At 35.7% G+C, this 62,303-nt stretch overlaps 1 long non-coding RNA gene across 1 annotated transcript; it reads right to left on the bottom strand.

Moving 5' to 3' along the window:
• Positions 1-8,812: 8,812 nt before the first annotated feature.
• On the bottom strand, positions 8,813-10,075 carry LOC138372068 (uncharacterized). The gene is made up of 3 exons (XR_011230679.1): positions 9,534-10,075; positions 9,264-9,392; positions 8,813-8,885 (listed from the first exon to the last, which is right to left on the bottom strand). It is a non-coding gene; the product is annotated as an uncharacterized lncRNA (long non-coding RNA).
• Positions 10,076-62,303: the final 52,228 nt, after the last annotated feature.

The raw sequence follows: 62,303 nt of genomic DNA, 5'->3' as shown, positions 1-62,303 counted from the left end.
ATTTATATTAATAGGTTGAAAAAAGAAAAATGAAGAACACACAATAACGTGGGCTCGAGCTGACGACCGTCCGGCCACCGGCGGCAGACCCCACTCTTAAGCCGTGACTCTTCCTAATTAGTCAAGACTCCCCAAGTATTATATAGACCTTCGCCTCAACTGACCCCGACAGACCATGTATACGCTTTAATATCTAGTGACACCAAGAACATTCATATGAAGGAAGTGATAACCTTACAGGACTGAAAACTGCCTTGATGGTACTTAACAGAGAAATCTTAATACAACACTCCTGTTATGGTAGGAATGAAAGCGATCACTCGTGGCACGACTATTATGACCTCTGGGTCATCACAGGTCACCCATCCCACCAGCAAGCAACACACGGACAAAGGAGGAACTCTATAAGAAACGAAAGGGGCCTCATGATGGTTATGAGAGAGGTTATATTAATAACAGATAAAGATCGATGACGATCGTTGGTCCTCGGGGACTTCAACTTGAAAGCAATAGACTGGGAGGCGTACGAAGCAAGAACGGAGAACATTTCGATAATCAGATTTGTAAGTCTCATTCTGGAGACATTCATGTATCATCACGTCAAGCAGGCCACAAGAATGAGACTATGGGATGTTCCGTCAATACTGGATTTAATATTCATCATTCATGAAGAAAAAAACATATTTGACATCTAATACCGCCCTCCCTTGGGAAATAGTGATCGTGTCCATTTGTAAATTAAATATGCATTGCGATATATTTTATAATAGAATTGGGACATTGAAACAGTTATTAAACTCGATTTCAAGAGAGAACACTGTGGGGACCTTAGAAAATTCTTTATGAGTTTAAATGGACAGACTTTTTGCTAGGCAAGGAAGTAAGTGAAGTGTATTCCAAATTTTGCGAAATATACGATGAACGAACACAACATTCATACCAAAACAGAGATGCGGGACCAGAAAACAGGATTGGTTCAACAGAAATTGTGATAGGGCCAGAGAGGACAAGGTAAGAAAATTGGTTCAATATCAGAACAGGTTCAATGCCTGCAAACATACCAGGAATACAAGCAAGGAAGAAACAATTACACAGCGGTGAAGAGGTAGAAAAGAACTTTGAGATAGGTATAGCGGACAAATATAAAACAGATCCAAGCATTTCTTAAAACTAATTAAAAGCAAGCTGCATTTAAAGGATAAAATCCAGAGATTGAGAACGGGGAACAGGACAATTGAGAATGGAAAAAGAAATGTGTGAAATGCTAAATGAACAGTTCCAGAGTGTGTTTGCACAAAAAGAGGATTTTAGAGAGCTGAACGTATTCCAGATTACCAATTCCAGAGCACACAATTGTGTTATCTGAAGACAAATTGAAAATATTAATTATAGATAACCTCTCCATAGTTATCTTCAAAAGTGACCGTTCATAATAAGCCTCAAGATTAATCCTCTATAATAATCCACCAAAATTTTTCTTCATAATAATTCATCCAATAAAATCTATAATTAAGCAATATAATAATCATCCTAATAATCATCGACAATAACTTCATATAATAATTTCTTACAACAACCTCCTTAATGATATTCTGCAATAACCCTCCATATTAATTCAAAAAAATAACCATCAACAATAATCCACCAAAATAACTCTTCATTATAATTCCCCACATTAACACCTCCTAATAAGCCACTACAATAATCCTCAATTATATTAAACCACAATAATAATCTTCATTAACCTACCACAATAACTCTAGAAATTAATCCACCACAATAACCGTTCAAAATAATCTTCTGAAATAATCTTCTAATAATTACCACTAACACTATTAATAATAATTCACCACTTTAACTTTCAAAATTATTTACTACAATAACCTTCCCTTAAAATTCTTCACAATAATCCTCCTCGCAATAAAATCACAATATCTTTATATATAAAAAAATAATTTTTCTCTTATGAAATATTACGAGAATTTTTTTTTAATATGCAACCATGTTGCAGCTCCTTGTGTTTAATTATTAATTGATTACCTGTGTTTGGAATGTATATTAATAGGTTGAAAAATGAAAAAGTAAGAATGTCTCATAAGAACATAAGAACATAAGAACAAAGGTAACTGCAGAAGGCCTATTGGCCCATACGAGGCAGCTCCTATTCTATAACCACCCAATCCCACTCACATACTTGTCCAACCCGTGCTTGAAACAATCGAGGGACCCCACCTCCACAATGCTACGCGGCAATTGGTTCCACAAATCAACAACCCTGTTACTGAACCAGTACTTACCCAAGTCCTTCCTAAACCCAAACTTATCCAATCTATATCCATTGTTTCGTGTTCTGTCCCGTGTTGATACTTTTAATACCCTATTAATATCCCCCCGGTTATGTCCATTCATCCACTTGTAAACCTCTATCATGTCACCCCTAACTCTTCGCCTTTCCAGTGAATGCAACTTAAGCTTTGTTAATCTTTCTTCATATGAAAGATTTCTAATTTGGGGAATTAACTTAGTCATCCTACGCTGGACACGTTCAAGTGAATTTATATCCATTCTATAATATGGCGACCAAAACTGAACTGCATAATCTAAATGGGGCCTAACTAGAGCAAGATATAGCTTGAGAACCACACCAGGTGTCTTGTTACTAACGCTGCGATTAATAAATCCAAGTGTCCGATTTGCCTTATTACGAACATTTATGCATTGATCCTTTTGTTTTAAATTCTTACTAATCATAACTCCCAGATCCCTTTCGCAATCCGACTTCGCAATCACAACACCATCTAGCTCGTATCTTGTAACTCTATCATCATTACCTAACCTCAGAACTTTACATTTATCAGCATTAAACTGCATCTGCCAATCCTTTGACCATTTCAAAACCCTATCTAGATCAACTTGAAGTGATAGTGAGTCCTCCTCCGAATTAATTTCCCTACCGATTTTCGTATCATCGGCAAATTTGCAAATGTTGCTACTCAAACCTGAATCTAAATCATTTATATATATTATAAACAACAGAGGTCCCAGGACAGAGCCTTGAGGCACTCCACTTACAACATTTTCCCACTCTGACTTGATTCCATTTATACTAACTCTCTGTTTCCTTTGGTATAGCCATGCCCTAATCCAGCTTAATATAGCACCCCCAATACCATGAGACTCTATTTTTTTAATCAGTCTTTCATGTGGCACTGTATCAAAAGCTTTGCTAAAGTCAAGGTATACAACATCGCAATCCTTACCACTATCAACTGCCTCAACAATGCTAGAATAATAAGATAACAAATTTGTTAAACATGAACGGCCATTTATAAAACCATGTTGCGACTCAATTATTAATTTATGTTTTTCAAGATGAAAACGAATTTTATTTGCTATTATAGATTCGAGTAACTTTCCCACAATAGACGTTAGGCTAATTGGTCGATAGTTAGACGCAAGTGATCTATCTCCTTTCTTAAAAACTGGTATCACATTAGCAACTTTCCAAAACTCTGGCACTCTGCCTGACTCTATTGATTTATTAAATATGGTTGACAGTGGGTCACAAAGCTCCTCTTTGCATTCTTTAAGCACCCTAGCAAACACTTCATCCGGCCCTGGGGATTTGTTTGGTTTGAGTTTTACTATTTGTTTAAGAACATCCTCCCTGGTAACTGCTAAACTCGTCAACCTGTCCTCGTCCCCACCCACATAGACTTGTTCGGCTGAAGGCATATTGTTAAGTTCCTCTTTAGTAAATACAGATACAAAATATTTATTAAAAATACTACTCATCTCTTCATCACTATCTGTTATTTGACCTGTCTCAGTTTTTAATGGACCTATCCTTTCCCTAGTCTTAGTACGATATAACTGAAAAAACCCTTTAGGATTTGTCTTTGCTTGCCCTGCTATGCGAACTTCATAGTTTCTTTTTGCTTTCCTTATCTCTTTTTTAACATTTCTAACCAGTTGTACGAATTCCTGTTCTAAAGTGACCTCCTCATTTTTAATCCTTTTGTACCAAGCTCTCTTTTTACCTATAAGGTTCTTCAAATTCTTTGTTATCCACTTTGGGTCATTAGTATACGATCTATTCAATTTGTATGGTATACTACGTTCCTGTGCTTTGTTTAGAATATTCTTAAATAAGTTATATATTGAATCCACATCGAAATCCCCATTTAAGTCACCTATCGCTGGGTTCATGTCTCGCTCCAATACCGGCCCACACCCCATACCCAAGCCTTTCCAATCAATTTGACCCAAAAAATTTCTTAGGCTATTAAAATCAGCTTTTCGAAAATCTGGCACTTTAACAGAATTTTCTCCTACTGGTCTATTCCATTCTATGCTAAATCTGATTTCTTTGTGATCACTGCTCCCTAGCTCACTCCCTATTTCGATGTCATTAATTTGTGTTTCCCTGTTAGTTAACACTAAATCTTAAATATTATTTTCCCGTGTTGGTTCCTTAATGTGTTGCGTAAGAAAGCAATCGTCAATTAATTCTAGAAAATCTTCTGCTTCACTATTCCCTGTTTTGTTCAACCAGTTTATTCCGCTAAAATTAAAGTCACCCATGACATAAATACTGTTAGATCTAGATGCTCTAGATATTTCATCCCATAGATGCTTTGCTTCCATTCTGTCTAAATTTGGTGGCCTATATATTACTCCTATTATAATATTATTAGCTTTTTCGTTTAATTCAATCCAAATAGTTTCTGTGTGTGGCTCTGTTTTGATTCCCTCTTTGAGACTACATTTCAAATTGTCCCTAACATATATGGCTACTCCACCTCCTCGTCTAATATATCTATCTGTGTGAAATAGTTTAAATCCATATATTTGATATTCAGCTAATAGTTCTCTATTTTCTACATTCATCCACGTTTCGGTAAGTGCAATAATATCTATTTTTTCTGTGCAGACAAGAGCATTTAATTCGTTAATTTTATTTCTTAGACTTCTACTGTTAGTGTAATATACCCTAAGTGAATTGTTGTTTTGCGGACCTTCTCTTTCCCTGATCGTTTTGCCAATTCCTTTCTCCCACAAACACATACTTTTATTACCTCCTTCCTCCAAATCAATTCCCATACCTCTATCTACTAACAGTTTAAACCCAAACAAACACCTCTAACCACTTCTTCTAGTGAGTTCGCAACAGCAACAACCCCAGCTCTCGATAGATGCACCCCATCACGAGCATACATTTCATTTCTTCCATAGAAGTGTTCCCAGTTGTCTATGAAAGATATTGCATTTGATTTGCAATATCTTTCCAGCCGGCAATTGACACCAAGTGCCCTCGATATCCATTCATTTCCCACTCCCTTTCTTGGAAGAATGCCACGTATGATCGGGATTCCTCCCTTGCTCCTAACTAACTCTATGGCTGTTTTATACCTCTGAATCAGTTCCTCACTCCTGACTCGACCAACATCATTTCCTCCCACGCTAATGCAAATAATGGGATTGTTCCCATTACCAGCCATAATATCATTCATGTTGTTTATAATATCACTAATGCCAGCTCCGGGATAGCAAACCCTTAACCTGTTCCCCCTATCTCTAGCACAAAACGTTCTATCCAAATACCTTATCTGGGAATCTCCCACAACTAATGTTTGCTTAGGTACTTCCTTTACTTTCTGAGGGGCCTGCGCTTCCTTTCTCTTCGTTGCTTTCCCTTTTGCGCGATCCACAGTCTCTCCACAGCACTCGTCCTCCAAAACGTCAAATGAATTTGAAGTTGCTATGGCGTTTGAAGGCGGCTTTATCAAAGTCTTCTTAAGACCCCTGTCTTTCGCAACTCTCCAAGACGAGGTCCCTTTACTGCTGGTCTCCTCCTTCGTTACTTCTCGTTGTTTTTTAAGCTGACGCACCTCCTCCCGCAGAGAGTCCAACTCTGTCCTCAGGGCTCCCACTAGAGTCACCAGGTCCTTCACTATCAGGGCTCCCACTAGAGTCACCAGGTCCTTCACTACCTCATCACGAGCTCTTCATGAGAAGAGCTCGTGATGACGACCGTCCGGCCACCAGCGGCAGACCCCACTCTGAGGCCGTGACTTTTGCTAATTAGTCAAGACTCACCAAGTATTATATAGACCTTCACCTCAAGTGACCCCGAGAGACTATGAATACGCTTTAATTTCCAGTGACACCAAGAACATTCATATGAAGGAAGTGATAACGATACAGGAATGAAAACTGCCCTCATGGTACTTAACAGAGAAATCTTAATACAACACTCCTGTTATGGCAAGAATGAAAGCGATCACTCCTGACACGACTGTTAGGACCTCTGGGTCATCAGAGGTCACCTGTGTGTGTGTTTACTTATATTACCATTAATCCACATTCGAAGGATTTACTCATTTTATTAAGATTTCAGTCATAATCACTGTTCTTGATATTACGTGATATCTAGTTTCACGTGATATCACTTAGCCAGTTTTATGTCAGGGAGCCACGAGATCATACAGTCATGTACACTGTAGAGCTCTCTGGACTGACAGTCACGTGGTCATGTGGAGATGCTGCTCCAGCTTCAACAAGGTCATATGTTTTTGTAATTAACTTGTGTGTCAACGAAGTGGTCAGTTATACTGAGAAGCTGCTTGTCTGACGACCATGTGATCATGTATGCAGTGGAGCTGGTTGTCTGACAACCAAGTGGTCATGTATATTGTACTTACCTAGTTTTGATTGCCGGGGTAGAGCTTCTGCTCTTTGGACCCGCATCTCAACTGTCAATCAGCTGATTCACATGTTTGTGGGCCTATTGGGCTCCATCATATCTACATTTGGAACACTGTTTGGAATCGGCCTCCACCACGTCACTTCCAAATGCATTCCATTTGTAAATAATCCACTCAAATAACTTATCTTAATAATCCACGAAAATAGCCATCCAAAATAATCCACAAAAATAATACTCCTTATTAATCTACCAAAAGAGCGCTTTGTAATAATCCAACACAATAACTCTAAATAATAATCTAATACAATAACTCTAAATAATATTCTAATACAATAACTCTAAATAATAATTCAACCCAATAACTATAAATAATAATCCAACACAATAAATGTTCATAATAATTATTTATAATAACTATCAATAATTATCAACTACAATAAACGTACCTAATAATCCACAACAATAATCTTCCGCCAATAGTCAACCAAAATAGCCATTCACAATAATTACAAAAATACCTCTCCAAATATTAGCCACAATAATAACCGTTCATATTAATTCTCAAAAGTACCCCTTTTTTATATTCCAGCACTATAACCCTCAAAATTAACCCCCCCCCACCCCAAAGTAATCCTTTTTAACAAGCCTCCAAAGAAACCTCCACAATAATACAAAAGAATAATCCTCCATAATAATCCATCACAATAACCTTTCATAAGAATTCACTACAATACCTCTCCAAAGTAACCTTCAACAGTTACCGTTCATAATAAGCCTCAAGAATAACCCTCTATAATAATCTACCAACATTTTTTCTCATAATAATTCACCCCAATAAAATCTATAATTATGATATATAATAATCCTCTTAATTATCATCCACAATAACTCACCATCATAACCGTTCACAAAAACTCGCCATAATAATTTCTTACAATAACCTCCTTCATGATATTCCACAATAACTCTCCATATTAATTCACCAAAATAACCATCAACAAAAATCCACCAAAATAACAATCAACAATAATCCACCACAATAATTTTTCTTAATAATTCCCCACATTAACTGTTCCTAATTAGCCACTATAATAGTCCACAATTATATTAAACCACAATAACCCTCCTCATTAATCTACAACAATAACTCATCGTAATAATTCACCACAATAGCCTGTTATAATAACCAATAACAATAACTTTCCATAATAATCCACCAAAATAAATCTCCAAAATAATCTACCAAAATAACTCTAGGAATTAATCCACTACAATAACCCTTCAAAATAATCTTTTGAAATAATCTTTTTAGTAATTACCACTAACACTATTAATAATAATTACCACTAACACTATTAATAATAATTCACCACTTTAACTTTCAAATTTATTTACTACAAAAACCCTCTCTTAAAATTCACCACAATAACCTTCATTGTAGTAAAATCACAATTGCGTCATATATCAATGGAAATAATTTGGGTAATGTAGTGACTTGTGGAGTTGAAGTTTCTCCATTGTCTTAAAATAATATTCATTGATATATCACGTCATTGTAATTTCATTTTGATCTGAGTCTATTGTAAGAGTGTGAACGTCATTACGGACGACCAGAGTGTGGTCAGGTTGGCTGTAAAACCCTGGTTGGGCTCCGGTTTGGGGATTCCAGAACCTTCCAATAAATTCAGCAGAGTTCTGGCTTGGTCAACTTATCATTCGTAATAATCTTTCTCAAGATCAGTATGTGTTATTGCAACCCGTTTCTTTGGTATTGAAAAGGAAAAAATACTTTTCAATATTAAATATTACGAAAAATTTTTTTAATATGGAACCATGTTGCAGCTACTTGTGTTTACTTATTAATTGATTTCCTGTCTTTGGAATTTTTATTAATAGGTTGAAAAAAGAAAAGGAAGAGTATCTCATCGTAGGGCTCGTGCTGATGACCGTCTGGCCACTGGCGGCAGACCCCACTCTGAGGCCGTGACTCTTCCTAATTAGTCAAGACTCATCAAGTATTATAAAGATCTTCACCTCAAGTTACCCCGAGAGACTATGTATACGCTTTAAGGGGGCGATAGTTAGGGTTCATAAAAGTTGTTCTAGTGCAATGAAAATTTATTGACGTGTTACACGTGAAGAGGGCTGCAAGTGGTCCAAGTTTCAGCATCGCAGCCTAAATAGAGAGGGAGAAAAAAAAAAAACTTTTTTTAACCATTTTTTTACATGTTTTAAAGTTGATATAACAAATACAAATATCAACTGATATTATTTCTATGATACTCAGCTATCACAATACTATATAATAAAGGTTGTCTAGTAGCATTATTATCCCAAACCTATTTAGTGCAATAATACAAATTTTCAAAGTTCACCCAAAAAATTATGCAACAAAATGATGTTTATAAATATATATAAAATCAATAAATGATCTTAGGGGAAATATATAACTTGAGTTTTTAGAGGCACAGACTCTACATATAATGTGCAAGTTCCATGTAAATTGAATAATAAATAAAAAAGTTATTCAACCATATAGTTGCAAATTAGTTACCTGTAAAAAATGAAGGTCAAAGTTCAGCCACCTTTGGCTGAGGTTGATGAACTACCAATTTCAATCAAAATTACCACCCTTGTAGATTGGCATTCCTTCAGTAAGGTGTGTAAGTTCCATGAAGATCGCCTGATAAAAAAAAAAAAAAAAAAATTATTAAAAAAAAAAATAAAAAAAAAAAATAAAAAAAAATAAAAAAAAAGACAGCAGCTTTATATTTACAATTATTTATGATATAGTATCAAGATATAAAACATAATACATACTAACCTAATATAATTGGTCTGAAATATGCAACATCTTGCAACATCAAGAGGGAGAACGTCTTGAGTTGCAGGTCTAAGATCTTGAGTGGCAGGTGCCGCAGGTGGTGTGGCAGGTGCCGCAGGTGGTGTGGCAGGTGCAGCAGGAGGTGTGGCAGGTGCCACAGAGGTGTGGCAGGTGCCACAGGAGGTGTGGGTGCCTGGGTGTGAGGCGAGGTAGTGTGTTGTGGGGGCGGGAGGCTGCCCTCTCTCTTCACTCAAGGGAACTCTTGTTTTGCCTCAGTGTGGCTTTACGCTCCTTCTTTACTTGGCTAACGCGTAGAGCTCTTGCCTTTAGAGCTTTCTTCTTGTCCGATACTATATCCATTGTGCAGTATATGCAAGAAAATACGATCTGTGCGAGCGCGTCAGGCATGCGACCGCCGGCACAGACACTGAGAGGGTGACTAAGCCAGAGTAATCGGATTATAGCCCCTCCCTCTCACAGAAGACAGTTGCCAGCGAGTGTGTTTATAATTTGTATATGCATAACAAGATATTCTCCACTCTATTGCGAAATACTAGACGCTTACAACGTATGACGCATCACCCTACGGCGCACCCGAGCCGCGAGGACCAGATTTCGGGCAATTGCGGCTGGAAAATTTGCTCTAATTACGTTATTTATTATCATAACATTAAACGGTTTGCACCACGGTGTTGCCAGAACGTTGTAGTATTTTTATAAATTTTTCGTGTTTGGCCGAATTTTTTCGGCCAAACAAATATAACGCCACCTTAATATCTAGTGACACCAAGAACATTCATATGAAGGAAGTGATAACCTTACAGGACTGAAAACTGCCTTGATGGTACTTAACAGAGAAATCTTAATACAACACTCCTGTTATGGTAGGAATGAAAGCGATCACTCGTGGCACGACTGTTATGACCTCTGGGTCATCACAGGTCACCCATCCCACCAGCAAGCAACACACGGACAAAGGAGGAACTCTATAAGAAACGAAAGGGGCCTCATGATGGTTATGAGAGAGGTTATATTAATAACAGATAAAGATCGATGACGATCGTTGGTCCTCGGGGACTTCAACTTGAAAGCAATAGACTGGGAGGCGTACGAAGCAAGAACGGAGAACATTTCGATAATCAGATTTGTAAGTCTCATTCTGGAGACATTCATGTATCATCACGTCAAGCAGGCCACAAGAATGAGACTATGGGATGTTCCGTCAATACTGGATTTAATATTCATCATTCATGAAGAAAAAAACATATTTGACATCTAATACCGCCCTCCCTTGGGAAATAGTGATCGTGTCCATTTGTAAATTAAATATGCATTGCGATATATTTTATAATAGAATTGGGACATTGAAACAGTTATTAAACTCGATTTCAAGAGAGAACACTGTGGGGACCTTAGAAAATTCTTTATGAGTTTAAATGGACAGACTTTTTGCTAGGCAAGGAAGTAAGTGGAGTGTATTCCAAATTTTGCGAAATATACGATGAACGAACACAACATTCATACCAAAACAGAGATGCGGGACCAGAAAACAGGATTGGTTCAACAGAAATTGTGATAGGGCCAGAGAGGACAAGGTAAGAAAATTGGTTCAATATCAGAACAGGTTCAATGCCTGCAAACATACCAGGAATACAAGCAAGGAAGAAACAATTACACAGCGGTGAAGAGGTAGAAAAGAACTTTGAGATAGGTATAGCGGACAAATATAAAACAGATCCAAGCATTTCTTAAAACTAATTAAAAGCAAGCTGCATTTAAAGGATAAAATCCAGAGATTGAGAACGGGGAACAGGACAATTGAGAATGGAAAAAGAAATGTGTGAAATGCTAAATGAACAGTTCCAGAGTGTGTTTGCACAAAATGAGGATTTCAGAGAGCTGAACGTATTCCAGATTACCAATTCTAGAGCACACAATTGTGTTATCTGAAGACAAATTGAAAATATTAATTATAGATAACCTCTCCATAGTTATCTTCAAAAGTGACCGTTCATAATAAGCCTCAAGATTAATCCTCTATAATAATCCACCAAAATTTTTCTTCATAATAATTCATCCAATAAAATCTATAATTAAGCAATATAATAATCATCCTAATAATCATCGACAATAACTTCATATAATAATTTCTTACAACAACCTCCTTAATGATATTCTGCAATAACCCTCCATATTAATTCAAAAAAATAACCATCAACAATAATCCACCAAAATAACTCTTCATTATAATTCCCCACATTAACACCTCCTAATAAGCCACTACAATAATCCTCAATTATATTAAACCACAATAATAATCTTCATTAACCTACCACAATAACTCTAGAAATTAATCCACCACAATAACCGTTCAAAATAATCTTCTGAAATAATCTTCTAATAATTACCACTAACACTATTAATAATAATTCACCACTTTAACTTTCAAAATTATTTACTACAATAACCTTCCCTTAAAATTCTTCACAATAATCCTCCTCGCAATAAAATCACAATATCTTTATATATAAAAAAATAATTTTTCTCTATGAAATATTACGAGAATTTTTTTTTAATATGCAACCATGTTGCAGCTCCTTGTGTTTAATTATTAATTGATTACCTGTGTTTGGAATGTATATTAATAGGTTGAAAAATGAAAAAGTAAGAATGTCTCATGAGAAGAGCTCGTGATGACGACCGTCCGGCCACCAGCGGCAGACCCCACTCTGAGGCCGTGACTTTTGCTAATTAGTCAAGACTCACCAAGTATTATATAGACCTTCACCTCAAGTGACCCCGAGAGACTATGAATACGCTTTAATTTCCAGTGACACCAAGAACATTCATATGAAGGAAGTGATAACGATAAAGGAATGAAAACTGCCCTCATGGTACTTAACAGAGAAATCTTAATACAACACTCCTGTTATGGCAAGAATGAAAGCGATCACTCCTGACACGACTGTTAGGACCTCTGGGTCATCAGAGGTCACCTGTGTGTGTGTTTACTTATATTACCATTAATCCACATTCGAAGGATTTACACATTTTATTAAGATTTCAGTCATAATCACTGTTCTTGATATTACGTGATATCTAGTTTCACGTGATATCACTTAGCCAGTTTTATGTCAGGGAGCCACGAGATCATACAGTCATGTACACTGTAGAGCTCTCTGGACTGACAGTCACGTGGTCATGTGGAGATGCTGCTCCAGCTTCAACAAGGTCATATGTTTTTGTAATTAACTTGTGTGTCAACGAAGTGGTCAGTTATACTGAGAAGCTGCTTGTCTGACGACCATGTGATCATGTATGCAGTGGAGCTGGTTGTCTGACAACCAAGTGGTCATGTATATTGTACTTACCTAGTTTTGATTGCCGGGGTAGAGCTTCTGCTCTTTGGACCCGCATCTCAACTGTCAATCAGCTGATTCACATGTTTGTGGGCCTATTGGGCTCCATCATATCTACATTTGGAACACTGTTTGGAATCGGCCTCCACCACGTCACTTCCAAATGCATTCCATTTGTAAATAATCCACTCAAATAACTTATCTTAATAATCCACGAAAATAGCCATCCAAAATAATCCACAAAAATAATACTCCTTATTAATCTACCAAAAGAGCGCTTTGTAATAATCCAACACAATAACTCTAAATAATAATCTAATACAATAACTCTAAATAATATTCTAATACAATAACTCTAAATAATAATTCAACACAATAACTATAAATAATAATCCAACACAATAAATGTTCATAATAATTATTTATAATAACTATCAATAATTATCAACTACAATAAACGTACCTAATAATCCACAACAATAATCTTCCGCCAATAGTCAACCAAAATAGCCATTCACAATAATTACAAAAATACCTCTCCAAATATTAGCCACAATAATAACCGTTCATATTAATTCTCAAAAGTACCCCTTTTTTATATTCCAGCACTATAACCCTCAAAATTAACACCCCCCCCACCCCAAAGTAATCCTTTTTAACAAGCCTCCAAAGAAACCTCCACAATAATACAAGAGAATAATCCTCCATAATAATCCGTCACAATAACCTTTCATAAGAATTCACTACAATACCTCTCCAAAGTAACCTTCAACAGTTACCGTTCATAATAAGCCTCAAGAATAACCCTCTATAATAATCTACCAACATTTTTTCTCATAATAATTCACCCCAATAAAATCTATAATTATGATATATAATAATCCTCTTAATTATCATCCACAATAACTCACCATCATAACCGTTCACAAAAACTCGCCATAATAATTTCTTACAATAACCTCCTTCATGATATTCCACAATAACTCTCCATATTAATTCACCAAAATAACCATCAACAAAAATCCACCAAAATAACAATCAACAATAATCCACCACAATAATTTTTCTTAATAATTCCCCACATTAACTGTTCCTAATTAGCCACTATAATAGTCCACAATTATATTAAACCACAATAACCCTCCTCATTAATCTACAACAATAACTCATCGTAATAATTCACCACAATAGCCTGTTATAATAACCAATAACAATAACTTTCCATAATAATCCACCAAAATAAATCTCCAAAATAATCTACCAAAATAACTCTAGGAATTAATCCACTACAATAACCCTTCAAAATAATCTTTTGAAATAATCTTTTTAGTAATTACCACTAACACTATTAATAATAATTACCACTAACACTATTAATAATAATTCACCACTTTAACTTTCAAATTTATTTACTACAAAAACCCTCTCTTAAAATTCACCACAATAACCTTCATTGTAGTAAAATCACAATTGCGTCATATATCAATGGAAATAATTTGGGTAATGTAGTGACTTGTGGAGTTGAAGTTTCTCCATTGTCTTAAAATGATATTCATTGATATATCACGTCATTGTGATTTCATTTTGATCTGAGTCTATTGTAAGAGGGTGAACGTCATTACGGAAGACCAGAGTGTGGTCGGGTTGGCTGTAAAACCCTGGTTGGGCTCCGGTTTGGGGATTCCAGAACCTTCCAATAAATTCAGCAGAGTTCTGGCTTGGTCAACTTATCATTCGTAATAATCTTTCTCAAGATCAGTATGTGTTATTGCAACCCGTTTCTTTGGTATTGAAAAGGAAAAAATACTTTTCAATATTAAATATTACGAAAATTTTTTTTAATATGGAACCATGTTGCAGCTACTTGTGTTTACTTATTAATTGATTTCCTGTCTTTGGAATTTTTATTAATAGGTTGAAAAAAGAAAAGGAAGAGTATCTCATCGTAGGGCTCGTGCTGATGACCGTCTGGCCACTGGCGGCAGACCCCACTCTGAGGCCGTGACTCTTCCTAATTAGTCAAGACTCATCAAGTCTTATAAAGATCTTCACCTCAGGTTACCCCGAGAGACTATGTATACTCTTCAATTTCCAGTGACACCAAGAACATTCATCTGAAGGAAATGATAGCCTTACAGGAGTGAAAACTGCCCTCATGGTACTTAATAGTGAAATCTTAATACAACACTCCTATTATGGTAAGAATGAAAGCGATCACTCCTGACACGACTGTTATGACCTCTGGGTGATCACAGGTTTTCCATCCCACAAGCAAGCAACAAACGGAGAAAGGAGGAACTGTATGTCAAACGAGAGGGGCCTCATGATGGTCATGAGAGAGATTATAGTAAAAGCAGATATAGATAAATGACGATTGTTGGTCCTCGGGGACTTCAATTTGAAAGCTATAGACTGGGAGGCGTACGAAGCAAAAATGGAGAATATTTCGACAATCAGATTTGTAAGCCTCATTCTGGAGACATTCATGTATTAACACGTCAAGCAGGCCACGAGAATGAGGGAAGGGGTCGTACCTTCAATACTGGATTTAATATTCATCAGGAAAGAAGAAGAGATATTTGACATCTAGTACCGCCCTCCCTTGAAAAAGAGTGATTGTGTCCTGTCGTAAATTAAATATGCTTTGCGATATATACTATAATAGAATTGGGACATTGAAACAGTTATTAAACTCAATTTCAAGAGAGAACACTGTGGGGAACTTAGAAAATTCTTTAATGTGTTTAAATGGACAGACTTGTTGCTAGGAAAGGAAGTAAGTGAAATGTATTCCAAACTTTGCGAAATATACGATGAAGGAACACAACATTTTTATTAAAACAGAGATGCAGGACCTGAAAACAGGATTGGTTTAACATTAATTGTGATAGGCCAGAGAGGACAAGGTAAGAAAATTGGTTCAATATCGGAACAGGTTCAATACCTGCAAACATACCAGCAATACAAGCAAGGGAGAAACATTTACACAGCGGTGAGGAGGTAGAAAAGAACATTGGGAGAGGTATAGCGGACAAATATAAACAGATCCAGGCATTTTTTTTAATTAATTAAAAACAAGCTGCATGTAAAGGATAAAATCCAGAGAGTGAGAACGGGGAACAGGACAATTGAGAATGGAAAAAGAAATGTGTGAAATGCTAAATGAACAATTCCAAAGTGTTTGTACAAAAATGAGGATTCCAGAGAGCTGAACCAAAAAACAATTCCAGAGCACGCAATTGAGGTATCTCAAGACAAACTGAAAAAATTACTCAAGGGGCTAGGAAGAAATAAAGCAGTTGGAATGCTGCGAGAAAGTGCAACTGATCTGAGCATTCCACTCCAATTAATATTTCAAAAATCCTTGTGCACAGGAATCTTAGCAGATATATGGAAAAAGATAAACATAGTACCAATCTATAAAAATGATAGTCGAGAGGATCCTCTAAATTATAGACCCGTATTACTTACAAGCGAAGTAGTTAAAACCCTAGAAAAAATAGTTAAAGCTAAATTGATTGAACACCTCGAGAGTAATGACATAATAACGAAGAGAAACAATGGTTTTCGAACCGGATGATCCTGTGTAATAAATCTACTTACTTTTTATGATAGGGCCACACAGATAATACAGGAAAGCGGTGCCTGGGTTGACTGTGTCTCTCTGGACCTAAAAAAAATGGATTTTGACAGAGTCCCACATTAGAGGCGATTCTGGAATCTGAAACATGCCGGCGGGGTGACATGGATGAAAAATTTTCTAACTGACAGACAGATGAGGACAGTAATCAGAAACAATGTATCTGACTGGAGGAGAGTTACTAGTGGAGAACCACAGGATTTAGTTCTTGAACAAACATCGTCTCACATCCATAATGTTCATACAGAATAATAATAATAATCAACAATAACTCTCTCTAATAACACACAATAATCACCCTCCACAATAATAACCCGCAATATTCCTCCTTAATAAACCACCAAAATAACCCTCAATAATAATCAAGCACAATAATCCTTCATAATAATCCATCACAATAACCCTACATATTAACCCCCAACAATAGACCTCCACAATAACCCTAAACAATGACTCTCCATGTTTATTTCCCACAATAACTTCAATAATCTACCAAAATCACCTTCAACAATAATGCAATTCTAATAATAATTCACTTCAATAAACTTCCATAATAATCCAACAGAATAATCCTCCATAGTAATCTATTATTATTCTTTTCCAGACATAGGATAAAAAAAAAGGAAGAATTGTAGACTAGTTTGGGCTCGAGCTGTCGACCATCCAGCCACCAGCGGCAGATCCCACTCTGAGGCCGTTACTCTTCCTGATTAGTTAAGACTCACCAAGTATTATATAGACCTTCACCTCAAGTGACCCCGAGACACCATGTATACGCTTTAATTTCCAGTGACACCAAGAACATTCATCTGAAGGAAGTGATAACCTTACAGGAGTGAAAACTGCCCTCATGGTACTGAACAGAGAAATCTTAATACAACACTCCTGTTATGGAAAGAATGAAATTGATCACTCGTGACACAACTGTTATGACCTCTGGGTCATCAGAGGTCACCCGTGTTTGTGTGTTTACTTATATTACCATTAATCAACATTCGAAGGATTTACGTTATTATTAAGAAATCAGTCAAAAACGTTGTAGATATCTCGTGGACAGTAATTGTCATACAGCCACGTGATCACATAGTCATGTATACAGTGGAGCTGCTTGTCTGACAACCAAGCGGTCTTGTATATTGTACTTACCTAGTTGTGATTGCGGGGGGGGGGGAGGGTTGAGCATCTGCTCTTTATTCCCACATCTCAACTGTCAATCAACTGATTCACATGATTCTGGGCTTATTGGGCTCCACAATATCTACATTTGTAACTGTATGGCGTCTGCCTCCATAACATAACTTCCAAATGCATTCCATTTGTAAATAGCCCACGCAAATAATTTATCTTAATAATCCACGAAAATAGCCCTCCACAATAATCCACAAAAATAATACTCAATATTAAATCACCAAAATAACGTTTTGTAATAATCCAACACAATAACGTTTTGTAATAATCCAACACAATAACGTTTTGTAATAATCCAACACAATAACATTTTGTAATAATCAACACAATAACTCTAAATAATAATCCAACAATATAACTCTAAATAATAATCCAACAAAATAACTCTAAATAATAATCCAACACAATAACTCTAAATAATAATCCTACACAATAAATGTCCATAATAGTTATTCATAATAACCATCAATAATTATCTACTACAAAAAACGTACCGAATAATCCACAACATTAAACGTACCAAATAATCCACAACAATAACCCTCTGCAATAGTCAATCAAAATAGCCCTCAACAATAATCACAAAAATAACTCTCCCAGATATAAGCCACAATAATAACCGTCAATAATAATTCTCAACAATACCCCCTTTTTAATAATCCAGCACTATAACCCTGAATAATAACCTACCAAAGTAATCCTTCATAATAAGCCCCAAAAATCCTACAGGAGAATAACCTCCATGATAATCCATCACAATAACTATTCATTGGAATCAACCACAATACCTCTCCATAGTAATCTTCAACAGTAACCTTTCATAATAAGCCTTAAGAATAAACATCTACAATATACCACCAAAATTTTTCCTAATAATTATTCTTCCCAATAAAATCAATAATTATGCAATATATTTATCCTCTTAATAATAATCCACAATAACTCACCATATCAACCATCTGCATTAACTCACAATAATAATTTCTTACAATAACCTCCTTCATGATATTTCACAATAACCCGCTATATTAATTCACCAAAATACCCATCAACAATAATCACCCACAATAACTCTCCATAATAAGTCCCCACATTAACCCTTCCTAATAAGCTATGACAATAATCCTTAATTATATTCAACCACAATAACCCTCCTCGATAATCTACAACAATAATTCTCGGAACTAATCCACCACAATAACCCTTTAAAATAATCTTCTGATATAACCTTCTAAAAATTACCACTAACACTATTAATAATAATTCACAACTCTAACGTTCAAAATTATTTACTTCAATAACCCTCCCTAAAAATTTACCACAATAACCCTCATTGTAGTAAAATCACAATGGTATCATATATCAATGGAAATAATTTTGGGGTAATGTAGTGACTTGTGGAGTTCAAGTCACTCCATTGTATCAAAATGATATTCATTGATATATCTCGTCATTGTGATTTAATTGTGATCTGAGTCTATTGTAGGAGTGTGAACGTCATTACCGAAGGTCAGAGTGTGGTTGAGTTGGCTGTAAAACCCGGGTTGGGTTCCAGTTTGGGGCCTCCAGAACCTTTTCTTTAAATTCAGTATAGTTCTGGCTTGGTCGACTAATCTTTCGTAATTATCTTTCTCAACATCAGTATGTTATTGCAACCCGTTTCTTTGTTATTGAATAAGAAATAATACTTTTCCCATACGAAATATAATGAGAAAAACCTTATTATTTGGAACCCTGTTGCAGCTCCTTGTGTCTACTTATTAATTGATTTCCTTTGTTTGGAATTTATATTAATAGGATGAAAAAAGAAAAAGGAAGAGGTCTACATGATAGGGCTGGAGCGGACGACCGTCCGGCCACCGGCGGCAGACCCCACTCTGAGGTCGTGATTCTTCCTAATTAGTCAAGACTCACTAAATATTATATAGACCTTCACTTCAAGTGTCCCCGAGAGACCATGTATACGCTTTAATTCTCAGTGACACCAAGAACATTCATCAGAAGGAAGTGATAACCTTACAGGAGTGAAAACTGCCCTCATGGTACTTAACAGAGAAATCTTAATACAACACTCCTGTTATAGTAAGAATGAAAGCGATCACTCATGACACGACTGTTTTGAACTCTGGGTTATCACAGATCACCCGTGTGTGTGTTTATTTATATAACCATTAATCAACATACGAAAGATTTTTTTTTATTAAGAGATCTGTCACAAACGTTGTAGATATCTCGTGGACAGTAATTGCCATATAGCTTCGTGATCACATAGTCATGTATACTGGGGAGCTGCTTGCCTGACATCCAAGCGGTTTTGTATATTGTACTTACCTATTTGTGATTGCGGGGGTTGAGCTTCTGCTCTTTGGTCCCGCATCTCAACTGTCAATCACCTGATTCACATATTTGTTGGGCTACTGGGCTCCATCATATCTTCATTTGTAACTCGGGAGTCTGCCTCCACCACGTCATTTTCAAATACATTCCATTTGTAAATTACCCAAGCAAATAACTTATCCTAATAATCAATGTAAATAGCCCTCCACAATAATCCTCAAAAATATTACTCCATATTAATCTACCAAAATAACGTTTTGTAATAATCCAACACAATAACTCTAAGTAATAATCCGATACAATAACTCTAAATAATAATCCAACACAATAACTCTAAACATTAAACCAACACCATAACTCTAAATAATAATCCAACAAAAGAAATGTCCATAATAATTATTCATAAAAGCCATCAATAATTATCTACTACAATAAATGTACCTAATAATCCACAACAATAACCCTCCGCAATAGTAAATCAAAATAGTCCTCCGGAATAATCACAAAAATAACTCTCCAGATATAAGCTACAATAATAACCGTTCATAACAATCCTCAACTACAACCCTTTATAGTAATCCAGAACTATAACCCTCAATAAAAATCCACCAGAGAAGTCCTTCATAATAAGCCTCCAAAATCCCTGCCAAGTAATACAAGAGAATAATCCTTCATAATAATCCATCACGATATACTTTTATAAGAATCCACCACACTACCTCTCACAGTAATCTTCAACAGTTACTGTTAATAATAATGCTCAAGTATAACCCTCCATAATAATCACCAAAAATTTTTATCATAATAATTCACCTCAATAAAATCTATAATTATGCTATATAATAATCCTCTTAATAATCATCCACAATAACTCACCATAATAACTATCTACAATAACTCATTATAATAATTTCTTTCAGTAACGTCCTTCATGATATTCCACAATAATCCTCCATATTAATTCCCCAATAATCCTCCATATTAATTCCCCAATAATCCTCCATATTAATTCCCCAAAATAACCATCAACAATAATCCACAACAATAACTCTCAATAATAATTCCCCATTTTAACCCTTCCAAGTAAGCCACTACAATAATCCTCAATTATAGTAATCTACAATAACCGTCCTCAATTATAGTAATCTACAATAACCGTCCTCAATAATCTACAACAATAACTCTTCGTAATAATCCGCCACAATAACCTGGTATAATAACCAATAACAAAAACTTTCCAGAATAATACACCAAATTAAGCCTCCAGAATAATACACCAAATTAAACCCCCATAATAATCTACCACAATAACTGTAGGAATTAATCCACCACAATAACCCTTCAAAATAATCATCTGAAATAACCTTCTAAATAATTACGACTAACACTATTAATAATATTTCACCACTTTAACTTTTACAATTATTTACTACAAAATCCCTCACTTAAAATTCACCACAATAACCTTCATTATAGCAAAATTACAATGGCGTCATATATGAATGGAAATAATTTTGGGGTAATGTGGTGACTTGTGAAGCTCAAGTCACTAGTGTCAAAAAGACATTCATTAATATATCACGTCATTGTGATTTGAGTCTATTATAAGAGTGTGACGGTCATTATCGAAGGCCTGAGTGTGGTCGGGTTGGCTGTAAAACCCAGGTTGGGCTCCAGGTTGGGGCCTCCAGGACCTTCCATTAAATTCATATTAGTTCTGTTTTGGTCGATTTATCTTTCTTAATTATCTTTCTCAACATCAGTATGTATTATTGCAACCCGTTTCCTTGTTATTAAATAGGAAATAATACTTTTTCTATATCAAATATTATGAGAAAAAAATTATAATATGGAACCATGTTGCAGCTCCTTGTGTCTACTTATTAATTGATTTACTGTCTTTGTAATTTATATTAATAGGTTAAAAAAAGAAAAAGGAAGAAGTTCAAATGTCATGGGCTCGAGCTGACGACCGTCCGGCCACCGGCGGCAGACCCCACTCTGAGGCCGTGACTCTTCCTAATTAGTCAAGACTCACAAAATATTATATAGACCTTCACCTGAAGTGACCCCGAGACACCATGTATACACTTTAATTTCCAGTGACACCAAGAACATTTATCTGAAGGAAGTGATAACCTTACTGGAGTGACAACTGCCATCATGGTATTCAACAGAGAAATCTTAATACAACACTCAAGTTATGGTAAGAATTAAAGCAATCACTCGTGACACGACTGTTATGACCTCTGGGTTATCAGAGGTCACCCGTGTGTGTGTTTACTTATATTACCATTAATCAACATTCGAATGATTCACTTTTTTATTAAGAGATCTGTCATAAACGCTGTAGATATCTCGTGGGACAGTAATTGCTATGCAGCCTCGTGATCACATAGTCATGTATACTAAGGAGCTGTTTGTCTGACAACTAAGCAGTTATATATATTGTACTTACCTAGTTGTGATTGCGTTTGAGCATCTGCTCCTTAGTTCCGCATCTCAACTGTCAATCAACTGATTCACATGATTCTTGGCCTATTGAGCTCCTTAATATCTACATTTGTAATTGTATAGAGTCTGCCTCCATTACATTACTACCAAATGCTTTCCATTTGTAAATAATCCACGCAAATAATTTATCTCAATAATACACGAATTTAGTCCTCCACAACAATCCACAAAAATAATATTCCAATTCACCAAAATAAAGATTTGAAATAGTCAAACACAATAACGGTTTGTAATAATCCAACACAATAATTCTAAATAATAATCCAACACAATAACTAAATAATAATCCAACACAATAAATCTAAATATTAATCCTACACAATAAATGTCAATAATAATTATTCATAATAAACATCAATAATTATCTACTACAATAAACGAATCTAATAATCCACATCAATATCCCTCTGCAATAGTCAACCAAAATAGCCTTCAACAATAATCACAAAAATGACTCTCCAGATATAAGCCACAATAATATCCGTCCATAATAATTCTCAACAATAACACTTTGTAATATTCCAGTACTATGACCCTCAATAATATCCTAGCAAAGTAATCCTTCATAATAAGCCTAAAAAAAACTACAAGAGAACAATCCTCCATGAAAATCCACCACAATACCTCTCCATAGTAATCTCCAACAGTAACCTTTCTTAATAAACCTCAAGAATAACTCTCTATCCACAAAATTTTTCCTCATAATTATTCACCCCAATAAAATCCAAAATTATGCAATATAATAATCCACTTAATAATCATCCACAAACACTCACCAAAATAACCATCTGCAATAATCCCCCCACAATAACTCTCCATAATAATTCCCCACATTAACCCTTCCTAATAAGCCACTACAATAATCCTCAATTATATTAAACCACAAAAGCCCTCCTCAATAATCTACAACAATAACTCTGCAATAATCCACCACAATAACCAGTTATAATAACCAATAACAATAACTTTCCAGAATAATCCACCAAAATAGACCTCAATAATAATCTACCACAATAACTCTTGGAAATAATCCACCACAATAACCCTTCAAAATAATTTTCTGAAATAATCTTCTAAATAGTTACCACTAACACAATTAATAATAATTCACCACTTTAACTTCCAAAATTATTTACTACAATAACCCTCCCTTAAAATTCACCACCATCACCCTCATTGTAGTAAAATCACAATGGCATCATATATGAATGAAAATAATTTTAGGGTAATGTAGTGACTTGTGGAGTTCAAGTCACTCCATTGTCTCAAAATGATATTCATTGATATATTACGTCATTATGATTTCATTGTGATCTGAGTCTAATGTAAGATTGTGAACGTCATTACCGAAGGCCAGAGTGTGGTCGGGATGGCTGTAAAACTCTGGTTGGGCTCCGGTTTTGGGCCTTCAGAACCTCCCATTAAATTCTGTAGAGTTCTGACTTGGTTGACTCATCTTTCGTAATAATCTTTTTCAACATCAGTATGTGTTATTGCAACCCGTTTCTTTGTTATTGAATAAGAAATAATACTTTTTCCTTTTGAAATATTACTAGAATTCTTTTTAATATGGAAGCATGTTGCAGCTCCTTGTGTTTACTTATTAATTGATTTCCTGTGGTTTGGAATTTATATTTTTAGGTTGAAAAAAAAGGGAAGAGTATCTCATGACTAGGGCTCGTGCTGATGACCGTCCGGCCACCGGTGGCAGACCCCACTCTGAGGCTGTGATTCTTCCTAATTAGTCAAGACTCACCAAGTATTATATAGACCTTCACCTCAAGTGACCCAGAGAGACCATGTATACGCTTTAATATCCAGTGACACCAAGAACATTCATCTGAAGGAAGTGATAACCTTACAGGAGTGAAAACTGTCCTTATGGTACTTAACAGAGAAATTTTAATACAACACTCCTGTTATGGTAAGAATGAAAGCAATCACTCCTGACACGACTGTTATGACCTCTGGGCCATCCCATGTTACCCATCCCACCAGGAAGCAACACACGGACAAAGGAGGAACTCTTTGACAACAAGAGGGGCCTCATGATGGTCATGAGAGAGATAATAGTAAAAACAGATAAAGATATATGACCATTGTTGATCCTTGGGAACTTCAACATCAAACCAATAGACTGGGAGGCGTCCGAAGCCAGAACCGAGAACATTTCGGCAATCAGATTTGTAAGCCTCATTCTGGAGACATTCATGTATCAACACGTCAAGCAGGCCACAAGAATGAGGGAAGGGGATGTTCCGTACATCCTTAGGTATCTCAAGACAAAGTGAAAAAAATACTCAAAGAGCTAGAAAGAAATAAAGCAGTTGGCTTGCTTCGAGAATGTGCAACTGAGCTGAGCATTCCACTCCAATTAATATTTCAGAAATCCTTGTGCACAGGAATCTTAGCAGATATATGGAAATAGGCAAACATAGTACCAGTACCAGTGCATATCAACACATATATCTCAGGCAGCTATCCAAACTCTCTACTCCTTTCACCAGTCAGCCCGACAGATATTGTGTCCATCATACACTCACTAAAAACCAGAGCTAGGAACATCAGTGAAATACCATCCATTGTATACAAGAGAGCCTCCCACGCCCTTGCACCACCTATAGCTCTGCTGTTCAACAAATCCCTTGAGTGTCATACCTTCCCTGATATCCTTAAAAAAGCAAGAGTAACGCCAGTTCATAAAGGAGGCAATCCGGCAGACATAAACAATTATTGACCAATATCAAACCTACCCATACTATCAAAAATATTGGAAAAAATTATCTACAAACAGCTCTACTCCTACCTCGTAAAATTCGACATTCTTAGTCCCTGTCAGTTTGGCTTCCGCTCCCAAAAGAGTACCAACGATGCAATTATTAGTCTCCTCCATATAATTTACTCAGCCCTTGACAAAAATGAGTTTCCGATTGGAATCTTCATTGACCTGAGAAAGGCTTTTGATGCTGTTAATCACAATTACCTCTTACGTAAACTCCATCATAATGAAATCCGAGGCCATACACTGGACTATATCTAATCCTATCTTAGTGATAGACACCAATGTGTAGCCATCAATATTATAACCTCTCCTACTCTACCAATAACCGTTGGAGTGCCACAGGGCAGCATGTTGGGACCTCTCCTATTTCTTATATACGTCAATGATCTGCCTAATGTCTCTGACATTATGAAACCTATTTTGTTTGCTGATGATACTACCCTCATGTACTCAAACCCCAACCTACATACACTGAATAATGAACTAAAAAAAGTCCACTTATGGACGTCAACCAACAAACTAACACTTAACATAGAAAAGACCTACTACATCTTATTTGGAAGCAAATCTACAAATGCAATTCAGCTTCAGATAGACAATGTGAACATTAGCAATAAAAATGATGGAAAATTTCTCGGCCTATTCCTAGACAAGAGACTCAACTTCAGTACCCACATACAACACATAACTAAGAAAGTCTCTAAAGCAGTTGGTATACTCTCCAAAATCAGATATTTTGTACCTAACTCTGCTCTCATCTCTCTATATTATGCACTAATCTATCCCTATCTTAATTATGGTATCTGTGCATGGGGTTCAACCACTGCAAACCACCTCAGGTCCATCATCACCCAGCAAAAATCTGCTATCAGAATAATAACAAATTCTGCTTTCAGACAACACTCAGCCCCCTTGTTTAACTCCCTAGACATGCTAAACATAATCTCACTTCACAAATTCTCTTGTGTACACTACATTTACAAAACCCTGTTCTTAAATGCAAATCCTGCTCTGAAACTCTCCCTGGACAGATGTATTAGGACCCATTATCACCACACCATAAATAAATATCTCCTTGATATCCCCAAAGTCAAACTTAATCTGTGTAAACACTCTATGCAAATAAAGGGACCCAGTCTTTGGAACTCACTCCCAATTGAATTGAAAAGCTGTCCAACTTTTGCGTCATTCAAAAACAATACTAAAAAGTACCTAATTTCATCTTCATAGTTTTTTACCTTTTGTTTAAAATTGCACTGTATCTATTGCTACTTAATCTCCCAATCTTTATGTACCTAATATGAATATCTTTATCATTGCGATCAGTGCTGTCTTCTTATATGTGCGGTCAATCTGCTGTATGGTGTCTATTAATCTTGTTTAAATTACCAATCAAGCTGTCAATGTAATCAATCAGAGCTTTAATATACCAATGTGCTTTAATATACTTACTAATCTCTCTCATCTCATTTTTGTCTTGCAATGTATTTGTTATCATTTTATTAATTCTGATAGAATTTACCTACTTAAAATTATCTGTTAGATTAAGGACCTGCCCGAAACGCTGCGTGAACTAGTGGCTTTCCAAGAGTGTAAATACTGTACTATGCTATGTATTCTCACAAACCCAATGTACCTTCTTGTATATAAATAAATTAATAAATAAATAAATAAATAAATAAATAAATAAATAAATAAATAAATAAATAAATAAATCTATAAAATGATAGTCGAGAGGATCCTCTAAATTATAGACCCGTATCATTAACAAGCGAGGTAGTCAAAACACTACAAAAAATAGTTAAAGCTATATGGATTGAACACCTCGAGAGTAATGACATAATAACGGACAAAAAAAATGGTTTTCGAACCGGATGATCCTGTGTAACAAATCCTATTACTTTTTATGATAGAGCCACAGAGATAATACAGGAAAGCGGTGCCTGATTTGACTGTGTCTCTCTCTGGACCTAAAAAAAAATGGCTTTTGACAGAGTCCCACATAAGAGGCGGTTCTGGAACCTGGAACATGCCGGCGGGGTGACAGGGAGACTTCAGTCATGGATGAAAAATGTTCTAACTGACAGATTGATGAGGGCATTAATCAGCGACAATGTATCTGACTGAAGAAAAGTTACTAGTGGAGAACCACAGGGTTTAGTTTCTGAACAAGCGTCGTCTTACCTCCTTAATAATCCAGCACAGTAAACCTACAACTTAATCCACCAAAATAAGCCCCATAATAATCCTCAACATTAACCTTCAATAATAAACTTCAACATTAATCTTCAATAATAAATTTCAACATTAATCTTTAATAATAAACTTCAACATTAACCTTTAATAATAAACTTCAACATTAACCTTTAATAATAAACTTCAACATTAACCTTTAATAATAAACTTTAACAATAACCCTTTATAATCATCCTCATCAATAACGTTAAATATTAGTCTATATCAATAATCCTCCATAATTTTCCAATAGGATAATCATCAAAATAATCCTTCACAATAATCCTTAATAGTAATCCACAACAATAACCCTATATATTAATAATACTCATCAAATACCTCTATAATAATAATCAACAATAACTCTCTCTCTAATAACACACAACAATCACCTTCCATAATAATAACCCACAATAATCCTCCTTAATATACCACGAAAATAACCCTCAATAATAATCAAGCATAATACTCCTTCATAATAATTCATCACAATAACCCTACATAATAACCCTCAAGAGTAAACCTCCATAATAACCCTAAACAATTACCCTCCATGTTTATTTCCCACAATAACTTCAATAATTTACCAAAATCACCTTCAATAATAATACAATTCTAATAATAATTCACCACAAAAAACTTCCATAATAATCCAACAGAATAATCCTACATATTAATCCATTATAATAATTTTCCAGACATAGGCTGAAAAAACAAAAGAAAGAATTATACAGTTTTTTGGGCTGGAGCTGACGACCGTCCGGCCACCGGCGGCAGACCCCAATCTGAGGCCGTGACTCTTCCTAATTAGTCAAGACTCACAAAAGTATTATATAGACCTTCACCTTAAGTGACTCCGAGAGACTATGAATACCCTTTAATTTCCAGTGACACCAAGAATATTCATATGAAGGAAGTGATAACCTTACACGAGTTAAAACTGCCCTCATTGTACTTAACAGAGAAATCTTAATACAACACACCTGTTATGGTAAGAATAGAACGATCACTCCTGACACGACTGTTATGACCTCTAGGTCATCAGAGGTCACCCTTGTGTGTGTTAACTTATATTACCAATAATCAACATGCGAAGAACTTACTCTTTTTATTAAGATATCAGGCATAATCAAGGTTAATCATATCACGTGATATCTAGTTTCACGTGAATTCATTTAGCCAGATTATTGTCAGGGAGCCAGGTGATCACATAGTCATGTATACTGTAGAGCTCTCTGGACTGACAGCCACGTGATCATGTGGAGTTGTTGCTGCTGCATCATCAAGGTCATATGTTTTTGTAATTAGCTTGTCTGACAACCAAATGGTCATGTATACTGTGGAGCTGGTTGTCTGACAACCAAGTGGTCATGTATACTGTGGAGCTGCTTGTCTGACAACCAAGTGATCATGTATATTGTTCTTACCAAGTTGTGATTGGGGAGTTGAACTTCTGCTCTTTGGTCCTGCATCTCAACTGTCAATCAGCTGATTTACATGTTTGTGGGCCCTATGGGCTCCATCATATCTACATTTGTAACTATATGGAGTCTGCCTCCACACGTCACTTCCAAATGCATTCCATTTGTAAATAATCCACGCAAATAACTTATCCTATTAATCAACGAAAATATTCATCTACAATAATCCACAAAAATACTACTCCATATTAATCCACCAAAATAACGTTTAGTAATAACCCAAGATAATAACTCTAAATAATAATCTAACACAATAACTCTAAATAATAATCCAACACAAGAAATGTCCATAATAATTATTCATAAAAATCATCAATAATTATCTATAACAATAAACGTACCTAATAATCCACAACTATAACCCTCTGCAATAGTCAACCAAAATAGCCCTCCACAATAATCACACAAATAACTCCAGATATAAACCACAATAATAACCGTTATTATAGACTGTGGGTTGGTTGGTGTTGTCGTCGTTGATCCTTCTCTATGGACAACCCAACCCACAATTCGGCAGAGTGCTTATACTAGGAGATCACCCTTGGTGCTTCTGGCTCTTGGAGAGGGGCTCAACGTCACACGTTTAGGGGATGCGGCTCCAACACTTAGCCTCGTTGTCACGTGCACACACCCACTCGAGCCACTGTGACTCCCCACTCTCTCCTTATGAGATATGATCTCCTCAATCCCCTATGACTTACTAGTATTACCTCCTACCCTGTCCACAGCAGTGGTTCTTGGTTCTTTCTCTCTCTCTCTCCTTCTTTACTACCTCCTGGGAAGCCTCACTAGGACAAGGGCAAACACCAGCAAATTGTGACACATTTACTGGACAAAGCACATACACGATACATACACACATATAATAATAATGAATCCTATACTCTATGATATCACAATCAGGTTGCACTCCAATACCATCAGAACTCTATTATCAGCTTATCAAGTGGTATCCTATCTCCTGGTTCACCACCTGATACTATTAACCTCCTCAAGTTGATCAATCCTACATACACTGTTGCACTATCAGCAAGATAATGTATATATAGAAAACCAGCATTTGAATGCAATAACATATATCAGTATAAATGTTCATTGATACACAACAATGATTAATCGATCACTGTCAGTCCTCGAGCACATACATCTGTAGGTAATCAAGCCTACGACTGCAACTCTAAGCTTCAGAATAAATCACTCCTTGACATAAGAATGCAAACAGTCACTCACCTCTCACTGCGTCTTGCACGCTAATGACAACCAAACACTATCAACTCCCTATAAGTAATCCACCAGAACTTCCCCTTCCACCTCTGGAAGTTCACTACCCTAATATCCTTAGGTTCTTCCGGGCTTCACTACCAGGATCCTCTGCAGCTCCTTCAGGCTGCTATCATGAAGTTTCCTTGAGCAACTACGGTGCTTCACCCTTCTGCTAGGTTCCTCCACAGCTCTCTTGGCTGCTACACCACCTCTACAGAAGCACGTGACACTCCTCTTCACTGCTTCTCCTCACAGCTCGAGGTCCTCTGCTTCACTACCTTGGAGTCTCATCAATTACCTCATCTAGGTGGCTTCGAAGTTCTCAGCAACTTCTTCCCCAAAGACAAACCTGCAACCCATCGACACTCCAATAAAATTGTTTCCCCTTTGACACATAAACAAAAATAATCACACAATATGTTTGCCTCCAACCTCTATCTGTTCTCTACATACAGTGAGAGTGGACTCCCCCGTTTTGGGCGGGTCCATACTCCACCTCGCCTGGCGGCGGTCCTCACTCGCTGGGAGGGTCTTCCTCCCTCAGTCGTCCGTCAGAGCTCAGAGAGGACGGATGTCGCTCCGTGTTCCTCCCTCTTCACTCTCCTATTTCAGGCCTTCTGCCTTATTAAAACATGTCTAACTTATAAATAAACATTGCTACTGTCGCTGGGCACACGACCAACTACAAGCAATCACTATGAACTGGCGTATATCGTGCTTACCACAGATTAACTGATCGAGGGCGCTTTCCCTCTGACGGCGTCTGGTCAGGGCGCTTCACACAGCCCACGAAAATGCCTCTGAGTAGCTTATTAAACTCTGCTCGTCGACCAGGACTTGATACCACAACGTTCCCAGCTCGGTTCCACAGCTGGCACGTCTACACACTTCTCTTCTCTTCGAGATATATCACTAGGGGTTCCCTTCTGACGGGAGCTCACGGAGCGCAGCTTTCCCCTGCGATGTCTGGCACTCAAGTGAGGTCAAAGCCCTTCCAGAAGCGAGCCTCACGCCTCCAGCAAAATGTCCACATCTCCTAGCCAGTCATTTATCTATTTTCTTCTGCATTGCCCATAATCTCAAACTGTTATACATATCCAACCAGCCATTTTACATATGGGTTATCACCTCAATATTTGCTAGACCTTCTAGTTAGGTCAGGCTTGCTGAATAACTCTCAAGAAGGTAGACTCGTTTCTCCTGCAGGCTGAGATCATAACACCGTCCACAATAATCCTCAACATTAACCCTTTTTAATAATCCAGCACTATAACCCTCAATAATAACACACCAAAGTTCTCCCTCATAATAAGTCTCCAAAAAACTTCATAATGATACAAGAGAATAAGCCTTCCTGATAATCCATCACAATAACCTTTCATAGGAATCCACCACAATACCTCTACATAGTTATCTTCAACAGTTACCGTTCATAATAAGCCTCAAGATTAACCCTCTATAATAATCCACCAATTTTTCCTCATAATAATTCACCCCACTAAAATTCATAATTATACTATATAATAATCCTCTTAATAATCATCCACAATAACTCCCCTTAATAATTTCTTACAATAACCTCCTTCATGATATTCTGCAATAACCCTCCATATTAATTCACCAAAGTATCCATCAACAATAATCTACCACTATAACTCTTCATTATAATTCCCCACATTAACCCTTCCTAATAAGCCACTACAATAATCCTTGATTATATTAAACCACAATACCCCTCCTCTATAATCTACAACAATAACTCTCCGTAATAATCCACCACATAACCTGTTATAATAACCAATAACAATAACTTTCCAGAATAATCAACAAAAAATAAACCTCCATAATAATCTACCACAATAACTAGGAATTAATCCACCACAATAACCCCTCAAAATAATCTTCTGAAATATTCTTCTAAATAATTGCTACTAACACTATTAATAATAATTCACTGCTTTAACTTTCAAAATTATTTACTACAATAACCTTCCCTTAAAATTCCTCATAATAATCCACATCGCAGTAAAATCACAATAATGTTATATATCAATGAAAATAATTTTGGGGTAATGTAGTGACTTGTGGAGTTGAAGTCACTCCATTGTCTTAAATGATATTCATTGATATATCACGTCATTGTGATTTCATTGTGATCTGAGTCTATTGTAAGAGTGTGAACGTCATTACCGAAGGCCTGAGTGTGGTCGGGTTGGCTGTAAAACTCTAGTTGGGCTCCTGTTTGGGGATTCTAGAATCTTTCATTAAATTCAGCAGAGTTCTGGCTTGGTCGACTTATCTTTCGTAATAATCTTTCCCAACATCAGTATGTGTTATTGCAACCCGTTTCTTTGTTATTGAATAAGAAAAAATACTTTTTCTATATGAAGTATTATGAGAATTTTTTTTTAATATGGAACCATGTTGCAGCTCCTTGTGTTTACTTATTAATTGATTTCCTGTGTTTGTAATTTTTATTAATAGGTTGAAAAAAGAAAAAGGAAGAGAATCTCATGACTAGGGCTCGTGCTGATGACCGTCCGGCCACCGGCGGCCGACCCCACTCTGAGGCCGTGACTCTTCCTAATTAGTCAAGACTCACCAAGTATTATATAGACCTTCACCTCAAGTGACCCCGAGAGACCATGTATACGCTTTAATTTTCAGTAACACCAAGAACATTCATATGAAGGAAGTGATAACCTTACCGGAGTGAAAACTGCCCTCATGGTACTTAACAGAGAAATCTTAATACAACACTCCTGCTATGGTATGAATAAAAGCGATCACTAGTGATACGACTGTTATGACCTCTGCATCATCACAGGTCACCAATCCCACCGGCAAGCAACACACGGACAAAGGAGGAACTCTATGAGAAACGAGAGGGCCTTATGATGGTTATGAGAGAGATTATATTAAAAACAGATAAAGATCGATGACGATCGTTGGTCTTTGGGGATTTCAACTTGAAAGCAATAGAATGGAAGGCGTACGAAGCAAGAACGGAGAACGTTTCGACAATCAGATTTGTAAGTCTCATTCTGGAGACATTCCTGTATCAACAAGTCAAACTGGCCACGAGACCGAGGGAAGGGGATGTTCGTCAATACTGGATTTAATAATCATCATTAAAGAAGAGGAAGAGATATTTAACATCTAGTACCGCCCTTCCTTGGGGAAGAGTGATCCTGTCCTGTTGTGAATTAAATATGCTTTGCGATATTTTCTATAATAGAATTGGAACATTGAAACAGTTATTAATGGGGAACTTATAAAATTATTTAATGAGTTTAAATTGACAGACGTGTTGCTAGGCAAGGAAGTTAGTGAAATGTATTCCAAATTTTGTGAAATATACTATGAAGAAACATACCTATGCATACCAAAACAGAGATGCAGGACCAGAAAACAGGATTGTTTCAACATGAATTGTAATAGGGCCAGAGAGGACAAGGTATGAAAATTGGGTCAATATCGGAACAGGTTCAATACCAGCAAACATACCAGCAATACAAGCAAGGGAGAAACAATTACACAGCGGTGAGGAGGTAAAAAAGAACTTTGGGAAAGGTATAGCGGACAAATATAAAACAGATCCAGACATTTTTTTAAAGTAATTAAAAGCAAGCTGCATGAAAAGGATAAAATCCAGATAGTGATAACGGGGAACAGGGCAATTGAGAATGGAAAAAGAAATGTGTGAAATGCTAAATGAGCAAGTCCAAAGTGTGTTTGTACAAAAATGGGGATTTCAGAGAGCCGGACCAAATACCAGTTCCAGAACACGCAATTTAGGTATCTCAAGACAAAGTGAAAAAATTACTCTAGGGGCTAGGAAGAAATACAGCATTAGGCATGCTGCGAGAATGTGCAACTTAGCTGAGCATTCCACTCCAATTAATATTTCAGAAATCCTTGTGCACAGGAATCTTCGCAGATATATGGAAAAAGGTAAACATAGTACCAATCTATAAAAATGATAGTCGAGAGGATCCTCTAAATTATAGACCCGTATCACTAACAAGCGAAGTAGTCAAAACAATAGAAAAAATAGTTAAAGCTAAATGGGTTGACCACCTCGAAAGTAATGACATAATAACCGACAGAAAGAACGGTTTTCAAACCGGATGATCCTGTGTAACAAATCTACTAAGTTTTTATGATAGAGCCACAGAGGTAATACAGGAAAGGGGTGCCTGGGTTAACTGTGTCTCTCTTGACCTAAAAAAATGGCTTTTGACAGAGTCCCACATAAGAGGCGGTTCTGGAACCTGGAACATGCCGGCGGGGTGACAGGGAGACTTCTGACAAGGATGAAAAATGTTCTAACTGACAGAGAGATGAGGGCAATAATCAGAAACAATGAAGCTGGCTGGAGGAGAGTTACTAGTGGAGAACCACAGGGTTTAGTTCTTGAACAAGCATCGTCTCACCTCCATAATTATCCAGCACAGTAAACCTACAACATCATCCACCAAAATAAGCCCCAATAATAATCCTCAATATTAACCTTTAATAATAAACTTCAATATTAACCTTCAATAATTAACTTCAACATTATCCTTTAATAATAAACTTCAACATTCACCTTTGTAGAGGTTTTCTATTTTGCTTTCCTGACTGCAATGCGTACGTCGCCAGTGTACATGTTGCAGACGCTTCACGAAGCTGTCGGAATCAGCAGAGAAAATACGAGAGCAACCGTCCTGGGCCTGGGAGCAAGGTCGAGTTAGAGTTCTTGAAGGTCTCTTCTCAGACTAGCCTCACCTGGTCCTGGTCTGCGTTGATCGTCGGAATCTCCTCAATGATTTAACCCTTTAAGGGACTCCTAGGGTCCTCATCACATTTATAGTTTAGTGAATATAGGCAACTCGGTGTTGAAGACATCTAGAGCTGAAGGCTTGAGTAAATGGTTGGCAGTATTCAGAAGTGGTTCAACGGAAACACCTCATAAAGCTTAACAGTAGTTTATTTACTAACTTAACCACTAATATAAAGGGTGCTTGATTTACTTTAGATTTGTGTCAAAAAGGCTATGTTTGCATTAGCGAGACTCTTGACGTCTGGCTAATCGACTCGGATCCTCTCATGGAGTAACACCTAACTTAACACAATTGACAGCCAATCATTAACACGGCAACCTAACTGCCGCTATGCAAAGGGATCACAAGATTTCCAACCGGATACTCGGGTAACGATGATATGCAATAAACTCAATGGCACTGTCAATGGGACAGGCAATAACATGCACAATAATAATATCACACAATACTAAATGTGAGGTGTATGTGAAGCTCACATTCACAGACGAGTGTAATGCCGTGATAACACACAGATAAACATGCATACACCGTCGGGTGCCTTCATCTATACCTGTGCCAGGTATGAGAAGGTGAGAACTGCGGTCGATACCTCAGATCAACACAGACTAAAACAATGACAAGATCTTGTACTTACAGGTACTCTTATTCACTCACTCACTCAGGCACATTTATGCAAGAACTCATAGGTGGCCTGACAGCTGGTTCTGCTCGTCACGACGTGAGACCATTGACGACAGGCTTTCCCACAAACCGTACTTGACACGGGGGTACTCGCAGGAGGGCGCGCTGTATGTCAACAGACACACACACACTGATGACACTGGCGTTGAGTAAGGGTGGTGACGTCACGTAGTACAGTGAGGGCGGCGGCTGCCTGGCTACACGCTCGGGACAGAGTGGCGGCTGATTATATGGTACCGTGCAGGTACACTGTGGTAAAAGTCACACACAGATTACTTAGGCGGCGGCACTGCCTTAGTTCACTCTAGGTCACTCACAGACGATCTCCACTTGTCACCAGGGGTTACCTGATACCAGTCTGTTTCGCTCTGGTGGTTTGTCACCTAGGCTTCTGAACAATATAGTCACAGTCGCGATACCGGGCGAGTGTTGGTATATCGAAAAGACGCTGAGTTTAACTTGACGGTGAGGAATAGACGGTGTTCTTCTGTCTATTGACCAATAGACAGAACAGGACACGTCCTCTATGCAAGGGCTCCCTCACGTGAATGCTCTTGCCTGGGGCTCAGGGCTCCTCGTGGGACACAACACAAAGGATTACAATTTGACCAATAGCACTGCAGCAAATGAGCGGGAACCAATCATATTGATGGTTCCCTGATCAGTAGCAGAGGTGACGTCATGAACACGTCACGACCACATCACAGTTGTTATTCTCCATCGCGCCAGTTGAGGCTGACCCCAGAGGTCAGACTCTGCCCTGTCGCCTTGCTGGCGTCTCTCTCACGCTGGCACCAGCCAATGTACTCTCTGACCTTGTGGAAAGTAACTTCCCTGTATCTACTTCCTGCCTGTACATACAGCGGCCTCCGTATTATAAACGTATTCCTGGTTAAGTGGGCATTCTGTAGATACCCAACATGACAGTTTACTATCCAGGGTTAACAGAGATAGGGCTTGTGCACGAAGATCGGTGCACTGTGCACTGAAATGAGCCATTCGAATCAGCTGTGGGAGAACCCTGAGAGACCATTCTCTCACAACCTTTAATAATAAACTTCAACATTAACATTTATTAATAAATTTCAACATTAACCTTTAAAAATAAACTTCAACATTAACCTTTAATAATAAACTTTAACATTAACATTCAATAATAAACTTCAATAATAACCCTTCATAATCATCCTTAACAATAACCTTCCATAATAATCCATAACAATAACCTTCCATAATAATCCATAGTAATAATCCTCCATAATTTTCCAAAAGAATAATCATCAAACTAATCCTTCACAATAACCCTTAACAGTAATCCACAACATTAACCCTATATAATAATAATAATACTCAACAAATACCTCAGTAATAATAATAAGCAAGAACAACATCTCTAATAACACACAACAATCACCCTCCATAATAATAACCCAATATATTCTTCCTTAATAAATCACCAAAATAACAATCAATAATAATCAAGCACAATACTCTTTCATAATAATCCATCACAATAACCCTACATAATAACCCTCAACCTTGAGCTTCCATAATAACCCTGAACGATAACCCTCCATGTTTATTTCCCACAATAACTTCAATTATCAACCAAAATCACCTTCAATAATAATACAATTCTAATAATAATTCACAACAATAAACTTCCATAATAATCCAACAAAATAATCCTCCATAGTAATCCATTATAATACGTTTCATGACATAGGCTGAAAAACAGAACAAAAGGAAGAATTATAATGTTTTTTTGGGCTGGAGCTGACGACCGTCTGGCCACCGGCGGCAGACCCCACTCTGAGGCCGTGACTATTCCTAATTAGTCAAGACTCTCCATGTAATATATAGACCTTCACCTCAAGTGACTCCGAGAGACCATGTATACGCTGTAATTTCCAGTGACACCAAGAACATTCATCTGAAGGAAGTGATAACCTTACAGGAGTGAAAACTGTCCTCATGGTATTTACAGAGAAATCTTAATACAACACGTCGGTTTTGGTAAGAATGAAAGAGATCAAACGTGACACGACTGTTATGACCTCTGGGCCATCACAGGTTACCCGTGAGTGTTTACTTATATTACAGGTAATCAACATTCGAAGGATTTACATTTTAATAAGAGATTAGTCATAAACGTTCTAGATATCTCGTGGACAGTAATTGCCATGCAGCCACGTGATCACATAGTCATGTATACTGGGGAGCTGCTTGTCTGACAACCAAGTGATCAAGTATATTGTACTTACCTAGTAGTGATTGCGGGGGGGGGGGGGGGTTAAACATCTGCTCTTTGGTCCCGCATCTCAACTGTCAATCAGCTAATTCACATATTTCTGGGCGTATTGGGCTCCATAATATCTACATTTGTAACTCTGTTTGGAGTGTGCCTCCACCACATAACATCCAAATGCATTCCATTTGTAAATTATCCACGCAAATAACTTATCCTAATAATCCACGAAAATAGCCCTCTACAATAATCCTCACTAGTAATATTCAATATTAATCTACCAATATAACTTTTGTAATAATACAACACAATAACTCTAAACAATAATCCAACACAATAACTCTAAATAATAATCCAACACAATAACTCCAAATAATAATCCCACACAAGAAATGTCCATAATAATTATTCATAATAACCTTCAATAATTATCAACTACAATAAACGTACCTAATAATCTACAACAATAACCCTCCGAACTAGTCAACCAAAATAGCCCTCAAGAATAATTACAAAAATAACTTTCCTGATATAAGCCACAATAATAACCGTCCATAATAACCCTCAACAATAACCCTTTTTAATATCCAGCACTATAACCCTCAATAATAACCCACCAAAGTAATCCTTCGTAGTAAGCCTCCAAAAAACTCCATAATAATACAATAATAAATCCTCATAATAATCCACCACAATACCTCTCGATAGTAATCTTCAACAATTACCGTTCATAATAAGCCTCAAGATTAACGCTCTTTAATAATCCACCAAATTTTTCCTGATAATAATTCACCCTTAATATAATACATAATTATGCAATATAATAATCCTCTTAATATTCATCCAAAATAACTCACCATAATTACCATCCACAATAACTCACCATAATTACCATCCACAATAACTCACTATATTAATTTCTTACAATAATATCCTTCATGATATTCTACAATAACCCCCCTAATTAATTCACCAAAATAACCATCAACAATAATCCACCACAATATCTCTCCATAATAATTCCCAACATTAACCCTTCCTAATAAGCCACTACAATAATCCTCAATTATATTAAACCACAATAACCCTCCTCAATAATATACAACAATAACTCTACGTAATAATCAACCAGAATGACCTGTTATAATAACCAATAACAATAACTTTCCAGAATAATTCACCAAAATAAACCTCCATAACTGCCCTCATAACTCTACCACAATAACCCTAGGAATTAATCCACCACAATAACCCTTCAAAATAATCTTCTGAAATAATCTTCTAAATAATTACCACTAACACCATTGATAATAATTCACCACTTTAACTTTCAAAATTATTTACTACAATAACCCTCCCCTATAATTTACCACAAAAACCCTCAAAACCATCTACAATAACTCACAATAATAATTTCTTACAATAACCTCCTTCAAGATTTTTCACAATAACCCTCCATATTAATTCACCAAAATACCCATAACAATAATCCCCTTAACAACAACTCTCCATAATAAGTCCCCACATTAACCCTTCCAAATAAGCCATGACAATAATCCTTAATTATATTAAACCACAATAACCCTCCTCGATAATCTACAACAATAATTCTCGGAATTAATCCACCACAATAACCCTTTAAAATAATCTTCTGATATAACCTTCTAAAAATTACCACTAACACTATTAATAATAATTCACCACTTTAACTTTCAAAATTATTTACTTCAATAACTCTCCCTAAAAATTTACCACAATAACCCTCATTTTAGTAAAATCATAATGGCATCATATATCAATGAAAATAATTTTGGGGTAATGTAGTGACTTGTGGAGTTCACGTCACTCTATTGTCTCCAACTGATATTCATTGATATATTGCGTCAGTGTTATTTCAATGTGTTCTGAGTCTATTGTAAGAGTATGAACGCCATTACCGAAGGCCAGAGTGTGGTCGGGCTAGCTGTAAAACCCTGGTTGGGCTCCGGTTTGGGTCCTTCAGAACCTTCCATTAAATTCAGCAGAATTCTGGCATAGTCGACTTATCTTTTGTAATAATATTTCTCAACATCAGTATGTGTTATCGCAAACCGTTTCTTTATTGTTAAATAAGAAATAGTTCTTTTTCCATATGAAATATTATGAGAAAAAACTACAATATGGAAACATGTTGCAGCTCTTTTTGTCTACTTATTAATTGAATTCCTTTGTTTGGAATTTATTTTAATAGGTTAAAAAAAAAGGAAGAACACCTAATAACGTAAGCTCGAGCTGATGACCGTCCGGCCACCGGCGGCAGACCCCACTCTCAGGCCGTGACTCTTCCTAATTAGTCAAGACTCACTAAATAGTATACAGACCTTCACCTCAGGTGACCCCGAGAGACCATGTATACGCTTTAATTTCCAGTGACACCAAGAACATTCATCTGAAGGAAGTGATAACCTAAAAGGAGTGAAAACTGCCCTCATGTTAATTGACAGAGAAATCTTAATAGAACGCTCCTGTTATGGTAAGAATGAAAGTGATCACTCGTGACAAGACTGTTATGACCTCTGGGTCATCAGAGGTCACCCGTGTGTGTGCTTCCTTATATTACCATTAATCAACATTCGAAGAATTTACTTATTTATTAAGAGATCAGTCATAAACGTTGTAGATATCTCGTGGACAGTAATTGTCATACAGTCACGTGATCGCATTGTCATGTATAATGAGGAGCGGCATGTGTGACAACCAAGTGATCACGTATATTGTACTTACCTAGATGTGATTGCGGGGGGGGGGGGGGGTTGAACATCTGCTCTTTGGTTTAGCATCTCAACTGTCAATCAGCTGATTCACATGTTTGTGGGGCTATTGGGCTCCATAATATCTACATTTGTAACTCTGTTTGGAGTCTGCCTCGACCACATCACTTCCAAATGCATTACTTTGTAAATTATCCGAGCATATAACTTATCTTAATAATCCACGAATATATCCCTCGACAATAATCCTCAAAAATAATACTCTATATTAATCTACTAATATAACGTTTTGTAATAGTCCACCACAATAACTCTAAATAATAATCCAACAAAATAACTCTAATTAATAATCCAACACAATGACTCTAAATAATAATCCAACACAATTACTCTAAATAATAATCCAACACAACTCTAAATAATAATCCAACACAAGAAATGTCCATATTAATTATTCATAATAACCATCAATATTATCTACTACAAAAACGTACCTAATAATCCACAACAATAATTCTCCGCCAATTGTCAACCAAAATAGCCCTCCACAATAATCACAAAAATAACTCTCCAAATATTAGCAACAATAATAACCGTCCATAATAATCCTCAACAATAACCCTTTTTAATAATCCGGCACTATAACCCTCAGTAATAACCCACCAAAATATTCCTTCATAATCAGCCGCCAAAAATACTCCACAATCATACTAGAGAATAATGTTCATTAATAATCCATCACCTTTCATAGGAATCCTCCACAATTCCTCTCCAAAGTAATCTTCAACAATTACCGTCCATAATAAGCCTCAATAATAACCCTCTGAAATAATCCACCAAAATTTTTCCTCATAATAATTCACTCCAATAAAATCCACAATTACGCAATATAATAATCCTTTAATTATTCATCCACAATAACTCACCATAATAACCATCCACAATAACACACCATAATAATTTTTTACAATATCCTCCTTCATGATATTCCACAATAACCCTCCATATTAATTCACCAAAATAACCATCAACAATAATCCACAACAATAACTCTCCATAATAATTCCCCATATTAACCCTTCCTAATAAGCCACTACAATAATCCTCAATTATAGTAATCTACAATAACCGTCCTCAATAATCTACTCAATAACTCTTCATAATAATCCGCCACAATAACCTGTCATAATAACCAATAACAATAACTTTCCAGAATAATCCACCAAAATAAACCTCCATAATAATCTACTACAATAACTCTAGGAATTAACTCACCACAATAACCCTTCAAAATAATCTTCTGAAATAAACTTCTAAATAATTTCCACTACCACTATTAATAATAATTCAGATTTTTAACTTTCAAAATTATTTACTACAATAACCCTCCCTTAAAATTCACCACAATAACCTTCATTATAGTAAAATCACAATGGCGTCATATTTCAATGGAAATAATTTTGGGGTAATGTAGTGACTTGTGAAGCTCAAGTCACTTGTGATTAGAGTCTATTGTAAGAGTATTAACGTCATTATCGAAGGCCAGAATGTGGTCGGGTTGGCTGTAAAACCCTGGTTGGGCTCCGGTTTGAGGCCTCCAGGACCTTCCAATAAATTCAGATGAGTTCTGCTTTGGTCGACTTATCTTTCGTAATTATCTTTCTCAACATCAGTATGTGTTATTGCAACCCGTTTCCTTGTTGTTAAATAGGAAACAATACTTTTTCTACATCAAATATTATGAGAAAAAAAATTATAATATGGAACCATGTTGCAGCTCCTTGTGTCTACATATTAATTGATTTCCTGTGTTTGGAATTTATATTAGTAGGTTGAAAAAAGAAAAAAGGATGAGGTCCCATTGTCATTGGCTAGAGCTGACGACCGTCCAGCCACCGGCGGGTGACCCCACTCTGAGGCCGTGACTCTTCCTAATTAGTCAAGACTCACCAAGTATTATATAGACCTTCACCTCAAGTGACCCCGAGAGACCATGTAAAAGCTTTAATTTGCAGTGACACCAAAATCATTCATTTGAAGGAAGTGATAACCTTACAGGAGTTAAAACTGTCCTCATGGTACTTATATTAAAACAGAAATCTTAATACAACACTCCTGTTATGGTAAGAATGAAAGCTATCACTCGAGACACGACGGATATGACCTCTGGGTCATCACAGGTTACCCGTGTGAGCGTTTACTTATATTACCATTAATCAATATTCGAAGGATTTACTTTTTCATAAAGAGATCAATTATAAACGTCGTTAATATCTCGTGGACAGTAATTGTCATAGAGCCACGTGATCACATAGTCATTTATTCTGTGGAGCTTTTGTGTATATTGTTCTTACCTAGTTGTGATTCGGGTGGGTTGAGCATCTGCTCTTTGGTTCCGCGTCTTAACTGTCAATCAGCTGATTCACATGTTTGTGGGCTTATTGGGTTCCATAATATCTACGTTAGTAACTCTGTTTGGAGTCTGCCTCCAACACATCACTTCCAAATGCATTCCATTTGTAAATTATCCACGCAAATAACTTTTCTTAATAATCCACGAAAATAGCCCTCTACAATAACCCTAAAAAATAATACTCCATATTAATCTACCAAAATAACGTTTTGTAATAATCCAACACAATAACTCTAAATAATAATGCAACACAATAACTCTAAAGAAAAATCCTACTCAAGAAATGACCAAATTAATTATTCATAATAACCATCAATAATTATCTACTACAATAACGTACCTAATAATCTGCAACTATAACCCTCTGCAATATTCAACCAAAATAGCTCTCCAGAATAATCACAAAAATAACTCATCAGATATAAGCCACAAAAATACCAGTCAATAATCCTCAACTATAACCCTTTATAATAATCCAGCAGTATAACCCTCAAAAAAATCCAACAGAGTAAGCCTTCGTAATAAGGCTCCAAAACCCCTCCACAATAATACAAGAGAATAATCCTCCAAAATAATCAATCGCAATAACCTTTCATTAGAATTCACCACACTACCTCTCATAGTAATCTTCAACAGTTACTGCTCATAATAAGCCTCAAGAATAACCCTCTATAATAATCCACCAAAATTTTTCCTCATAATAATTCACCCCAATAAAATCCATAATTATGCAAAATAATAATCCACTTAATAATTATCCACAATAACTCACCATAGTAACCAACCACAATAACTCACAATAATAATTTCTTCCAATAACCTCCTTCATGATATTTCTCAATAACCCTCCATATTAATTCACCAAAATAACCATCAACAATAATCCCCCACAATAACTCTCCATAATAATTCCCCACATTAACCCGTCCTAAGAAGTCTCTTCAATAATCCTCAATTATATTAAAGTATAATAACCCACTTCAATAATCTACAACAATATCTCTCCATAATAATCCACCTCAACAACCTGCTATAATAACCAATAACAATAACTTTCCAGAATAATTTACCAAAATAAACCTCCATAATAATCTACCACAATAACTCTAGGAATTAATCAACCACAATAACCCTTCAAAATAATCTTCTGAAATAATTATCTAAATTATTACCACTAACACTATTAATAATAATTCTCCACTTTAACTTTAAAAATTATTTACTGCAATAACCCTCGCTTAAAATTCACCACAATAACCATCATTGTAGTTGAATTACAATGGCATCGTATATCAATGGAAATAATTTTGGGGTAATGTAGTGACTATTGTAAGAGTGTGAAAGTCATTACTGAAGGCAAGAGCGTGGTCGGGTTGGCTGTAAAACTCTGGTTGGGCTCTGGTTTGAGGCCTCCAGATCCTTCCATTAAATTCAGTAGAGTTCTGGCTTGGTTGTAATTATCTTTCGTAATTATCTTTCTCTACATCAGTATCTGTTATTGCAACGCGTTTCTTTGTTATTGAAAAAAAAATAATCCTTTTTCAATATGAAATATTATGAGAAAACTATTATAATAAGGAACCACTTTGCAGCTCCTTGTGTTTACTTATTAATTGATTTCCTGTGTTTGGAATTTATATTAATAGGTTGAAAAAAGAAAAGGAAAGAACACCTAATAACGTGGGCTCGACCTGACGACCGTCCGGCCACTGGCGGCAAACCTCACTCTGAGACCGTGACTATTCCTAATTAATCAAGACTCGCCAGGTATTATATAGACCTTCACCTCAAGTGACACCGAGCGACCATGTATACGCTTTAATTTCCAGTGACACCAAGAACATTTATATAAAGGAAGTGATAACCTTACAGGAGTGAAAACTGCCCTCATGGTACTTAACAGATAAATCTTAATACAACACTTTCGTTTTGGTAAGAATGAAAGCGATCACTCGTGACACGACTCTTATAACCTCTGGGTCATCACAAGTCACCCATCCCACCAGCAAGCAACACCAGTATATAATACTCATCATTCAAGAAGAAAAATACATATATGACATCTAATACCGCCCTCCCTTGGGAAATAGTGATCGTGTCCGTTTGTAAATTAAATATGCTTTACGATATATTTTATAATAGAATTGGGACATTGAAACAGTTATTAAACTCGATTTCAAGAGAAAACACTGTGGGGAACTTAGAAAAATCTTTATGAGTTTAAATGGACAGACTTTTTGCTAGGCAAGGAAGTAAGTGAAATGTATTCCAAATTTTGCGAAATATACGATGAACAAACACAACATTCATACCAAAACAGAAATGCGGGACCAGAAAACAGGATTGGTTCAACAGAAATTGTGATAGGGCCAGCGAGGACAAGGTAAGAAAATTGGTTCAATATCGGAAAAGGTTCAATGCCTGCAAACATACCAGGAATACAAGCAAGGAAGAAACAATTACACAGCGGTGAGGAGGTAGAAAAGAACTTTGAGATAGGTATAGCGGACAAATATAAAACAGATCCAAGCATTTCTTAAAACTAATTAAAAGCAAGCTGCATTTAAAGGATAAAATCCAGAGATTGAGAACGGGGAACCGGACAATTGATAATGGAAAAAGAAATGTGTGAAATGCTAAATGAACAGTTCCAAAGTGTGTTTGCACAAAATGAGGATTTCAGAGAGCTGGACGGATTCCAGATTACCAATTCCAGAGCACACAATTGTGTTATCTGAAGACAAAGTGAAAAAATTACTTATAGATAACCTCTCCATAGTTATCTTCAAAAGTGACCGTTCATAATAAGCCTCAAGATTAACCCTCTATAATAATCCACCAAAATTTTTCTTCTTAATAATTCACTCCAATAAAATCTATAATTAAGCAATATAATAATCATCCACAATAACTTCATATAATAATTTCTTACAACAACCTCCTTCATGATATTCTGCAATAACCCTCCATATTAATTCAAAAAAATAACCATCAACAATAATCCACCAAAATAACTCTTCAATATAATTCCCCACATTAACCACTCCTAATAAGCCACTACAATAATCCTCAATTATATTAAATCACAATAACCATCTTCATTAACCTACCACAATAACTCTAGAAATTAATCCACCACAATAACCCTTCAAAATAATCTTCTGAAATAATCTTCTAATAATTACCACTAACACTATTAATAATAATTCACCACTTTAACTTTCAAAATTATTTACTACAATAACTTTCCCTTAAAATTCCTCACAATAATCCTCATCGCAATAAAATCACAATATCTTTATATATAAAAAAATAATTTTTCTATATGAAATATTACGAGAATTTTTTTTTAATATGCAACCATGTTGCAGCTCCTTGTGTTTAATTATTAATTGATTTTCTGTGTTTGGAATGTATATTAATAATATGTTGAAAAAAGAAAAAGGAAGAATGTCTCATGAGAAGGGCTCGTGCTGATGACCGTCCGGCCACGGCGGCAGACCCACTCTGAGGCCGTGACTCTTCCTAATAAGTCAAGACTCACCAAGTATTATATAGAACATTACCTCAAGTGACCCCGAGAGACTATGAATACGCTTAAATTTCCAGTGACACCAAGAACATTCATATGAAGGAAGTGATAACGATACAGGAGTGAAAACTGCCCTCATGGTACTTAACAGAGAAATCTTAATACGACACTCCTGTTATGGCAAGAATGAAAGCGATCACTCCTGATGCGACTGTTAGGACCTCTGGGTCATCAGAGGTCACCCGTGTGTGTTTACTTATATTACCATTAATCCACATTCGAAGGATTTACTCTTTTTATTTAGATTTCAGTCATAATCACTGTTCTTGATATTACGTGATATCTAGTTTCAAGTGATATCACTTAGCCAGTTTATTGTCAGGGAGTCACGTGATCACAAAGTCATGTATACTGTTAGGCTCTCTAAACTGACAGCCACGTGGTCATGTGGAGATGCTGTTCCAGCTTCAACAAGGTCATATGTTTTTGTAATTAGCTTGTGTGTCAACGAAGTGGTCAGTTATACTGAGAAGCTGCTTGTCTGACGACCATGTGATCATGTATGCAGTGGAGCTGGTTGTCTGACAACCAAGTGGTCATGTATATTGTTCTTACCTAGTTTTGATTGCTGGGGTAGAGCTTCTGCTCTTTGGACCCGCATCTCAACTGCCAATCAGCTGATTCACATGTTTGTGGGCCTATTGGGCTCCATCATATCTACATTTGGAACTCTGTTTGGAATCTGCCTCCACCACGTCACTTCCAAATGCATTCCATTTGTAAATAATCCACTCAAATAACTTATCTTAATAATCCACGAAAATAGCCATCCAAAATAATCCACAAAAATAATACTCCTTATTAATCTACCAAAAGAGTGCTTTGTAATAATCCAACACAATAACTCTAAATAAAAATCTAATACAATAACTCTAAATAATATTCTAATACAATAACTCTAAATAATAATTCAACACAATAACTATAAATAATAATCCAACACAATAAATGTTCATAATAATTATTCATAATAACTATCAATAATTATCAACTACAATATACGTACCTAATAATCCACAACAATAATCGTCCGCCAATAGTCAACCAAAATAGCCATTCACAATAATTACAAAAATAACTCTCCAAATATTAGCCACAATAATAACCGTTCATATTATTCTCAAAAGTACCCCTTTTTATATATTCCAGCACTATAACCCTCAATAATACCCCCCCCCCCCCACCACCCCAAAGAAATCCTTTATAACAAGCAAAGGTTTCCAAAGAAACCTTCACAATAATACAAGAGAATAATCCTCCATAATAATCCATCACAATAACCTTTCATAAGAATTCACTACAATACCTCTTCAACAGTTACCGTTCATAATAAGCCTCAAGAATAACCCTCTATAATAATCTACCAACATTTTTTCTCATAATAATTCACCCCAATAAAATCTATAATTATGATATATAATAATCCTCTTAATAATCATCCACAATAACTCACCATCATAACCGTTCACAAAAACTCGCCATAATAATTTCTTACAATAACCTCCTACATGATATTCCACAATAACTCTCCATATTAATTCACCAAAATAACCATCAACAACAATCCACCAAAATAACAAACAACAATAATCCACCACAATAATTTGTCTTAATAATTCCCCAAATTAACCGTTCCTAATTAGCCACTATAATAATCCCAAATTATATTAAACCACAATAACCCTCCTCTTTAATCTACAACAATAACTGTCCGTAATAATTCACCACAACAACCTGTTATAATAACCAATAACAATAACTTTCCATAATCATCCACCAAAATTAATCTCCAAAATAATCTACCAAAATAACTATAGGAATTAATCCACCACAATAACCCTTCAAAATAATCTTCTGGAATAATCTTTTTAATAATTACCACTAATTCTATTAATAATAATTCACCACTAACACTACTAATAATAATTCACCACTTTAACTTTAAAAATGATTTACCTCAATAACCCTCCCTTAAAATTCACCACAATAACCTACATTGCAATAAAATCACAATTGCGTCAGATATCAATGGAAATAATTTGGGTTATGTAGTGACTTATGGAGTTGAAGTCACTCCATTGTCTTAAAACGATATTCGTTGATATATCACGTCATTTTGATTTCATTGTGATCTGAGTCTATTGTAAGAGTATGAACGTCATTACCGAAGACCAGAGTGTGGTCGGGTTGGCTGTAAATCCCTGCTTGGGCTCCAGTTTGGGGATTCCAGAACCTTCCATTAAATTCAGCAGAGCTCTGGCTTGGTTGACTTATCATTCGTAATAATCTTTCTCATCATCAGTATGTGTTATTGCAACCCGTTTCTTTGTTATTGAATAAGAAACAATACTTTTTTCAATATAAAATGATACGATAATTTTTTTTTAATATGGATCCATGTTGCAGCTCTTTGTGTTTACTTTTTAATTGATTTCCTGTTTTAGGAATACAACACTCCTGTTATGGTAAGAATGCAAGTGATAACCCGTGACACAACTGTTATGACCTCTGGGTCATTACAGGTCACCCATCTCACTAGGAAGCAACACACAGACAAAGGAGGAACTCAATGAGAAACGAGAGTGGCCTCATGATGGTTATGAGAGAGATTATATTAAAAAGAGATAAAGATCGATGACGATCGTTGGTCCTCGGGGACGTCAACTTGAAAGCAATAGAATGGGAGGCGTACGAAGCAAGTACGTAGAACATTTCGACAATCAGATTTGTAAGTCTCATTCTGGAGACATTCATGTATCAACACGTCAAGCAGGCCACGAGAATGAGAGAAGGGGATGTTCCGTCAATACTGGATTCAATATTCATCATTAAAGAAGAAGAAAACATATTTGATATCTAGTACCGCCCTCCCTTGGATAATAGTGATCGTGTCCATTTGTAAATTATATATGCTTTGCGATATATTCTATAATAAAATTGGGACATTGAAACAGTTATTAAACTCGATTTCGAGAGTGAACACTGTGGGGAACTTAGAAAATTCTTTAATCAGTTTAAATGGACAGACTTTTTGCTAGGCAAGGAAGTAAGTGAAATGTATTCCAAATTTTGCGAAATATACGATGAAGGAACACACTCATTCATACCAAAACAGAGATGCAGGACCAGAAAACAGGATTAGTTCAACATAAATTGTGATAGGGCCCGAGAGCACAAGGTAAAAAAATTGGTTCAATATCGGAACAGGTTTCTATACCTGCAAACATACCAGCAATACAAGCAAGGGAGAAACAATTACACAGAGGTGAGGAGGTAGAAAAAACTTTGGGAAAGATATAGCAGACAATTATAAAACAGATCCAGGCATTTTTTTAAATTAAATAAAAGCAAGCTGCATGTAAAGGATAAAATCCAGAGATTGAGAACGGGGAACAGGACAATTGAAAATGGAAAAAGAAATGTGTGAAATACTAAATGAACAGTTTCAAATTGTTTTTGTACAAAATGAGGATTTCAGAAAGCTGGACGGATTCCAGATTACCAATTCCAGAGCACACAATTGTGGTATCGCAAGACAAAGTGAAAAAATTACTCATAGATAACCTCTCCATAGTTATCTTCAACAGTGACCGTTCATAATAAGCCTCAAGATTAATCCTCTATAATAATACACCAAAATGTTTCCTCATAATAATTCACCAAAATAAAATCCATTATTATGCAAAGTAATAATCATCCACAATAACTCACAATAATAATTTCTTACAATAACCTCCTGCATGATATTCTGCAATAACCCTTCATATTAATTCATCAAAATAACCATCAACAATAATCCACCAAAATGACTCTTCATTATAATTCCCCATATTAACCCCTACTAATAAGCCACTACAATAATCCTCAATTATATTAAACCACAATAACCCTCCTCAATAACCTACCACAATAACTCTAGGAATTAATCCACCCCAATAACCCTTCAAAATAATCTTCTGAAATAATCTTCTAAATAATTACCACTAACACTATTAATAATAATTCACCACTTAACCTTTCAAACTTATTTACTACAATAACCTTCGCTTAAAATTCCTTACAAAAATCCTCATCGCAATAAAATCACAGTATCTTTATATATAAAAAATACTTTTTCTATATGAAATATTACGAGAATTTATTTTTTTAATATAGAACCATGTTGCAGTTCCTTGTGTTTACTTATTAATTGATTTCCTGTGTTTGGAATGTATATTAATGGGTTGAAAAAAGAAAAAGGAAGAATATCTCATGAGAAGGGCTCGTGCTGACGACCGTCCGGCCACCGGCGGCAGACCCCACTCTGAGGCCGTGACTCTTCCTAATTAGTCAAGACTCACCAAGTATTATATAGACCTTCACCTCAAGTGACCCCGAGAGACAATGTATACGATTTAATTTCCAGAGACATCAAGAACATTCATCTGAAGGAAGTGATAACCTTACAGGAGTGATAACTGCCCTCAATACTTAACAGAGAAATCTTAATACAATACTCCTTTTATGGTAAGAATGAAAGCGATCACTCGTGACACGACTGTTATGACCTCTGGGTCATCAGAGGTCACCCGTGTGTGTGTTTACTTATATTACCATTAATCAACATGCGAAGGATTTACTCTTTTTATTAAGATATCAGTCATAATCACCATTAATGATATTACGTGAAATCTAGTTTCACGTGATACCACGTAGGAAATTTATTGTCAGGCATCCACGTGATCACACAGTCATGTATACTGTAGAGTTCTCTGGACTGACAGCCACGTGGTCATGTGTATTTGGACGTCTTGCATCCTTAAGGTCATAAGATTTTGTAATTAGCTTGTCTTATCACCAAATGGTCATGTATACTGTGGAGCTGCTTGTCTGACAACCAAATGGTCATGTATACTGTGGAGCTGGTTGTCTGACAACCAAGTGGTCATGTATATTGTGCTTACCAAGTTGTAATAGCAGGGATTGAGCTTCTGCTCTTTGGTCCCGCATCTCAACTGTCAATCAGCTGCTTCACATGTTAGTGGGCCTACTGGGTTTCATCATATCTACATTTGTAACTGTATGGAGTTTGCCTCCACACGTCACTTCCAAATGCATTCCATTTGTAAATAATCCGTGCTAAAACCTTGTCCTAATAATCAACGAAAATAGTCCTCCACAGTAACCCACAATAATACTACTCCATATTAATCCACCAAAATAACGTTTTGTAGTAATTCAACACAATAACTCTAAGTATTAATCCAACTCAAGAAATGTCCATAATAATTATTCATAATAACCATCAATAAATATCTATTACAATGAACGCTCCTAATAATCCACAACAATAACCCTCTGCAATAGTCAACCAAAATAGCCCTCCAGAATAATCTCACAAATAACTCTCCAGATATAAGCCACAATATTAACCGTCCATAATAATCCTCAACAATATCCGTCAATAATAACCCACCAAAGAAATCCTTCATAATAAGCCTCCAAAAAAACTCCATAATAATACAAGAGAAAAATCCTCAATAATGATCCATCACAATAACCTTTCATATGAATCCAACACAATACCTCTCCATAGTTATCTTCAACAGTTACCGTTCATAATAAGCCTCATGATTAACCCTCTATAATAATCCACCAAAATTTTTCATCATAATATTTCACCCCAATAAAATCCAAAATTATACGATACAATAACCCTCTTAATAATCATCCACAATAACTCCCCATAACAATTTCTTACAATAACCTCCTTCATGATATTCTGCAATAACCTTCCATATTAATTCACCAAAATATCCAAAACAATAATCCACCACTATAACTATTCATTATAATTCCCCACATTAACCATTCCTAATAATCCACTTCAATAATACTCAATTATATTAAACCACAATAACCCTCCTCAATAATCTTCAACAATAACTCTCCGTAATAATCCACCACAATAACCTGTTTTAATAACCAATAACAATATCTTTCCAGAATAATCCACAAAAAATATACCTCCATAATAATCTACAACAATAACTAGGAATTAATCTAACACAATAACCTTTCAAAATAATCTTCTAAATAATTACCTCTAACACTGTTAATAATAATTCACTACATTAACTTTCAAAATTATTTACTATAATAACCTTCCCTAAAAATTCCTCACAATAATCCACATCGCAGTAAAATCACAATATGGTTATATATCAATGAAAATAATTGTAGAGTAATGTAGTGACTTGTGGAGTTCAAGTCACTCCATTGTCTCCAAACGATATTCATTGAAATATCACGTCATTGTGATTTCATTGTGATCTGAGTCTATTGTAAGAGTGTTAACGTCATTAACGAAGGCCAGAGTGAGGTCGGGTTGGCTGTAAATCTTTGGTTGGGCTCCGGTTTGGGGCCTCCAGAACCTTCTATAAATTCAGCAGAGTTCTGGCTTGGTCGACTTATCTTTCGTTAATCTTTTTCAACATCAGTATGTGTTATTGCAACCCGTTTCTTAGTTATTGAATAAGAAATAATACTTTTTACATATGAAATATTACGAGAATTTTTGTTTAATATGGAACCATGTTGCATCTCCTTGTGTTTACTTATTAATTGATTTCCTGTGTTAGGGATTTAAATTTATAGGTTGAAAAAATAAAAAGGAAGAACACCTAATATCGTGGGCTCGAGCTGACGACCGTCCGGACAACGGCGGCAGACCCCACTCTGAGGCCGTGACTCTTCCTGATAACTCAAGACTCAACAAGTATTATATAGACCTTCACCTCAAGTGACCCCGAGAGACCATGTATACGCTTTAATTTCCAGTGACACCAAGAACATTCATCTGAAGGAAGTGATAACCTTACAGGAGTGAAAACTGCCCTCATGGTACTTAACAGAGAAATCTTAATACAACACTCCTGTTATGGTAGGAATGAAAGTGATCACTCGTGACACTACTGTTATTACCTCTGGGTCATCAGAGGTCACCCGTGTGTGTGTTTACTTATATTACCATTAATCAACATTCGAAGGATTTACGTTTTTATTAAGAAATCAGTCATAAACGTTGTAGATATCTCGTGGACAGTAATTGTCATACATCCACGTGATCATATAGTCATGTATACAGTCGAGCTGCTTGTCTGACAACCAAACGATCTTGTATATTGTACTTACCTAATTGTGATTGCGGGGGGGGGGGGGGGTTGAGCATCTGCTCTTTATTCCCACATCTCAGCTGTCAATCAACTGATTCACATGATTCTGGGCCAATTGGGCTCCATAATATCTACATTTGTAACTGTATGGAGTCTGCTTCCATAACATAACTTCCAAATGCATTCCATTTGTAAATAATCCACACAAATAATTTATCCTAATAATCCACGAAAATAGCCCTCCACAATAATCCACAAAAATAATACTCCATATTAATTCACCAAAATAACGTTTTGTAATAATCCAACACAATAACTTTTGTAATAATCCAACACAATAACGTTTTGTAATAATCAACACAATAACTCTAAATAATAATCCAACAATATAACTAAACAATAATCCGTCACAATAACTCTAAATAATAATCCAATAAAATAACTCTAAATAATATTCCAACACAATAACTCTAAATAATAATCCAACACAATAAATGTCCATAATAGTTATACATAATAACCATCAATAATTATCCACAACAATAAACGTACCAAATAATCCACAACAATAACCCTCCGCAATAGCCAGCCAAAATAGCCCTCAACAATAATCACAAAAATAACTCTCCAGATATAAGCCACAATAATAAACGTCAATAATAATTCTCAACAATAACCCTTTTTAATAATCCAGCACTATAACCCTGAATAATAACCTACCAAAGTAATCCGTCATAATAAGCCCAAAAAAACCTACAGGAGAATAATCCTCCATGATAATACATCACAATAACTTTTCATAGGAATCCAGCACAATACCTTTCCATAGTAATCTTCAACAGTAACCATTCATAATAAGCCTCAAGAATAACCATCTACAATATACCACCAAAATTGTTCCTAATAATTATTCTTCCCAATAAAATCAATAATTATGCAATATATTAATCCTCTTAATAATAATCCACAATAACTCACAATATTAACCATCTGCATTAACTCACAATAATAATTTCTTACAATAACCTCCTTCATGATATTTTACAATAACCCGCTATATTAATTCACCAAAATACCCATCAACAATAATCTCCCACAATAACTCTCCATAATAAGTCCCCACATTAAACCTTCCTAATAAGCCATGACAATAATCCTTAATTATATTAAACCACAATAACCCTCCTTGATAATCTACAACAATAATTCTCGGAATTAATCCACCACAATAACCCTTTAAAATAATCTTCTGATATAACCTTCTAAAAATTACCACTAACACTATTAATAATAATTCACCACTTAAACTTTCAAAATTATTTACTTCAATAACTCTCCCTAAAAATTTACCACAATAACCCTCATTTTAGTAAAATCACAATGGTATCATATATCAATGGAAATAATTTTGGGGTAATGTAGTGACTTGTGGAGTTCAAGTCACTCCATTGTCTCAAAATGATATTCATTGATATATCTCGTCATTGTGATTTAATTGTGGTCTGAGTCTATTGTAAGAGTGTGATTGTCATAACCGAAGGTCAGAGTGGGGTCGGGTTGGCTGTAAAACCCTGGTTGGGTTCCAGTTTGGGGCCTCCAGAACCTTTTCTTTAAATTCAGTATAGTTCTGGCTTGGTCAACGTATCTTCCGTAATTATCTTTCTCAACATTAGTATGTGTTATTCCAACCCGTTTCTTTGTTATTGAATAAGAAATAATACTTTTTCCATACGAAATATTATGAGAATTTTTTTTTTATATGGAACCCTGTTGCAGCTCCTTGTGTCTACTTATTAATTTATTTCCTTTGTTTGGAATTTATATTAATAGGATGAAAAAAGAAAAAGGAAGAGGAAGAAAGGAAGAAAAAGGAAGAAAAAAGGAAGAACATGATAGGGCTCGAGCTGACGACCGTCCTGCCACCGGCGGCAGACCCCACTCTGAGGCCAAAATTCTTCCTAATTAGTCAAGACTCACTAAATATTATATAGACCTTCACCTCAAGTGACCCCGAGACACCATGTATATGCTTTAATTTCCAGTGACACCAACAACATTCATCTGAAGGAAGTGATAACCTTACAGGAGTGAAAACTGCCCTCATGGTAATTAACAGAGAAATCTTAATACAACACTCATGTTATAGTAAGAATGACAGCGATCACTCGTGACACGACTGTTTTGAACTCTGGGTTATCACAGATCACCCGTGTGTGTGTGGTTTACTTATATTACCATTAATCAACATATGAAAGATTTATTTTTTTATTAAGAGATCAGTCACAAACGTTGAAGATATCTCGTGGACAGTAATTGCCATATAGCCACGTGATCAAATAGTCATGTATACTGGGGAGCTGCTTGTCTGACAACCAAGCGGTTTTGTATATTGTACTTACCTAGTTGTGATTGCGGGGGTTGAGCTTCTACTCTTTGGTCCCGCATCTCAACTGTCAATCACCTGATTCACATATTTGTTGGGCTATTGGGCTCCATCATATCTTCATTTGTAACTCGGGAGTCTGCCTCCACCACGTCATTTTCAAATACATTCCATTTGTAAATTATCCACGCAAATAACTTATCGTAATAATCAATGTAAATAGCCCTCCACAATAATCCTTAAAAATAATACTCCATATTAATGTACCAAAATAACGTTTTGTAATAATCCAACACAATAATTCTAAGTAATAATCCGATACAATAACTCTGAATAATAATCCAACACAATAACTCTAAACATTAATCCAACACCATAACTCTAAATAACAATCCAACAAAAGAAATGTCCATAATAATTATTCATAAAAGCCATCAATAATTATCTACTACAATAGACGTACCTAATAATCCACAACAATAACCCTCCGCAATAGTAAATCAAAATAGCCCTCCGGAATAATCACAAAAATAACTCTTCAGATATAAGCTACAATAATAACCGTTCATAACAATCCTCAACTGCAACCCTTTATAATAATCCAGAACTATAACCCTCAATAAAAATCCACCAGAGAAGTCCTTCATAATAAGCCTCCAAAATCCCTGCCAAGTAATACGAGAGAATAATCCTCCATAATAATCCATCACAATATCCTTTTATAAGAATCCACCACACTACCTCTCATAGTAATCTTCAACAGTTACTGTTAATAATAATGCTCAAGTATAACCCTCCATAATAATCCACCAAAAATTTTTCTCATAATAATTCACCTCAATAAAAACTATAATTATGCAATATAATAATCCTCTTAATAATCATCCACAATAACTCACCATAATAACTAACTACAATAACCGCTTGGTTGTCAGACAAACAGCTCCTTAGTATACATGAGTATGTGATCACGAGGCTGCATGGCAATTACTGTCCCACGAGATATCTACAGCGTTTATGACAGATCTCTTAATAAAAAAGTGACTGCGTTTTGGACAAGTATATGAGTGGGATTGGGTGGTTATAGATAGGAGCTGCCTCGTATGGGCCAATAAGCCTTCTGCCGTTACCTTTGTTCTTATGTTCTTATGTTCTTAACTCACTATAATAATTTCTTTCAATAACCTCCTTCATGATATTCCACAATAATCTTCCATATTAATTCCCTAATAATCCTCCATATTAATTCCCCAAAATAACAATCAACAATAATCCACAACAATAACTCTCCATAATAATTCCCCATTTTAACCCTTCCTAGTAAGCCACTACAATAATCCTCAATTATAGTAATCTACAATAACCGTTCACAATTATAGTAATCTACAATAACCGTTCTCAATTATAGTAATATACAATAACCGTCCTCAATAATCTACAACAATAACTCTTCGTAATAATCCGCCACAATATCCTGTTATAATGACCAATAACAAAAACTTTCCAGAATAATACACCAAATTAAGCCTCCAGAATAATACACCAAATTAAACATCCATAATAATCTACCACAATAACTTATGGAATTATCCACCACAATAACCCTTCAAAATATTCATCTGAAATAACCTTCTAAATAATTATGACTAACACTATTAATAATATTTCACCACTTTAACTTTTTCAATTACTTACTACAAAAACCCTCACTTAAAATTCACCACAATAACCTTCATGATAGCAAAATCACAATGGCGTCATATATAAATGGAAATAATTTTTGGGTAATGTGGTGACTTGTGGAGCTCAAGTCAATAGTGTCAAAAAGACATTCATTGATATATCACGTCATTGTGATTTGAGTCTATTATAAGAGTGTGACGGTCATTACCGAAGGCCTGAGTGTGGTCGGGTCGGCTGTAAAACCCTGGTTGGGCTCTGGTTTGGGGCCTCCAGGACCTTCCATAAAATTCAGATTAGTTCTGTTTTGGTCGATTTATCTTTCTTAATTATCTTTCTCAACATCAGTATGTGTTATTGCAACCCGTTTCCTTGTTATTAAATAGGAAATAATACTTTTTCTATATCAAATATTATGAGAAAAAAATTATAATATGGAACCATGTTGCAGCTCCTTGTGTCTACTTATTAATTGATTTACTGTGTTTGTAATTTATATTAATAGGTTAAAAAAAGAAAAAAGGAAGAGGTCCAATTGTCATGGGCTCGAGCTGACGACCGTCCGGCCATCGGCGGCAGACCCTAGTCTGAGGCCGTGACTCTTCCTAATCAGTCCAGACTCACAAAATATTATATAGACCTTCACCTCAAGTGTCCCCGAGACACCATGTATACACTTTAATTTCAAGTGACACCAAGAACATTCATCTGAAGGAAGTGATAACCTTAGAGGAGTGACAACTGCCCTCATGGTACTTAACAGAGAAATCTTAATACAACACTCCTGTTATGGTAAGAATTAGAGCAATCACTCGTGACACGACTGTTATGACCTCTGGGTCATCAGAGGTTACCCGTGTGTGTGTTTACTTATATTACCATTAATCAACATTCGAAGGATTCACTTTTTTATTAAGAGATCTGTCATAAACGCTGTAGATATCTCGTGGGACAGTAATTGCCATGCAGCCTCGTGATCACATAGTCATGTATACTAAGGAGCTGTTTGTCTGACAACCAAGCGGTTATATATATTGTACTTACCTAGTTGTGATTGCGTTTGAGCATCTGCTCCATAGTTCCGCATCTCAACTGTCAATCAACTGATTCACATGATTCTTGGCCTATTGAGCTCCTTAATATCTACATTTGTAATTGTATAGAGTCTGCTTCCATGACATTACTACCAAATGCTTTCCATTTGTAAATAATCCACGCAAATAATTTATCTTAAAAATACACGAATTTAGCCCTCCACAACAATCCACAATAATAATACTACAATTCACCAAAATAAAGATTTGTAATAGTCAAACACAATAATGGTTTGTAATAATCCAACACAATAACTCTAAATAATAATCCAACACAATAACTAAATAATAATCCAACACAATAAATCTAAATATTAATCCTACACAATAAATATCAATAATAATTATTCATAATAAACATCAATAATTATCTACTACAATAAACGAATCTAATAATCCACATCAATATCCCTCCGCAATAGTCAACCAAAATAACCTTCCACAATAATCACAAAAATGACTCTCCAGATATAAGCCACAATAATATCCGTCCATAATAATTCTCAACAATAACACTTTGTAATAATCCAGTACTATGACCCTCAATAATAACCTACCAAATTAATCCTTCATAATAAGCCTAAAAAAAACTACAAGAGAACAATCCTCCATGAAAATTCACCACAATACCTCTCCATAGTAATCTTCAACAGTTACCTTTCATAATAAACCTCAAGAATAACTCTCTATCCACAAAATTTTTCCTCATAATTATTCACCCCAATAAAATCCAAAATTATGCAATATAATAATCCACTTAATAATCATCCACAAACACTCACCAAAATAACCATCTGCAATAACTCACAATAATAATTTCTTACAATAACCTCCATGATATTTCACAATAACCATCTGTATTAATTCACCAAAATAACCATCAACAATAATCCCCCCACAATAACTCTCCATAATAATTCCCCACATTAACCCTTGCTAATAAGCCACTACAATAATCCTCAATTATATTAAACCACAATAGCCCTCCTCAATAATCTACAACAATAACTCTGTAATAATCCACCACAATAACCTGTTATAATAACCAATAACAATAACTTTCCAGAATAATCCACCAAAATAGACCTCAATAATAATCTACCACAATAACTCTTGGAAATAATCCACCACAATAACCCTTCAAAATAATTTTCTGAAATAATCTTCTAAATAATTACCACTAACACAATTAATAATAATTCACCACTTTAACTTCCAAAATTATTTACTACAATAACCCTCCCTTAAAATTCACCACCATCACCCTCATTGTAGTAAAATCACAATGGCATCATATATGAATGAAAATAATTTTAGGGTAATGTAGTGACTTGTGGAGTTGTCACTCCATTGTCTCAAAATGACATTCATTGATATATCACGTCATTGTGATTTCATTGTGATCTGAGTCTAATGTAAGAGTGTGAACGTCATTACCGAAGGCCAGAGTGTGGTCGGGTTGGCTATAAAACCCTGGTTGGGTTCCGGGTTTGGGCCTTCAGAACCTTCCATTAAATTCTGTTGTTCTGACTTGGTCGACTTATCTTTCGTAATAATCTTTTTCAACATCAGTATGTGTTATTGCAACCCGTTTCTTTGTTATTGAATAAGAAATAATACTGTTTCCTTTTGAAATATTACGAGAATTTTTTTTAATATGGAAGCATGTTGCAGCTCCTTGTGTTTACTTATTAATTGATTTCCTGTGGTTTGGAATTTATATTTTTAGGTTGAAAAAAAAAGGGAAGAGTATCTCATGACTAGGGCTCGTGCTGATGACAGTCCGGCCACCGGCGGCAGACCCCACTCTGAGGCTGTGATTCTTCCTAATTAGTCAAGACTCACCAAATATTATATAGACCTTCACCTCAGGTGACCCCGAGAGACCATGTATACGCTTTAATTTCCAGTGACACCAAGAACATTCCTTGAAGGAAGTGATAACCTTAAGGTCTTCTACGGGGTTCCTCGTGATTCGTTGAAATTTGGAGTCGTCACTAAGGATGTCGCTAATTTTGTTCATCTATTCATGGGTAGGAATCAATACATATGCTTCTGTTTTGTCGGCTTTTCTTATTGTTACGTCTTTCAGATTTTTTAGTTGTTTCGCTGCTTCTTTGAGTCGTGGGGTTAAGATTGTAGATGAATATGTTCCTCGTTTTTTCCCTGCTTCTGCAAGTAGTTCAGCCTGAAGTGTGTCAGTGGTGATGACTTTTTTGTTGTCTTCTAGCTTATGGATGTCGTCCAGAAGCATTTCGATTTCCAGGCGTTTTTGATGCATCTTTGGTTTAGATATTAATTGACAATTTAGACCAAGATTTAAGAGGTCTCGTTGGTCCTAATAGTAGGCCAATTACACTGGATTAATCTTTGTGTTTAGATAGGAGATGCCTCGTATGGGCCAATAAGCCTTCTGCAGCCTCTATCCCAGCAAACACAAATCATCTACACAACGTTCGCCTATCTCTTCCCATAGGTGTGGGAATGATTTGCATTGAGAATGGTGCAGGAAAGCCTTTGAGAAACTTTTACTCAAAAAATCCAAACACAAAGGTTTAATTATAAATTGTTTTTCTACAATTATTTTCTTCCAAATGTAAAACAAATAGTTTTTACATGTTTAAATATAAAATTTATGGTGTTTTTTTGTAAAATTCATTAATAAATTGTGAATGATATATATTGGCTGAGTGAAACCTTTAAAATCCATTTAGTTATAATTTGAACAGAAAAAAGTATTTTTCCAAATTTTCTAAAAATTGCTCTTTTTAACACAATTTGACTCCTTATACATTCCACTAAACACTATATCATGTTTAAATATATAATTTATGTATTATTCTCTAAAATAATTTATATAAATTATATAAGTTGCTGGAAAGTGGTGTTAAAGATTCTGAAAACATTTTGTTGTGTTAATATGTTCTTATTAACTATGTCTCAAGTTCACAGTTTATCAAACAAGAATATTAACATTCGTCAACTCTTAAAATCTTATATGTTATCTTGCTGGTGCAAAAAAGGGTGAATCTTTAGTAACAGCTATAGTATCTATATATCACAAATGGTGTTTTCCCTAACTCAAACAATGTAGGGTTTATTATTCTACACATATTTCTAATGACTCTTAGATGTTTACATTCTCTGAAG

Source organism: Procambarus clarkii, chromosome 4 (genome assembly GCF_040958095.1).
Source record: "Procambarus clarkii isolate CNS0578487 chromosome 4, FALCON_Pclarkii_2.0, whole genome shotgun sequence".
NCBI classification, from domain to species: domain Eukaryota; kingdom Metazoa; phylum Arthropoda; class Malacostraca; order Decapoda; family Cambaridae; genus Procambarus; species Procambarus clarkii.
This window is presented reverse-complemented; position numbering and strand designations above follow the sequence as displayed.